We start from the raw sequence: 71201 nt of genomic DNA, 5'->3' as shown, positions 1-71201 counted from the left end.
TTGGCAACACATAAAGACGTCCATGACCCTGACTGTGGTCCAGATGTATTAAATTTACACAAATTAGCATAAACTAAACTAACTGAAGAAGGCATAAGTAAAAAATAATTGTTATATTATGCGTGAAATAACTACGCTGTGCCAGAAATGAATGTTTCAAGGTTAGTCTGACTCTACACCAAGCTTTTATAGAAGGTATGATTTTTGTGGGGTTTGCACTTAAAATGTGTGGGAAGAATTGTAAGCTTTGTCACAGGTGAAAGCAATCTTGGTGGGCTTTACCCTTGGACACACCAGGGATGCTCACTGAGATTAACCTTGAGATAGACTGGGTGGAGCCATCCTGGACCAGGAATTCAGGAAGCTGACCTAGGGACTCCACCTGGACTATTGTGTTTCTAATTGACCCTCAATGGGGTGGAGAGGACAGAGAGAGGAGCAGCAGGTTGAGACCCGGTTTGAGTGCATGTGGATCAGGAAAAGGATCAGCAAACAGGCCAGAGACACCTAGGGACCCATCCTGTGGAACAGACGCCAGAAGGTTCACTCTTGTTTCCCTTTAACCTTTTTTCCCTTTTGTGTAAGCTAGTTGGGTTGTCTAATAAAGTTTAATTGTTAAAAAGCAGAGCCAACAAAAATGCTGTCTTCCTGAGCTCCAGTACCAAGAGACTCTGAAGCATTAGCTCATTCTTGGTCTCCAGACAAAATTAAAGGACGCACATACTCTTAGTTGGCTTAATCTGTGTGCTTATTGGAATCATTCTCCCACGCATGATTTCAACGTGCAGACCAGGAAGCACTTCATGTCCTCAGCACTATTAGAAGACAGCTGAGCAGGGAAGGTAAAGTAGAGTGGTCATCTGCGCTGGGGCCTAGATCCCACGCTGTTACACGCAACTAATGTCTCTACTCTCATCATGCCAAAGGTAATGGCCTCACCAGTAACAGGTGGGTATAAATACCACCTATCAGGGATTAATGAGAAAGGCTCAGGCTGGATCAGAAGCTGCAAACTGCAGAGGTTCTGTGTGAGGGTACTGAGGTGATAGGTACACCTCTATTGTAGCCTGGCACGGCTGCTGGCCCTAAGCTGTCTTCCTGAGGCACGGATGCCCCTGGCATGAGCACTCATCCGTTCAAATTCCTCACTCTCATTCCCAACCCAGGTCTGCCTACCATGGCCTAGAGGTAGACACTGCAACCCAGCACGTTTCTGGATGGAATAGGGCACAGCCCTGGGCAAATGGCTGGATAAGTATTTATCCTTTTAGTGACTATGATGCAATTGGAAGGGAACTGTCCAGGAGCAGAGAGAGCTCCACACAAAATCTCACTCCCACGGGCTTAGCACAAGCTGGAATGGCAGAGCAGGGCTACAGAGAAAAGAGAAAGAACGCCAAGAATGGAGAGAGAGAAGTGGGCTGTCGGGCTGGGCCAACAATTTACATCCCTTTCACGCCATCCCCACTGGCCTCTCAGCCAAGCTGCAGCCACATGGAGTACACACACACCCACACACACGCGCACATTCACACTTGGCCTCCAGTCTCCTTGCTCCCAGGCTCATATGAGTCACTGATTACAGGACTGATCTGCTGATCTGACTACTCCATATCTCTCATTACCTCTTCACCACAAGAGCCATTGCCTCGTTATCTCTTGAGTACCACCCCCCCCACCGCTCCCCGGCAACCATCACTGATTGCACTCATCCCGTGTGCCAGACATTCAGAATACCGAGGAAGGAGCACGGTGAGGAAGCCAGCCCAGCTGAATGGAGGAGGGGGCAGGATGGGGATAGGGTTCTTATACAGTGCTCCCCTAGCTGGGCAGATTTACACGGCAGCACAAGGGGAAAGAGCAGAGGAAGAGACACACATTGAAACACAGAGGAGTAGCCACCACTCACACCTTCAGCTGACTGTGACCTCTAGAGAGAGAGGGGGTGACTAGGATGGGGTTTGCAAGCCTAACAGTCCCACTAGAAGTTTGGGCAGTGGCAGTCTTATTCCAAGACAAAAGCGAGAGCTGGTGACAGGAAAGTGCAGTCTTCAGTCAGGACAGTAGACACAGTGGCCTGTCATGTCATCCAGGACCTGTCTCCACTAGGGCAATAGAGGCCATCAGAGGTTAAAGCTGAAGTGCAGCATGCCCGGGGCTCTGACTTATGAGTCTACGCAGCCTCAAGGTAGAGGATGGAGGGCTAGAGGCTGTGTGTGAGGAGGCTGGGATGGAGGGCTAGAGGCTGTGTGTGAAGAGGCTGGGATGGAGGGCTAGAGGCTGTGTGTGAAGAGGCTGGGATGGAGGGCTAGAGGCTGTGTGTGAGGAGGCTGGGATGGAGGGCTAGAGGCTGTGTGTGAGGAGGCTGGGATGGAGGGCTAGAGGCTGTGTGTGAGGAGGCTGGGATGGAGGGCCAGAGGCTGTGTGTGAAGAGGCTGGGATGGAGGGCTAGAGGCTGTGTGTGAGGAGACTGAGATGGAGGGCTAGAGGCTGTGTGTGAGTGGAGGGCTAGAGGCTGTGTGTGAGGAGGCTGAGATGGAGGGCTAGAGGCTGTGTGTGAGTGGAGGGCTAGAGGCTGTGTGTGAGGAGGCTGGGATGGAGGGCTAGAGGCTGTGTGTGAGGAGGCTGGGATGGAGGGCTAGAGGCTGTGTGTGAGGAGGCTGAGATGGAGGGCTAGAGGCTGTGTGTGAGGAGGCTGAAGTCCAGGCAGAGAAGAGAAATAGGGCGTGAACTGGCACTTACTGAGAGCTGCTTAAGACGCAAGAGCTAGGGGGATGAAGAGGCACTGGGTGACACAGCCTCTGCTCCTCCTGACAGAGAACACCGGAGATCGCTGGACACATTCCTAGGCCTTCTTCACAAGGCCAGTTCAGTCAACCAAACTCCCAGGTATTATCGCAGCTCCCTGTTCCGGGCTTTGAGACAAGGACAGGACATGGCAGCAGGCGATGTCATCTTTCTTCCCTTGACTTGTCTCTACTAAACAAAATGCACCTAAATTTTCACACTGCTGCTTTAAAGAGTGTACACCTGCTGACGGGGAGAATTCCCAAGATACAAAACAGCTTTAGGGACTGATGGCATGTATTCAAAATTACATTTGTATGATAATAAAAAGGTTGAGAAACAAACGTAAGGTCATGTGGGAAAAGGTTGGAGTCCAAAGGTATTTCTCCCCATGTAGTAGCACACATAAATAGAGATGTGTTTATGTATGTATATATTTATGTGCATATGTAGCCATGTGTATATAAATGTATGCATAGGTACAAAAACATAATGTGTATACAAATGTACATATGCGTATGTGCATATGTGCATTGCTAGAGACATAATTCACATATATCTGTTGCATATATATGTATATATATATGCACATACATTTCATGCATACACACGTACTTCATGAGCAGTGGTCAGTCACCATAAAGGCCACATTTACAGAGAGCTTTGCACTTGATTGGCACTCACTAATGTTTGCTGAATTAGAACAAACCTCTGCCTTGCCCATTCTGATTTTTATCGTTGACCATTGCTCTCAGGAGTTAATGTTTGAACCTGGCCATAAAGAAATCGACAGCCACTGACCTATGGCCTATATTTGAGGAGGAAGAAGCCCCTTATAAAATAGCCAAGCGTGGGTGGCCTGGCAGCTGAGCTGCTGTGGTCAGTTGCGGAAGGAGAGCCTCATCGCCATCATGAACTTCTCCGGCAAGTACCAACTGCAAAGCCAAGAGAACTTTGAGCCCTTCATGAAGGCGATGGGTGAGTGCTGGATGGGACGCCAAAGCTGATGTAACAGCCACGAGGGTCTACTCTCACCAGAGTCAAGGCCTGATGTTGAGGTGGAAGGAGGGGTCCATGTTGTACCAAACTGAGGGGTGCTTTAGTGACTCTCCTGGTCTCTGGCTGTGATTCCTACTCTGAAGCAGTGGAATTGACACCGAGCTAGTGTATGAACTGGATTGAAGTGTGTGTCTGCTGGTACTTTATTTCAAGACCTTGTCCAACCACTCACCCACTCACTCAATCATTCATTCATTCGTTTTTCTAGCAATCATTAATTCAAGGCTAACCATACCTCAAGCACTATGCTTGTACATTCGACTCAACTCCAGAGGCAAGTTTGCCTGGCACGGTCCCGCTCTGTGCATGGCCTAATTATTAGTAGCCCCCTATCACTTCAAGTGTAATTTGCTTTGGAAGGTAAACATCCCTGAGGATAAAGTATTCCCACTGCAAGAACAAGGCCACTAAAGAAGGAGGGAATTAGGAGCAAGAACGAGTAAGAAGCAGAAGCCACAGAGAAAAGGGTCCTCGGTCCACATGAAGATCCTTATTACAAATGAATTGGTGGCCCGAGAATGCAGCGCGGTTGGTTGCTTAGCACGCATAAAGCCCTGCATTCCATCCCTAGCACCATATAATACAGGTATGATGACACATGACTGTAATTCGAGCCCTAGCGAGGTGCAAGCAGGAAGGTCAGACATCCAAGGTCATCCTCAACTACATCGCTTAGTCTGTAAGAGACCCTGTCTCAAACAATAATAATACTAACCAGCAAAATAGTAGCAGACTGCGGACTTTCTCTATCAGAAGCCTAAAGCCTAACTGCTCACGAGCGAGTCAGCTGTACCGAGGTGTGTGGAGCCTCGGGAACATACAGTGACCTCCTCTGCTCTTGCAGCCTCTAATCTTTTGTGGTCTCTACCAGGTCTGCCTGATGACCTCATCCAGAAGGGAAAGGATATCAAGGGGGTGTCAGAAATCGTGCACGAAGGCAAGAAAGTCAAGCTCACCATCACCTACGGGTCCAAAGTGATCCACAACGAGTTCACCTTGGGGGAGGAGTGTGAACTGGAGACCATGACTGGGGAAAAGGTCAAGGTATGCTTCCTTCCATTTCCTAAAACCCTGCTGACAGAGCCCGTGTCACTAAAACCACTTAAGTCAGAGAGCTCTAAGAACGGATTTCTCATTGTCTTGGGGTTCATAGGCATCTGGGCTCTCACTATGGAGGGTGTGAGGGACACGGAGCACACAGCAGCAACCTCAGTCTCAGGTCTCGCAGGCACAGAGCTCCTGGCTTGCTCTCAGAGTCCTCCAAGGAAAGCTGGGAACTGGAGCAAATCGGTGTCAGTGAAAATCGTCATCTGAGGCAGAGCAGCTTCACCTTCTCTGGGAGATGGTTCCAGGCAGCGGTGCCATCTGTCTGTGCGCTGTGTGAATAGTGGACAGGTGACAGCAGAGAGGCTGAGGGTCTTGTCATCTGCCTCTCCCTATGAGGCCTGCCCAGCCCAGGGCAGCCAGCGGATTATGCATCCGGCCTTTATGCTCCTGCCTTTCCAGGCAGCTTTGTGTCTCAGGCCCAGCAGGAGCCACGTTATCTCTTCTGGTTGCTCTTGTTTCTGCCTGTCTTGCATGTCAAGGTCAAGAACCGGAAGAGAGTCTCCTGATCTGCTCATGACGAGGGCTGGGGCGTCATGGGTTTTACTACAGCCCTTTTCCAATGGCCCATTGTAGCCACAGATTTTAATGTTTTACTCTTGACTAGATCTGCCCCCCCCCCTTTTTTTCTTCCCTTGATCTCTACCTTGTTTCCTTTCTTCTTACTCTTTTCTGCCCCTGGTGTCTTGCCATGTAGCCTAGACTGCCCTCACACTTAGCATCTTTGGGCTCCCGCCTTCTGAGTGCTGGATTTACAAGCCTGCAGCATTGTGCCCAGCCAAGGCTGTGTTTCTACTTACCGCCATCCTTGATGGATAAGGCTTGCAATTGGCACCACAATAGGAAAGGCTCAATATCCACCAAAGCAAACTGCATCCCTCGGCTGCCGGTGACTGGAGTTTTGCTACCACCTCCCCCCCATATGCGTGAGAAATTGGATTTTATGTTTTACTTGAGGATTCCCCGCCCCCAGGGGAGAACCTATTAACTTAGATAAGCTTAACATTGCCTTTCATTCATAAATCTGCCCTATTTCCACTTAGCACTATAGAAAGGGAGATGAGCCAGCATGGGATTCATTTTTAGTTGATAATGGAACCAATTTCATTAGCTTTTTTTTTTGCCAGGCCTTTCCTCATAGGCCATGATCTCTCTCTCTCTCTCTACAGGCAGTGGTAAAGATGGAAGGGGACAACAAAATGGTGACAAGTTTCAAAGGTATGAAGTCCGTGACTGAGCTCAATGGAGACACAATCACCAACGTAAGTTGGCACTCTGGCCTTGCCATGCCAGTGTTGGGGGGGGGGAGCTATAGAGGGCGAGGGGCAGGTGTTGCATGTGTGTGTGTGTGTGTGTGTGTGTGTGTGTGTGTAGCTAGAGAGGGTGAGAGGCAGTTGTTGTGGGGGGGGGAGATGGAGCCATAGAGGGCGAGGGGCAGGTGGTGTGTGTGTGTGTGTGTGTGTGTGTGTGTGTGTGTGTGTGTGTACCTATAGAGGATGAGAGGCAGGTGTTGTGTGTGTGGGGGTGTGGAGCTATAGAGGGCGAGGGGCAGGTGGTGTGTGTGTATGTGTGTGTGTGTGTGTGTGTGTGTGTGTGTGTGTGTGTGTGTGTAGCTATAGAGGGCGAGGGGCAGGTGTTGTGTGTGTGTATGTGTGTGTGTGTGTGTGTGCGTGTGTGTGTGTGTGTGTGTGTGTGTGTAGCTATAGAGGGCGAGGGGCAGGTGTTGTGTGTGTGTGTGTGTGTGTGTGTGTGTGTGTGTGTGTGTGTGTGTGTAGCTATAGAGGGCGAGGGGCAGGTGTTGTGTGTGTGTATGTGTGTGTGTGTGTGTGTGTGTGTGTGTGTGTGTGTGTGTGTGTGTAGCTATAGAGGGCGAGGGGCAGTTGCATGCTATCGCTCATTCTCCATCTCCTCCTCCCGAGACCCTGACTCTCTGCTTTGCCTCTTGTCTGTGTCTTCTACCACTTGAAAGGCCCCATTATGTTCTATGTAGTTAATAGATATTGTATCAAATCCTTTGAACAACACTTTCCTAAGTGGGCAGAGCTGGGGTTTCCCTGAGCTGGGGTTTCCCTGAGCTGGGGTTTCCCTGAGCTGGGCCTGTCTCTTGGGCTCATCTCACAGTCGTCACTACTCAAGCCTTAGAGAAATTTGCTCACATTACAGTGAGGATTTGCACTCAGTACAGCTGCAGCCATCTTGTTCTTGCCAAACCATGACTTCAGAATATCAGGGTGACTTCCTGACAGACAGAAGAGCAGGATCGTGGGGAAGGGGGACCCTTCTCTAACTCACCTGGTGTCTCACCCACATCTCCTTACACTGCCACTTTCTGAGCCAACCATTCCCACCTCCTCTGCCTCTGCCCTCCTTGCCCACTTCCTGCCACTTCCCCTTTCCCCAGCAGCACCCAAACCCGATGGAAAGTGCTTGGTGTGCTGAGGCACAGGCAGGATGTGCAGAGCACAGCTTCCTTTTCCTGTTGCTGCTGGGATAGGGTCTTCCCCAGCCCCCTACCCCACCCCCAAGCCTCACACTCAGCCTGTAGGATGGAAGTCCATCCAATCCAGAGATGTCGCCAGACTTTACTGAGTCTGCAGATCTGTCCAGGAAGCCCCGTGCCCCCTGCAGCAGTGCATCCCATCAGTGCAAACATGGGAGGGGGCTCTGTTCACTAATCGCTGGTCCTACTCTATGATGTCAGAGTGATTAACATCCACAGCCTTCTGCTTCAGGCACAGAGCCCGCCATCTCCCACAGCTCAGGTGCCTAATAAACATCTCTGCCCTGTTGTCACTGGTGTGGAGTCACACTTCTACCAGGTTTATGGCCACTAGTGAAGTTTATGGCCCTGGGTATGCACTCCTGTGCAATCATCCTCAATGCCCAGCTGTTGATAATTTTTTTTGTCCCCAGTTTGCAGGGCAATTTGTGGTGTTCCTCCCATGGTCAGGTCTTCCAGCTTTCCTTTATATCCAGAATACACTTTAGGGGGTCACAGAAGGCAAACGCCTGTCTAAGTAACACCATCTGGTCAAGTGACCCCCCCCCCAACCATGGGGAGGGAGGGCCATCAATCACGAAGCAACATTCAGTCCCCACCATTGCTACTCACCCCCTCAGCAGAGGGGGTGTGTCCAGTGCTCTCATGGGCTTCGTTCACAAGTTTAAGAGAAAAACTACATAGCACCTGCTATGTTCCAGTGCAGCCATGTATATGGGCTTTTGTCCAGCCACCTGTGGTTAATGTACAGGAGTAAATCTCAGTGAGATTTTGAGACATTGTGCTGGGCTGCTCTGGATGGTCTTCCGATAGCTCTCATTGAGTCAGGAAACAATTCGGCGGCTGGCAGGACAGCTCTCTACATGAACAGCAGAGGTGGCAAAAGTCAGCATGGTGTTTTAGAAAAAGTTGTGAACTGTTTCTCCGCTCCTAAAGAAAATGGGGCTTTTTAAAGCTGTTTCATGTGTTAGCACATTTGGGGGTCTTTGGGGAGATTCTTGTTTGTTTATTTGCTTGCTTGCTTGCTTGTTTGTTGTTTTATGATTTGTCATCAAGAAAATGTTTCATCATATCTCTTCTGACTTTCAGACCATGACACTGGGCGACATTGTCTACAAGAGAATCAGCAAGAAAATCTAGACAAAGCTCCATTTCATAGTATTTTACAGTGTAAAATTAATTCAATAAAGTTACTTTTGTTTTCAAAGCATTTCTTCCTTATGGCTTCCCATCGTGGCACTATTGTTTTTTATTTTATCAGTGTGTGCATGTGTGTGTGTGTTTGTGTGTGCATGTGCGCACAAGCGTGTGTGTGTGTGTGTGTGTGTGTGTGTGAGAGAGAGAGAGAGAGAGAGAGAGAGAGAGAGAGAGAGAGAGAGAGAGAGAGTGCACGTGCATACATACATGTGTGTGCATGTGCACACTGGGAATTGAACCCAGGCCCTCACACATCTGAGGCATGAGCTCTGTTACTGAGCTAAGTCCCAAGCCCTGTTGTTGTCAGTGATCATTGATAACCTATGATTTTGTAATTATAACCTGTGTCCATCATTCCATCTGCTCATATCTGTAAACACAGACCTCCACTTCAGGTGTCCCTAGACAGGAACGCCAAGGGCGGCTGGATCTGTAAAGTGTCTGGGTTTTCCTGTCAGCCACATGGGCAAGAAGCTGGGCAAGAGGGCACGCCGTGAGTCTGAGAGTGTCTCAAGAACAGGGATCAGGAAGACCCAGTAGTCAAGGGAGCACAGCCACGAGCACAGCCACAGATGGCTCACCACCCACCAGTGAGCAGGCTCTGAAAGGTTGAGCACTCAGCTATCAAATGAGCAACAATTTCATTTATTGGAGGGCTTAATGTACAGACATAGCACGTGTGGAATTCCTCCTACAGCATGGGAAGAAGCAGGAAGAGACTGCTTTGTCCCAGACTGTCAGGGGCTTGCTATGAGTTGAACAGCAGGCAGCAGAACCCCACACAGTGAAGTCTTGCTGACCAATAACTCAGAAGGTGACCTTATTTGGAAATATTGCTGCTATCTGGGACCATGGGAAATTGATGATGGGTTCCTAATTCAATACGGCCAATGTCCTTGTTAAGACATCCCTGGGAAGCATCTATCTGAAGGCTGACATTATGCTGACACACACCGAGGACTTCTCAGAAGCCCGTAAAGCCCTGGACCAGATGCTTTCCCAGATCCCTCAGCGGGAACTTGGAACGGGCAACAATGGATCTCAGACTTCTAGCCTCCAGAGTTGTGAGGTCTGCTGCTTAAGCCTCTCAGTGTGCAGAACAGTTGTGTCTTAGAAGAGATACCATGACCATGGCATTTTTTTTTCTAGACAGGGTCTCTCAGTATTAGCCTTTGCTGTCCTGGACTCACTTTGTAGACCAGGCTGGCCTTGAACTCACAGCGATCCACCTGCCTCTGCCTCCTGAGTGCTGGGATTAAAGATGTGCACCACCACGCCCGGCAGATACCATGGTATCTCTTAAAAATATTTCATTGGTGTTGACTTATAGTTTCAGAGGTTTAGTCCATTAGGATCATGGCAGGAGAAGGAGCTGCAAATTTTACATCTTGTCCCAGGACAGCGACAAAACTGTGAGCCACACTGGGCATAGATTGAGTGTAGGAGACCTCAAAGCCCAACACCAGTTATGTACTTCCTCCTAACAGTGCCACTCCCTATGGGCCAAGCATTCAAACACACGAGTCTATGGGGGCCGTTCCTATTCAAACCACCACATCCCACTGCCTGGCCCTTATGGGCTTGCAGCCATAACACGATGCAAAATGCATTCTAGTCCAAGTTCAAAAGTCCCCATAGTTTATTACAGTGTCAACTGTTTAACAGTCCAAAGTTCAAAGTCTCTTCTGAGATTCATGCAATCTCTCTCTGTGTATCTGTCTCTGTCTGTCTTTTTGTCTCTGTCTCTGTCTGTCTCTGTCTCTGTCTCTGTGTCTCTGTCTGTCTCTGTCTCTGTCTCTGTCTCTGTCTCTGTCTCTGTCTCTCTCTCTCTCTCTCTCTCTCTCTCTGTTTGTTTTTGAGACAGGGTTTCTCTGTGTAACCTTAGCTGTCCTGGACTCACTTTGTAGACCAGGCTGGCCTCAAACTCACAGCAATCTGCCTGTCTCTGCCTCCAGAGTGCTAAGATTAAAGGCGTGCACCACCCCACCTGGTTTATGCATTCTCTTAACTATAATCCCCTACAACATGAAAGAAAAAAAACCCGACATATCACACACTTCCAACATAATGGCACAAGATTGTAAAATGAACTAATTATTCTGCATATATTGATTAATACATGAAATTATTAAGACATCAGTTATCAATAAACCAGCTATTTCCCAAATAAAAGACACAGACACTTGTTAGATTCATAATAAGCCTTAAAGCACTTGAGCTGGGCAGATAACTCTCTGAGCTATCTTGTCTGCTTCCCATTCAAAGTCCCAAATACTTGCACGTATTCTATTTGGGCTGCTTCCCCTAAATCAAGCCAGTCCTCTGAGCAAGCTGCTCTTGGCCATGCTACTTCATCTCTATCTTCCTCCTTCTCCTCTCCTTGTGGTCTTCCTGGACCACCCCCCCCCCCCGCAACCCAAACCCAGGAACCTTAGCTCCACCTATCTTTCTTATGCCCAGGCTATCAGTAACTTTATTAACCAATCAGGGATATTTGGGAAGCATCCTTTACATCACTTGGATACAGGAGATGGTTCAACATACACAATAATGTTCATGACAGGGTGATAACCAGATCTCAGGGCACTGAAATCAGCATCTGAAAACACAGTGCACAAGACTCTTCTCCAACACAGGATATACATTACAGTTCCAAAAAAGGAGGAAAGGTAACATAGTGTTGAGACCTGCTCCCTTTGGGTAGCATTACTATGGCTATTTTTATTTCAGGCCTACCAGCCACATCATCTTGGCTTGTTGCTGTTATAGTAAAAAGCTCTCTGTGCGAAGTCAAGTTGACCAAAAACTATGTTTATGTTTGGCGTACTCTGTGGCCTTACTACTCCTAGAAATTCCCCAACCATAAGTGCAGCTGGCCCTAACTATGAACTCCATTTGAGACCAATCAAATTAATGGTCAGCTAGAATTGCTTTGTCTAGTTAGCAAAAATAACTTGAGTCAAAGGTGACCACCCTGTTTCACTGCCCCTATGTGAGTTAATTGAGGGTTTTGACTTTGTAAGTTAACTCTGAGAAACACCCCATGTCAGCCGGGCATGGTGGCGCACACCTTTAATCCCAGCACTCGGGAGGCAGAGGCAGGCAGATCACTGTGAGTTCGAAGCCAGCCTGGTCTACAAAGTGAGTCTGGGACAACCAAGGCTACACAGAGAAACCCTGTCTCAAAAAACCATAAAAAAGAAAGAAAGAAAAAGAAAAGAAAAGAAAAGAAAAGAAAAAGAAAGACTCCATGTCACAGTTTGGCTCTTGAATCCACTCTGTGTCCCTAATCATGATTATTCTTGTAGTGTTTGTTCAACAAATCATCCATATCTAAGTAAGATTGGTGTCTGAGTGGTTTGTACAGCTTCCTCTGGACCCTAACAATAGTGAGGAAATACTGGACCAAAGCAAGACTAAAGTCCAGCTGGGCAAGCTCCAAACTCTGCATCTTCATGTCTGATGTCAAAGTCCTCTTCAGACCTCCAACTCCTTCCAGCTTTGTTGACTGAAACACACTTTTCTCTTCTGGGCTGGGTCTAGACCCTGCAAGAAGCTCTCCTCAGCAGGCGTCCCACAGCTCCAGCATTTCCAGGCCTGTGGGATACCTTGGGGCAACTAAGGTGATCCGGGCTTTCACCTTTACAGCTTCACACAATGGTCTCTCTAGGCCGCCATGCAAGGGCACCCCCGACCTCACACATGCCTGGCCTCAACAGCTTTCCTTAGTCACAGAAGGAAATTCCATAACCCCTTTCTTCTATCCTTGACTCTAAAGCCAGAACTACATGGCCAACGCTGCCAAGATCTGCTGCTTGCTGGGGCTGGAGCATGGCCCCCTTATTTAACCACGTCTTCACCAGCTTTCTGTTTTTGATGGTTTCCTTCATTGCCTAAGCTCGGCTGTCCTGGAACTTGCTCGATAGACCAGTCTGACTTTGAACTCAGAAATCTGCATGCCTCTGTCTCCTGAGTCCTGGAATTAAAGGTGTGCACCACCATACCTGGACCTAAGGTGTTCTTTAATTCCTTTTCACAAGTTGGAAGCTTAGCTAGGTGGAATCTTGCCCTGAGGTTACCACTCCCCGATTTTTCTTTATTCTCTTTATCTCCTTGAACAGAGAACTTAGCTCCATTCCACTCCCTGGTGCCCCCCCCCTTCTCTTCAAATTGTGCATTTTGTATTTTTCCTTGATTACTTTGCTCTTTTTCATTATAGATCTTCGTAAGAGTGAACACTAACAACCACATGCAGAGTCCGATATTTTGAGATTTCCTTTGCCGGTGAAATTAATCCAAAAATTATTCAATTTAGCCTCAGGCAAACTTTTTGGACCAGGGCAAAAAGCAGCCACATTCTTCACCAAAATATCACAATAATAGTCTCTAGGCCACACACTAACAATCCTCTCCTCTGAAACCTCTTGAGCCAGGCCCCTATGGTTCAAATCATCCTCAGCCCTCTTGTTCTCCATGTTCCTACTAGTAGGGCCCACTAAGCCCCATTTAAAGGATTCAACTGCTTCTATTCAAACCACCACAAACGGCAAGCCAATCCACTTCTCAGACACCACATTTCTGCCCACGTCTGCCACCAGAAGTGTCCTGGCCTGTAGAAGCCTTGATAAAGAGCTAGCAGCTGCAGAGGAAAATAAAAACCAATCACACACACACACACACACACACACACACACACACACACACACACACACGCCAATATTCCAGTTACAGAAATAAATTCTAGACTGAAGAGTTAAATAAATAAATATGAAATGTTGCAAGTAGACATAACAGCAAGACACAATTATGTATGGTTGTAATTCCAGCACTTGGGGGTGAAGGTAGAATTCAGGGTCCCTCCTCCACCACCCAGGGAGTCTGAGCCTCAGTTAGATGAGCGCCTCCCTCAAACCAAAACAACTGAGAAATAGAGACAACAGGAAGACAAGAGACACGTGGCAGTGGATAGCTCCGAATATACAAGACTTTCTCCTAAAATCTTCATTGTGTGTGTGTGCCTGTGTGGAGGTCCCCTCAGAAACTGGAAGGTGTCAGATCCCCTGGAGCTGGAGTCACAGGCAGTAGGGAGCCACCTGATGTAGTAGCCGGGAATTGAACTAGGGTCCTCTGCAACAGCAGGGAGCACTACCAGCTATCATCGAGCCATCTCTCTAGTACTGGATTTCTTACATAAAATGCAAAGGTCGTAAGGAAAAGACAAATAAATTTGACCCCATCATTTATTTAGATTACACATGAGAAAGATAAGGCAAGTGTAATTTCCATAAAAGCAGTTCAGTGGGAGAGCACCCTTGTAGCTTATGTAATGAAGGTTATAAAATATAAAACATCCCCCAAATTAAAATAAACTACCAACAAGTCAATGGACAAGCAGGTCAATGACCTTTAACAGGCCACTCCCAACATAAAAGATGTTTATTTTCACCATAATTATAACTGATGTGGGGAATGTAAGATGAGGTACCCAAATACAAAAGTGCTAGTAAAACCTAACATTGCTTACACCCAAGTTTGTTTGTTTGTGTTTGTTTGTTTGTTGAGACGAGGTTTCTCTGCCTTGTCTTGGCTGTCCTGAATTTGCTTTGTAGACCAGGCTGGCCTCGAAATCACAGTGCTCTGCCTGCCTTTGCCTCCCTGAGTGTTGGTATGAAAGGTGTGAGCCACCATGCCCGGGTGCTTACACCCAAGTTTGTAAAGACACTGTGAATGGCTCTACCTTCAGTGGTGGAGATATAAACTGATGAAGCCCATGCTGGATGCTATTTGACAGCATCCCTTAACATTTTCAGTGAAGTCCCTAGCATGCAGCAACACCTTTGTGTATCTTCCTGAAGGAGGATTGTATACATGTACAGAAAGCATAAAGGATGTAGCAAGCATCAGTAGGATGTAGTGGTACACTCTGCTGTAATGCCAGCTCTCAGGAGGCAGAGACAGGGGGATCCCCCTAAGCTACATAGTGAGACTAGTTCTCAATAAACAAGCAAGGAAACAGATGGGCTAGGGATATAGCTCAGTGGTAGAACAGTTACCTAACATGCACGCAGCAACAACAGAAAATGGCAACAGATATTCTTCGGCTAGATAAGGCTGAGGAGATTCAGCAGGCAAAGTGCTTTTATTAGAAGTCTGACAGCCTGACTTCAGATTCCCAGAACCAGCAGAAAGCCCCAAAAAAGTAGTGGAGGCATCTATAGTCTCTGCACCTGCAGAGGAAGAGGTGAAGCAAAAAAGAGAATTCTCAGAAGCTTACGGCCCGGTTCATGGGCTACCTGTCTTAAACAAGGTAGAAGGTGAGAACCAATACTTGAAGTTGTCCTTTGACCTCCACATATGTGCTATGAAACTGAATACGTGCATGCACGTGTACACACACACACACACACACACACACACACACACACACGGAAAGGAAGAGCAAAGGAAGCTGGAGAGATGGACGGCTTAGTGGTTAAGAGCATCTACTGTTCTTGTAGAAGGACCAGGGTTTAGTTCCGGCACCCATATAGGGAGGCTCACAATAACTATAACTCCAACTCCAGGAGATCAGATCCCTCTTCTGGTCTCTGTGTACTTGTGTTTACACACATGCACACACACACATGCACCTGCACACATGCGCATGTGTGCATTAACACCCACTCAAGCACACACAAAGAAATAGGGGGCGAGGAGAGAGGCAAAAAAATCGAGAGAGAGTTTAAAATAAAGCCGTGCATGGTGGCACATGCCTTTAATCCCAGCACTCAGGAGGCAGAGGCAGGTGGATCGCTGTGAGTTTGAGGCCAGCCTGGTCTACAAAGTGAGTCTAGGACAGCCAAGGCTACACAGAGAAACCCTGTCTCAAGAAACCTAAAAAATAAAATAAAATAGAACAGATCTTTAGAAAAGAAGAAAAGGGGAATTAGATTAAGTGTGGTAGACTTACGCTCTTTGAAATCATCTTCTATAAATGATGATGTCAGTCTAACACAAAGAAAACACATAGAAAAATGTAGGCCAGGTTGGCCTTCAAACTTACTATGTACCTGAAGAAAGCCGTGAATGTTTGATCCTCCTGACTTCACCTTCCAAATGCCGGTAACCACCTTGTTCAGTGTAAATTACTGAACAATATTGACAATGTAATATCCTTCATGTAAATTGTGCTAAAGCAGGAATTAAAGTTGTCTATGAATAAACATCTCTGAAAGCTGAGGAAATAGCCTCTGGGTGACTGGTGCATCAGACAGCAGCAAATGTTTCTGGGATGGGAACAGAATCTGGATTTAAATTTTGATGAGATGAATTAAGAAGTATTTGGCTTGAAAATATAGTTGAGCTAATTGACTTTTTATTTTGGATCATAGTTACAGATCCTGTAAAATCCATAGTACACAGTTCCTTCTCTCGTGGCTTTTATAAGGAGCCATAAAATGATTTGCAAAGCAAAAGCCATTCTGGGATTACTGGGGCTGAGGTGGGGTAGGGTGGCCAGTAGAGGGTATACACTGTTTGTTTCTTATCAATTCGACATGAACTTTAAGTGACCTAGGAGGAAGAAACCTTATTTGAAGAACTGTCTCCATCAGAGTGGACCATGTGCATATCTGTGGGGAACTGTCTTGGCTGATGATTGATGTGGGATTGCACAGCCCACTGTGGGTAGCACCATCCCTAGGCAGGTGGCTCTGAGTCGTATAAGAGAGCTGGCTGTCTGTATTGTCCTTGGCTGGCGCCTTAGTTTGAGTGGGACCCCTGTGCCCAAATCTGCCTATCATAATGTTCTTCTTGTAGGTTTCTAGGACCCTCTGGATCCTTCTACTTTGCCATTCTCCCATGCTTCTCTCATCTAGAGTCCCAATAGAATGTCCTCCCCTCTGTCTCAGTTTCCCGGTAAGTGAAGGCTTTCATGGGACATGCCCCTTGGGCTAATATGCAGATATAAGTGAGTATATACCATTTGAGTCTTTCTGCTTCTGGCTTAACTCACTCATTATGATCATTTCTAGCTCAATCCATTTATCCATAAATTTCGGGAATTCCTTGGTTTTAATAGCTGAGTAGTATTCCATAGTGTATATGTACCACAGTTTCTTTATCCATTCTTCTACTGATGGACACTTAGGCTGTTTCCATGTTCTGGCTATTATGAATAAGGCTGCTATGAACATGGTTGAGCAAATTTTCTTGTTGTGTGCTGGAGCATCTTCTGGGTATATTCCAAGGAGTGGAATAGCTGGGTCTTGAGGAAGCCCTATTCCCATGTAATATGAATAAATTAATAAAATATATTTTAAAAAAGAAAAAAAAAAGAAAGAAAGCTGGCTGAGCACAAGCCAGAGAGAGCAAGACAATGAGGAATGTTCCTCCAGGACCTCTGCTTCGATTCCTGCTTCCAGGTTCCAGCCTCAAGTTCCTGTCCTGACTTCCTTCAATGATTGACAGTTACTTGGAGGCTGTAAACTGAAATAAGCCCTTTTATGCCCAAATTGTTTTTTTTGTCATAATGTTTGACACAACAGAATAGGACTAGAACAACGTAATATTCGCAGCATTGACAGAAACTGTCATGACTAGTGAAACTAAGCTGAATGCTATATTCAAGGGAAAGAGGCTTGCTTTGTCAGTAAGCGGACAACTAAGTTCTTTGACTCTGAAGCTAGGAAAAAGTAGTCCAAAGGTTTTTCAGCAAAGTTTCTAGGCATCAGATAGAATTCCCCGAAATGAGCTGGGCAGTGGTGGTGCTCACCTTTAAACCCAGCACTATGAAAGCAGAGGCAGGCAGATCTCTGAGATCAAGGCCATCCTGTCTATAGAATGAATTCCAGGATAGCCGGGCCTCCATAGAGAAAACCTGTCTCAAGAACAACAACAAAAACAAAAACATTTCCCAAAACGTCTCCTACAGGGCCTTGCACTAAGGCCAGCTCTAGGATGGGGAGGAATTGTATGCTTTGCTCTGGGAGATGCTGAACTTGGATTTTCTACAGGTACCCAGAGAACTTAAAGGCTGAACAAACAGCTGTTGATGGTCTCTGCTATTTTTACCTTGGCCGGTCCTTTCTTCACCAACCTCCCCCCTACCTTCCCCCCTCCTATCCTCCCTCCCCCCACCCTCCCTCCCATCCCCCCTGCCCTCCCTCCCTCCCCCCACCATCCCTCCCCCCACCATCCCCCCCGCCCTCCCTCCCCCATCCCATCCCTGCCCTCCCTCCCCCCACCCTCCTTCCCCCTCCCTCCCCCTCCCTCCCTACCCCCCTCCCTCCCCAGTCTCCCTCCCTACCCCCCCACCACCGCACACTCACACCAGCTTGTGAGGACACATATACTAATACCACAGCCCTTTATTCTATCCATTTGCTATTTCACCAAGAGGCGGCTCTCAATCCTGTAAGAACACTTTCCTGGCTAATCACCATTCTTAAATATGTCCATAAAACAGTTGCTTCCTTTTTCCTTTCTGTTTTTGTTTTTTTCTTTCTTCTTTTTCTTTATAATTGACTGCATTAGGGTAAAGAAAGGGATTTGAAAGAGTAAAGAAGGAGAGATTCCAACAAAGTCTATGCCTAAGCTTCTGGGTCCTTTCAAAAAACAAAAGCTTTTTATTGATTCTTTGTGAGTTTTATATCATGTGCTCCAATCCCTGTCCCTTCATATTTACCGTTTGCCCTTGCAACCTCACCCCCAAAACAAAACAAAACAAAGAATAAATAAATGAATAAAACAAAACATAAAAAAATCTTGTCATGGAAGCTGTGGTGTGTTACAGTGTATCTCACAGTATACCCTTTTTTCCGCACATCTTTACTTGAAAATGTTCGTTGCAATGAACCACTGGGCTGGTTCAAGGCCTCTGGCTTCCACTACACCATCAGTATCAGATCCTCACTGGGACTCTTCTTGGATACTTGTTACCCTGTGTCATGGAGATCCTGCAGCTTTGGATCTACAAAACTAGCCCTTTCACATAATAAGAGTTAAATGTTTGAAATGGGCCGATTCAAAGCCATGGATCTGTGCCAGTGTGACAGCTGAGTTGGTCAGCCTGTCAGGTCTCCCACACCCACACCTCCAGGACTAGCTTTCCAGCACTGCTCTGGCTAGATTACCCAATGCCACCATTGGCAGGAGCCAGAGTCAGCTCTCTTGCTCTCATGCCCTTGAGGCCAGCTCACCTGAACTCACACCACCAGAGCTGGCTCTGCTGTGCTTCCCCCTTGTAGTGAGTGCTCCTCTCCCAAGCGCTGCAGCTGGTGAGGGGCTGGGACAGCTTTCCTGCTCTCACATCCTTGAGACTGGCTCACCCGAGCCACCAGGGACAGATCTACTGTGCAGCCCAAGGGGGAGGTTCAGGGCCCAGTCTCCCGAGTGCTGCACACAGTGAGAGGTGTAGCCAGACCTTCAGAGTGCCACAGCCAGTGAGGAGTGGAGTCAGCTCTGCACAGCCCTTGACCTCAACACGGTCCCAGGTGGCAACCCAGACTAGGGACATCTACAGGGTCTTTAGCGGTAACACGAGCCACAGATGTCCACACAGACCTCCCTCTGCTGCATGGCCACAGACTCAGACATGGCCCACAGGGGCAGCACAGGCTGTGGCAGGGCAGGCTACTCACAACACAAGTCCTCCCCACCCTCGAGTCTTCAGCCCTGCCTCTCTTCGTGCTGCTCAAACTTTTCTGCTTCTCTTTTTCCTATCTGTCAATCACATGCTTGCACATCATAGTGGCTCCTGCTGTAGCCATGTCACTTAGCAGGGGGGCCTCTGGGCATCCTCTCCCTCCCACGCTGCGTGGCATGGAGGCAGCAGTTGTGGGCACTTTTTCATTAAAAAAATGGATTTACTTATTTGTTTTGTTTTTTTTCTAGACAGGGTTTCTCTGTGTAATAGCCCTGGCTGTCCTGGAACTCACTTTGTAGACCAGGCTGGCCTTGAACTCAGAGAGATCCGCCTGCCTCTGCCCCCCGAGTGCTGGGATTAAAGGCATGTGCAGTTCAGTTTTTATTTACTTGGGGAAGTGAATATGCAGGTGCCTTGTACACTTGTGGAGGCCAGGACAACTTGCGAGAGTCTGTTCTCTCTTCCCATTCTGCGGGACCTGAGGTTGAGCTCAGGGTGTCCAACTTAACGGTGAGAGTGTTCACCCACTGAGCTGTCTCACTGGTCCTGGATCACGCCTAATGTACATATTGAGCATCCACGATTTTCTAGTGTTCCACATCAGAAAAGAATCACAGGAGGAAGCCAGGTGTGGTGGCACGCACCTGTAATCCCAGCACCTGGGGAGGCAGAGGCAGGTGGACCTCTGTGAGTCCGAGGCCAGCCTGGTCTATAAAGCGAGGCCAAGATTGCCAAGGCTACACAGAGAGACCCTATCTCAAACAAACAAACAAAACGAATCACAGGAGGTCCAAGAGCATCCGAGGCTGTTTATTTCGCAAGCGGGTATGATGGAAGTGGGGCATGAGTGAGGGGAGGCAGAGGTAGAACTGAATATACAGTAAATCTTTTTACTCTGGAAAGGAGCTTGGACTTGGCCCAGGATACAGCAGATACTTAATGATGTGCTTACACCCTGTACGTAAGGTGCTCTGTGGGAAGATCGTTCTGGCCATGTGACAGTCCCACCACAGTCTCCTCCTCAGATCTTTAGAGGGGCAGTCCCCAGGAGAGTCACCAGGCAGTGACTGTGTCTGGTTAGTGCTCTGGTCCAGCAATACAGGGTGGATGCCAATGGCTTCATGGTGAGGGTGGTGCATAAAACTCTTAGACACGTTTACTGTGGCTCTGAGGGTAAAGGTTTGAGAGTACAGTCTCCACTCCGGCTTACGCTTCAGAGCTCTCGGGACACCAGGCTGGTGCCTTCAGCCCTGCCTTAGTTTCCTCATTTATCCCTCTGCCTAGCTTGGTAGTGAAGACTGGATTTGTAAAGCCCTTAGGATACCACCAGGCCATAGGCAGTGTTTAAAGAGAGCTCACCAGTGGTACACTGGTTGAGACCACATGGCTGCTGGAGTTTCATTTTCCCAATTAGAAGTGTAAGGAGTGGTTTGTGGTTGTGCTGAAACTGGCTTTGTCAGCTGTGGGAGCAACTGGCACAGGACTGCACAGCACCATGCTCACTGACATCACGCTGATTGTCAACCTCAAGTTGGCCATGATGGGAATGTTATGACCAAGCTCATTATCTTACGCTTAGAACACAAGTGTAAGGTGGAGAGACAGAATGGATCCAGAGAGCTCAGAAGAAGACAGACTTCAATTTTTTTTTAAATCAGCATCCATGCTCTTTAAAACAACACTAGTGTATTTCCCTAAAACTACAGTTCAATGTTGTAGCCACTGGCCACCTTGCCTAGTTACACAAATTAATTAAAATTAGATAAAAATAAAATGTTCATGTTGCTGGGCATGCGGGTACATGCCTTTAATTCCAGCACTCGGGAGGCAGAGGCAGGCGGATGGCTGTGAGTTTGAGGCCAGCCTGGTCTACAAAGCAAGTCCAGGACAGCCAGGGCTACACAGAGAGACTCTGTCTCCAAAAAAAAAAAAAAAAAAAAAAAAAGTTCATGTCATCAATCTTATTCCAGAGCTCGGTAGGCACATGCTGTTACTGATTTCTAAACTGGACATCACAGATATGTGTCCTTTCCATCATCACAGGAAATCCCATGAGCTCAAGCTCTCTGGAAAGACTGTCAGGTAGAAAGAAGCCATGCTCCATAGATACAGGAGGTTAAATGAGCTTTTTGTTTATTTGGTTGCTTGGCTGGTTTTGGTTTTTCTGAGACAGAATTTCTTATGTAGCCTTGGCTGTCCTAGACTTTCTTGGTAGACCAAGCCTGGCCTCGAACTCACAACAATCCACCTGCCTCTGCCTTCCTAGTGCTGGGATTACAGGGATGCGCCACCACACTGGCAAAGCCTCAGTGAGCTTTGTTGGAGGTATAACATAGATACTCAAAATACACTGTGTGTATCTCTTAACTTCAAGATAAGGGTTTCATTGATTTATTCACTCAATCTACATTTAACGAGCACCTACCATGCTCCAGGACCTGTGCTGGAGACTGGAAGATGAACAAAGGGATGTGGCCCTGCCCTCAGGAGCCCAGATGTGATAAAGGAGGTGGTGTCCTTGGGTGGTGTTCTCAGAATGACGAAGTGTTAGGAGAGGTGTTAAGGTCTCGTTAGTGGCATGCTGACTTTGGTGTCCCTGCAGAGCAGCAGGAGGATGTGAGCTTGAGCACAAGTTGTAAGATCAGATAACAGAAGGAGAACCAGAAACCTCAGTGTTACATAAAGTGTCATCTGAACTCGTGCTAGGAGAGTGCAGAGCAAGAATGGAAGGAACCGAGGACAAAATCAATTCAGGAACATTCCAGCATCTCAGGGGCAGGTGGAGGAACAAGACCAGTGAAAGCCACATCGGAGAGTCATCACAAAAGAATGGGGTCACAGAGACAAAGTCTGGGATATGCTGCTGACAGAGAGGCAGAATAACATATAAGGAACTGGAAAGGAGGCATTTTAGCAGAGGGGCAAAAGTAAAAGCCAGTGTGCAGTGGGTTCAAGAAGAAATTAAAAAAAAAAGAGGAGAGATAGATTTAAAACTAGGAAGAGAACTCTCAGCTGTGGAGGTGGTGATCAGGGTGGGCCCTCAACATGTTTATCAACATCATTAAAGAAGGCCAGTGGTGCCAGGTGTGGTGGCGCACACCTATAATCCCACCCCTCTCTAGGCAGAGGCAGGCAGAGGCTCTGTGAGTTCAAGGCCAGCCTGGTCCACACAGTGAATTCCAGGACAGCCAGAGCTAAGTAGACAGACCCATGTCAGAGAGAGAGAGAGAGAGGAGAAGAGAGGAGAGGAGAGGAGAGGAGAGGAGAGAGAGAGAGAGAGAGAGAGAGAGAGAGAGAGAGAGAGAGAGAGAGAGAAACAGAGCGCTCCATGGGGCCTGGAGGGCAGTGGAAGAGTAAACCAGAGTAGGAGCGGAAGCTAGCTAGTAAGAGTGGCGGAGCCCCAGTCTACAGCTCCTTGAGAGATAGAGAAGTGCAAACAGAATAATTAATTTTGAAGAAAACAGAGTTTAGCAAGATGAGAAGAAACAACAATCAACATGGGAGGACAGACAGTGATGGCAAAGGAAGGAAGGTAGGTTCCTTCCTGGCCAGGACTTGTGTCTTGGAAAGAGAGGAGTGATGGTTGGAATGCACCCATTGGATTCCCAAGGAGAATATGGATGCTGTCTCTAAGGCTGAGGGGTGGAGCTTGAAATAAGGGTGTCTTTTTATAGAAGCTTCTAGAGAAGAACAAATCCTCAAAGAAGAATCGAGGGGAGGTGCCCATGCCTCAGGCCTTGGCTGCTAGACAGGGCTCAAGGGGAGGCCAGGGATCATTCTGGGATGAGAGAGTGGTGATGGAGGAACTAACATTTTTGGTAGAAATAAATAGCAGTTTGTTGGGAATCATGTGACTTCATGATGTTAGAGTTCAGGGGTCAATGGTAGCACAAGGTTTCATAGAAGTTTTGGTGATGCCTCCAACCAAAGTAATTTACTTCATGATCCCTCGCCATGCTGGTGAGAAAGCTGGGGTCCCAGAAATTAAGAGGTCATCCTTGGGCCTTCATCTCTCAGATGGAAGTCATCCTCTCAGCAAACGAGAGCAAACTAGCCACACTTCTGGCCAGCTCCTGGGCCAGTTGAACTGCCTTCTCTTAAGGCAGAGCCCCCAAGAGCATGGACAGGATAAAGGAATTAAGCATAGGAAATAATAGTCACTCACTGGGCCAATGATGAAGCTAATGCAGGCTAACCAGGATGGAAACCCCGACAGCCCACTTTTTCTGGGCCTATCATTGCCAGGCATACAGACCCTCAGCTTCACCCAAAAAGCCTTCCTCACTCCTACTACTCAACAGCATGAAAAACCTCAGCTTTTCTTCAAGTAACCCCCACATCACGAGGACATACGTTGGTGAATAGGACCAGGAAGGGAAAGATTCCTTGTCTGTGTGTTCTCAACTTATTCCTAAAACTGTGCTTCAAGCTCAGCTAGGAATTGAGACCACAAGTGGTCTGAGCAAGGCCCCTGTCTCTTTCTGGGTACCATCTCAAATGGGTTTCAGGTCTCTTGAGTCGATCTCAAAAGGCCAAACACAGACCCAGTCCTTTGTTTATAATGCCACACCAGCCTGAGGATACAGGACATCAGCCATGCCAATCTGCAAAACGCTAAATATTCCTAACCACAGAGGAGACCAACAGCCCCATCAGTAGTCACCCTCCCCCACCCACGCACACAGTCACCTCCTCTGAACCACTCTCTGTAGAGTTTGCCATTGCATTTACTATGACACTGTGCCTTGTTTGCTTACATTTTTCCTTCTAGCCCAATAACATTTGGGGCTTCTTTATTAAGTAAATGGTGGCGACTAGCACCCGACACATACAGCAAGGGTTGGTCTGAGATGAGAGAGAGCTAAGCTGAGTTGAACTGAACCAAAACGACATTCGGGGGACAAGGGGAGTAGTTTCCCCAACTCCCCAGCCACACGGCCCCCACTCCCAAACAAGCTCCTCATTGCTTCTTATGGAACAGAGCTGGGGCTGGTTCGTTGCTGGGCTCCGCCATGACCTGCATGGGCTGATTGTTGAGGGCGGCCTCCCGCATCTTGTGGTACATGAATTCGTTCTGGCGGAACATACGCAGCTCCATCTCTGTCTGCATTCGCATGGCCTGTGGGACACAGATACAGCACTGAAAGTGGCACGTCCCCAAGACATGGTCATGACACATCTTTGGATAAGTGACCCCTGGTCAGTAAAATTCAACTGTATCCCTTCAGAAACATGTGTGCATGCAAGCATGTGTGGTGGGGGTGGGGGGACCACTGTGGACTGATGGTGTTGCTGCTGAATGCCTACCACCACAGAGAGAGGGAGTTGGACCCAGGAGCCAGTAGCTGATAGCCGAAGGATTTTCTCAACAGAGATGGTGTCTTCTTGCTGTCATCTAAGGAGCTGGATCTGAACCACTGATCCTGAACTCTGTGATGACAGGACCTCAACAAAGAGACTCGGCCACTTCAGCCCCCTTGATACACCATCCAAGATTTCTGTGCACTTTACAGCAGGTTGGGGGGAGTATAGCGTACAACACACAATGAAGTCTTTGTTCTCTCATGTATCCACTCAGGGAAGATGCAGAAAGAGCTACACGTTCAGAGCCTTGGAACACTGTGGTAAGTAAGACTGACAGAGACTCTGCCTTTGACAAGCTTAGTATAGTGGATATAAAATTTGCCATCTCTGGCCTTACCATCAAACCACTGGATAACTATAGACAGAGTACTCCCCTTCCTTGAGCCTCTGTTTGCTTATATTAATCAAGGGAGCGGGCTAAAGCATTCTAAGTTCCCTTCGGGTCTAGCTGGAAGTCTGTAGACTTCCACAAAGCTGAGTTCAGATGAGCCAGGACTCCCAGGTCAAGACACTGCCCAGCTTCAGGATGCTACTTACCTCTAAGTCCTTGGTGATAGGGTGGGAGGGCCCGTGGGTCACCAGGAGAATAGCATAGGCTTTACAGATCATCCCATGCCCAACTTCGATGTTCCCAGCATGCCAGTTGGTCAGCCCTGCCCGCATCACGGCCATGCCCAGCTGGGCATTGTTCGGATGGTAGAGCTTCCTGCCGAGGCACAGAAAGTAACCATGACCCGCCATCCTGACTGTCTTCACATCTACAGCACAGGACAACCCCTAATGTGCTCTGATGGTTATCACTGTCACCTTGACATACAATCTAGCATCACTTGAGAGAAGAGTCCAGTGAGGAACTTTCTAGATTAGGTTGGCTATGAGTATGTCTGTGGGCAACTGTCTTGAGGACTCATGGATAGCACCAGTCCCTTAGCAGGGGACCCTAAACTTTGCTAAGAGTTGGGAGGATGCTGGACATGGTGGTGCACACCTTTAATCCCAGCACTCAGGAGGAGGAGACAGGTGGGTCTGTGAGTTCAAGGCTAGCCTGATCTACAAAGCAAGTCCAGGACAGCCAGAGTGGAACACATTTAGCATGAGCTTGCATGCATCCATTCTGTCCGCCCTTGAGTGTGGGTGTGATTTGACCTCAGCTTGGTCTGGACAATAATGGATTGTGACCTGGAATTGTAAACTAAAATACACCCTTTCGGTTCTAATCTGTATTCTGTCACAACAAATGGAAATGACACCAAAGCCAGTACTGACTCCCACTAGTCCTATACTAGTGCTGAGGCACTGGTGACCCGTTGTGGAGTATTGAAATACACAGAGCTGACTAATGCCCTACACAGTGAAGCCGGGAGAGCTGGGAACTGGACGTGGACCACCAAACTAAGGCTTCGTGGACAAAGAGGGCCACAGCTGTCCTCTGAGCTGAGCATAGGGAGCGAGGTAGCATCAGGAGCACCCCCAGGTCTCAAGTGGGGAATAAAACTTCAGTGTCCCTCCTGGGGCTGCCCTGCACTTTCTTCTCCTGCCAGGGCTTCTTCCTAGCATGCTGGACAGTTTGGCTGCAGTTTTAATGAGCAGCACCCTCCAAAGAAAGGCCTTCTTATGATAACTTCCTCCTCTGACCAGAAACACAAGTCCCTATGCTAATGTGAACACAGAAAACAAGAGAGAACATTGGTGGGGGGAATAAGGGAGCAGCATATTACCAATTACAAGCAAAGATGGCAGATCAGTGAAAACTACATGCATGCATGTGTATATGTCTGCACACAGATTATACTTACATGATACATGTACACACATGCACACATGTGCAAAAATATACACATTGCAAATATATTGCTTTGCTATGGTTTGAATAAGCACTCAACTCTAACACCTAGGTGTTAAAGGTTTGGTCATGAGCTTTTAAAGGGAGAATTTAAAAAAAAAAAGCTTTCCAAACACTTAAAATCAAGTTTCATTTAGGAAAATCAAAAGCAGAAGATGTGCTCAAGTGACAAGTAAGGAAGTAAAAACAAACTAGAGATGACAACGAGGTTTCATCTGAGGACCAGTTCTGACTGATCATTGATATCGGAAATACCATGATGAAAAGCTTCATTTGTGACAGGCATGGTGGCACATGCTTTTAATCCCAGCACTTGGGAGGCAGGGACAGGTGGATCGTTGTGAGTTCAAGGCCAGCCTGGTCTGCAAAGTGAGTTCCATGACAGCCAGGGCTGTTAACACAGAGAAATCCTGTCTCAGAAAAACAACAAACAAACAAACAAACAACAACAAAACCCTTCATTTGTAAGGAGAAGCACAGCCATGGCCATGGCCTGTGGCTGATGCCATTTGTGGGTATAAAAGCAACAACCAAATGTGTCATCTCTTTGGCATCCCTGGAAGAGAGGGTTTCCGGAAACTGCCCGAGACTCAGGACCATCACCTACATGTAGCCATCCACCATCCTCCTGGCATAATGTGAGGCCTCCTCGAAGGCCTGCAGGTAGGAGAGGACTTCAGACACAATGCTCAGCAGCCGAAGCACGTAGAGGTTGGTGTCGGCAAACACTGCTTCCTGCTTCCCCAGGCACTCCCGACAGAGCTTGACAACCTGGAGGGAGACACAGCTTCATCCATCACCACTGCAGCGGAGACCATGCTGGGCTGACAGATGAATCAAGACTCACTCTTTGAAACTCACTCCTTGAAAGCTGGAGGCATTTCTGACAGAGGGAAAAACCCAAGGTCTGAGGTTTGAACTAACAAAACGGTCTGCATGGTTAAGATGTAGGCATGGAAAAGGGTAGAGGCGGGACATAAAGATGACACAACAGCCTGGCAGTGGTGATGCACGCCTTTAATCCCAGCGCTTGGGAGGCAAAGGCAGGAGGATCACTGTGAGTTCGAGGTCAGCTTGGTCTACAAAGTGAGTCCACGATAGCCAAGGCTACACAGAGAGACCCTGTCTCGAAAAACAAAAACAAACAAACAAGATGATACAACAAAATGAGGAATTTTCAGTCAATAGGCAGCAGAGCTGTGGAAATCACATGTGCATGTAGTGTACATATCTACTTATACACTAAACTTGTGTGTATATGTGTACACATATTCATACGTATGTGTAGAAACACACAAAGTAAATGTGTTGATATGGTTTGGGTAAGTGCCTACCCCTAAGGCCTAGCCATCAGCCTGTGATGTTATTGGGGGGTAGAAGTGAAGAGGGGGGAAGCCAGAAGAATGGAGCTCATGGAGCCCCAGCAGTCATCCTGGTTCCTAACACATGCCTTTGTCGTAGCATCCCTACCATGCATACCACTTGGTTTTCATGGTTTCTTCCTCTCTGACAGAACCCGGGGGGCGGGGGCGGGGGAGGAGAACGTCTTGGTCACCCTAGTAAGGGCTCATACACGTGCAACGGACAAAGTGGTAAGGGAGGAGGAAAAGAAGGGAAATGAAACAGACATGAAGTAAAATCAACTACCGCATTAGCATACCCTAGCTGCATCCACACCTGACTTAATCAAGCTGAGAATGAGCTTGTGGGAGTGCAGGGGAGGTGTTGGGAGGAGAAGCCACTGATTCATGGCGCCTTTGTTCTATTTCAGAAGGAATAGCTTCCAGCTTAGAGGGTAAGGCACAAGAATAGGTTTCCAACAAGCTGCTGAGATTATTTCAAAGCAACTTCTCAGGTATGGTGCTATATGCTGTGATTCCCCATATTCAGGAGGACAGAGAGTTCAAGGCTACCTTACGTACAAAAACTAAGCCATGGATGTCTCTGCAAACCACTTGGCTGCACACTGAAATCTTACAGAAACTATGAAACCTTGATGCCTAGATTTCTCTTGCAGAGACTTCAGGGAAACTGTCCTGGTCAGAGGAGGTATGATTATAGTATAGAGCCAGAGAGAAGCCATGGGGGCTTAGGAGCCAACGTTGAATGCCCAGTGAGCATCAACAGGGTGTAGAAGGCATATATTCAGCGATGGAAAACAAGCAGGCATCCTCAGTGTCCATTCTTCCATTTCTGATGCCACCTGAGCTGTCCCAGGCATTCTCCCAGCCCCTCTGAGCTGTCCCAGGCATTCTTCCAGCCCCTCACACATGGATGCAGAAGCTTTTGTTCTTCTGGGCCAGATCTCCTTGGGTTGAGCAGTCCCTGAGAATACACCTTTAATGGGTGCTAAGATGGAAGGGCATGAAGAGGAGCAGTCTTCCAGGAAATGGAAGCTACTTAGTGGTCTCCCCTTTTCTCTTCACACACCTCCCTTACTCCAGCCCCTCCCCATCACCATCCTCTATTAAAAAGTGCTCTCACCTCATGGTACAAGCCCTCGGAACGAGCCTTGTCTATTTTTTCCAGTGTATCCTTTGAGGATTGTATCATCTCCTTCACCACTTCCTGGGAGGGCTGGGAAAGAGAGAGAGAAATGCAGTTTGAGATCGCTTCGTGGGCCAGCCCATTTTAGATCAGAGTACCCGAACGCTGGGAATGTGATTCCATGGCAGGCCACTTGCCTTGCCCAAAGCTCAATCCCACTACTACCAAAAAAGAAACAGTAGTCAACTATTTCCAAGGGCCTGCCAGCTTGGGCATTCCTCGTGATGAATTTATTCAGTGTAATGCAGGAATCAGCCTTCTGCACTCTGAATGTCTCATTTCTTCAAGTGCGCTAAAGACCCCTGTGGCTTTCCCAATTGCCTCTTCATGCTTCTTTGTCTCGCTTTCTTCATTTAAGCTGTTTGTTTTGGAGGACCTCACACGTGAGCACTGTATTCACATCCTTTCCACACTTGGTCCTACCTCAACCCCACTCATAGCTCACACACAAGTGCTAAGGATGACCACTTGGCTTGAATAACTTACCAGGAAGCTCATCTCTTAGGAAGAACGATTCCCCCTCTCTCAGCAGCCATTTTCTGCCTGTAGCTCTTTGTCTAGGAGTGGGGCCTTGTAAGAGTACTCTAGTGCCTCATATTTGACCATGTCCCCTGGAGGGGAAGACCTGGTGACACTCAGAGGAAGGATAGCAGGCTACCAAGAAGAGACTTGATACCCTATGAACATATACAGGGGGAGGAAATCCCCCTCAGTCACAGTCATAGGGGAGGGGAGTAAGGGGAAAATGGGAGGGAGAGAAGAATGGGAGGATACAAGGGATGGGATAACCATTGAGATATAACAAGAATAAATTAATTTTTTAAAAAAAGTCCCCCATCCACACTGGTGTGTTGACTGTTGTCCTTATACAGGCCTTGCTTTGGCAACCACACTGTTGAGATCTGATGGGTGTGGCTTCCTGTCATGTCTAGAAGACACTATCTCACAGCAGGCATCCTGGTCCTCTGGCTCTTAGAATCTTTCTGCTCCCTTTTCTGTAACTTTCCCTGAGCCTTGGGTGTAGGGGCTGCATTGCAGGTATATCTGTTGGAGTTGGTCACCTTGTGGTCACTTACCCTCCGCATTTTGACCAGTTGGTTGTGTATTTCTAGCGTAGACTGTGCAAAAAGAAGCTTCTTTGTTGAGGAGTGAGAACTACACTTATCTATAAATATAAGGACGGATATGTAGCTGGGCTGTGGTGGTACACGCCTTTAATCCCAGCAGTTGGGAAGCAGAGGCCACCCTGGTCTACAAAGAGAGTCCAGGTCAGCCAAGGCTGCACAGAGAAACCTTGTCTCAAAAAAAACAAACAAACAATGATTCAATAAGCAGAATACAGTGAGAAGCTGTATTGGTTTAGGAGAGTAATAGGCTCTCCTCTGGGATGCATGACCTCTCTATCCATGGGTAGTTGGCTAAATTCACAGTGCCAGGTATGAATTCTTTCCTAGCGATTGGGCCTCAAGTCCAACCAGACATCTGCTGTTTACTGCCATCATAAAGTTGACACTGTTCGATCACTGAGGATATCTTGCAGGGCCAGTCATCATGGTGGTTTTTAGGCTTTATGTGTGGATAGAACTATCCTTTGGTTTTCTCTCGTGGAAGATTGCACAGCACCTTCCAATGCCCTGAGAGCTGGCCCTCGGGAAGGAGGCTTATAGCTCAGTTCCTCCAAGCCCTATTTCTGGTGCACAATGTCTTCTGCAATAGAGTCTCACCTTCAATGCTGGGAGCTAGCCAAGGGCAATGGCAGTAGTTTTGGGAGTCTCTTGGACATCCTTGCCCAACAGCTCAAAGGGAGGTTTCTGTACCAGGTACTGGAGGTTTTGTTAGACAATCTAAAGTCTGGGGGGAGAGGATTATCACCCAAAGTAGTTCAGTAACTCCATTTATACTAAATACACACACACACACACACACACACACACACACACACACACACACACACACATGTGCATTTTAAATATAGATTTTTAAATAAGTTTATGCAACCTGAGCTAGGCTTGTCTTGTGTGTGTGTGTGTGTGTGTGTGTGTGTGTGTGTGTGTGTGTACATGTGCACAGTTGTGTTCATATGTCTCTAGAGATCAGAAGAGTGCATAGGACTCCATGAAGTTGGAGTCATCCAACATGGGTGTTAGTAATGAAATTCGGGTCTTCTGGAAGAGCAGCAAGCACTCTTCCCCACTGAGTCACCCCTCCAGCCCCTCTTCACACAGCGGTGACCAAGGCTCAGAACCTTGCTACCACCTTGTCCTTGGCAGCATGAGGCAAAGAGGGAAGAGAACAGCATTTGAAGGATGCTTGTACCTGGTCTTGGAAACGTAGCCTTGCAGGCTTGAAAAGAGAAAAAAACACCTAATCGGGATTAAACAGAAAGTGTTCAGAGGTACAACTGAGGGAGGTGTTTTCTATTTTGTTTTCATTTTCTCATTTAGAACTTTTGTTTGCGTTTCCTAGAGGTTACCGTGTATATAAAGGTGGCAGAAGAATTTCTGGTGCTGACTGGCCAAGGCGCTGCTTACCGGGCTGCAGGAAGGTGTTAGAAGGAAGAGAAGGACACCAGCAAGCTCGGTGCATGGTGGCTCAGCCCTGTATTTTCAGCCTTGGGAGTCTGAGAGGGAAGGGGTAGGAGTTCAAGGCCTCCATGGCTACACAGCAAGTTAGGCCAGCCGGGGCTTCCTGAGGCACTGTCTCCTGCAAATCAAGACAAGCTGAGGCTGAGGGAAACACTAAGGTTAAGTTCTTCCAACTTCCAAGAAGAGACAAGGAAAATGAGGCCCCAACGGAAGAGCCTTGGCCAAGCCCAGACAGTCAGGGTCATACCTAGACTAGAAAACAGGCCTCCTCATTTTTTTTCTTTTTCCCCTTAATCTATTACAATGGCTTAAAAAGGAAGAAAGGAAAGAAAAAAAATAGGCTACCATGGCACAGAACTGCAATCCCAGCCCTTGGGAGGGAGGCCAAGACGGAGGGTGAGGAGTTAGAAACCAGTCCTGGCTAAATAACGAGTTTAAGACCAGCTCAGGCCACGTAGCAGGACTTTATCTCAAATTAACTCATTAAAACTACTATAAATGGGGCTGGAGAGATGGCTCAGAGGTTAAGAGCACTGATTGCTTTTCCAAAAGTCCTGAGTTCAATTCCCAGCAACCACATGGAGGCTCACAACCATCTATAATAAGATCTGGCGCCCTCTTCTAGTGTGCGGGCACACATGCAGGCAAAGCACTGTATACATAATAAAAATAAATCAAAAATACTATCAATGTGTGCACAATCTTTCCTATCCAAATATTTAAGTTGAGTTACTTTTATTTTTGAGTTTATATCTTTAATAAAGAACCAAATTTAAGAGGCCAGCAAGATGGCCCAGTGGGTAAAGGCACTTGCCATTAAACTTGGCAATTTAGAGCCGGGCGATGGTGGCGCATGCCTTTAGTCCCAGCACTCGGGAGGCAGAGGCAGGCAGATCGCTGTGACTTCGAAGCCAGCCTTGTCTACAAAGGGAGTCCAGGACAGCCAAGGCTACACAGAGAAACCCTGTCTTGAAAAACCAAAAATAAAAATTAAAAAAATAAAAATAAACTTGGCAATCTAAATTTAATCCCTGGGGCCCACAAGGTAGGAAAACCAACTCCCAGAAATTGTCTTCTGATCTCCACATCCACACACATGCTTATGTGATGAATATATACATGCATACATATGTAATACATACATACATATGCACATGTGCACACACATGTGGTTTGGGTTTTTGTTTAGTTCGCAGGGGCAGTCTGTTTGCTTTTGAGACAGGTTCTCTCTATTATGTAGCCCTGGCTGTTCTAGAACTCATTCTGTAGACCAAGCTGGCCTCAAACTCATAGACACCAACCTACTTTTACCTCCCTGAAATTAAAGGCACGCCCTACCATACTCAGTCAATAAATGTAATTTAAATTGTTTTAAAATAGAAAACTTAACTTGTTGTCTAAAAAACATTAGAAAGATTTTTGCTTTGCATCCAGTTAGGTTCGAGCAGAAGCCACCAATCTTTTATCAGAGACCTGTCGACCTGCGAGGCATCAGCAGATTATCACCACTAGCAACTGAGCTACAGTGATGGAATACAGCCTAAGTCCCCTGTCACCTTCTGCACTGTGGAAACCCACAAAAATACAGAAAGGCTTAAACTACTATATGTTGTAGAATTTTGAAAGGGGGAAAAAAAGGATCTTTTTTTTTTCCAAGACAGGGTTTCTCTGTGTAGCCTTGGTTGTCCTAGACTCACTTTGTAGACCAGGCTGGCCTAGAACTCACAGCAATCAGCCTGCCTCTGCCTCTCGAGTGCTGGGATTAAAGGCGTGCACCACCACACCCAGTGGAAAAAAGGATGTTGTCTATTTAAAAATATATTTTTTTTAATTAAATAGTAACAGTATACAAGTCCTTTGCTTTATTTTTTAAAAGAGGTTGTTCCTATAAAAGACATAATCCTTGGCACAAACTATTTTATCTCCTGCATGGGAAAATCGATTAAATGTTTCTGCTCCACGTTTCACTGACCAGCTGGTCACAGTTTTCTTCTATTTCTTTCTTCATGGACCAACGTGTGCATGCATATCTCTTTTTATAACATGGGAAACAGCCATAATGCTATGAATTGAGTGCCATCCTCTCAAAATGATACGTTGAAGTACTAAGCCCCAAGACCTCAGAATGCAGCCTTGCACTCTTTGCACATACGGTTACTTAAGCTGAGTCATGTGGAATAAAGTAGGGGTGGATCCCTAAACCCACCTGACTGGTGACCTTACTTAAGAGCACCAAAAAGCAAAATGGGAGAAGGTATAAAGAGACAGTGGTAGAAGACAGCCTCCGACAAGCTAAGGAGAAACATCTAGAATAGACCCTTCCCTTACAGACCATTGAAGGTGGGACTGTGGTCCTCAGACTTCAGAACTGTAAGACTGGTTACACCGAGGTTTAAACTACCCAGTTTGGGACATGTGGTAAAGCAACTCCAGCAACCTAAGATATGTACACAACAGCTTTGGGCCCTTAACTTGTTTCCCTGGAGGAACACATCTCCCTGCAGAGCTGCACGACGTAGACACCTGCTTCATGCAATTAAATGGTTTAGGGTGTTTTTCTCTGTTTAAGACATTTCTGTGTATTGATTTGATGGTGCTTTCACACACACACACACACACACACACACACACACACACACACACACCACACTATTTTTTTTGCTCCTAACAGCATCACTATGATCTATCTTTATCCATGCATCTTATAGCAAACATGTAAGTGTCTCTTCTGGGTGGAGTCTTAGAAGTAGAACTTCTTGGAGAAAATTGTCTATAAGACGTAGTACGAATGCAAATAAGTTACAAATTATGGCGCAGCCCAGAGATGAAAGAGAGAAATGCATTTGGGGCTGGACCCTAAACATTAATGGAGCCGGGAGATAGGTCATGTGACTAAAAGCAAGGAATTCACCTGGCCCCTCGGCTCTGACCAGAAACACATTTCCTGCTACACACCAGATACAGAGGGGAGCTTATAGGCTCGTGTATGTGCATCTCACAGACACTAATGGAGTAGCAGTTCTGCAGAAACATCCAGTTAACCTCTTGCATACCCCTACTGAGACCTTCTTACTCAAGAAGAGATGAAGCCTTGAGGATATTTTTTTCTCACTCTGACTTGACAGCCAGTTATTCTGTACCCTGAGCTTTGCCCCCTTGACAGAATCACAGGTCATGCCCTCTAATGACAGGCAACCTTTTGACAGAACAATGCCCCCATGCCTGTGCTGACCCCACTCCATTTCTGTATGCTTCAAGGGGGGGGGGGGAATGGATGCGTAGAATTTGGCACCTTCTCTGGGTTTCTGCTTCTTGTGTCTATGTTATGTAGGTCTAAGTGTCTAAATAGTTCACTCTCGTTTTTGGCATGAGGCATAACTGGCTACCCTGTCCCCTGGCCGCTCAGCTCCACCCAGCTCAACTGAGTCCTGGCATCGCCTTGACAAGCCTGCCCCATCCATAGCACCCATCTCTACAGAACTACGGAAGCCATATCAAAGCCCTTCGCCTATTGGATTTTGATGTGAAGTTCTCCACCAGGTTAAGACCTGCACAGGGTCAGGGTGGGGAACGTAATCACGCCGAGTGCCCTGTGCCAGCCTTTCTATGCCTTGTTCACGATAGCCGTGTAGTCAGGCCATTGCTCTCCTTTCAAGAAGACTGGTTTCTTCAAACTTCCCAGCTGGGAACTGCCCGCCCTGCTACGTGCTCCACCCCGTGCTCCACCCCGTGCGCACTCTGCCCAGCTCCTGGGAAGGCGGCCTCAGAGCCTGAAGCAGGGTGCTGTGTACCTTGGGGTCCTCCTTCACTGCCAGGAAGAGGTCGTCCCTTAGCCCCTTCTTGCAGTGCTCACAGGAGCAGTCAAAGTAATACTGCTTCTTCAGCTGCCGCCGGCGCTCCTCGCTGAGGTGGAGGAAGTCGATGTAGGACACCGTCAGCTCCTCGCCTTCAGAGATCTTGCCCAGGGCCCGGAGCTCGATTCTGGAGCAAGACAAAAGGGAGTCAACAGAACCAGGGCTGGTCGGCGCTCTCCAGGGCTTCCGGGAACACAGCCTCAACGGCAACAGCTTCCACGGAGGCTCTGGGAACATGTCAATTCTCTCCAGACTCCAGAACACGTCACAACCCGAAGCAGAGTGGTCGCGCTCAATGTCACATCTGCTTCATTCAGTTAATGTTTCCGGAACTGGTTCCAGAAAGGCCCTGTGAAGGGCCTGGCTTGGTCTTAAAGCCATACACGGCTTCCACGCCCACAGTTCCATACACGTAGCTACTGGTCACCTCCAACAGGTGGGAATAATAACAAAGATCTAAAAGGATCTTAGTTTGAAGGCTCCACCCTCTGTAACCTACATGTTAAGCTGCTGCCACCTTGGCCCATTCTGTGCTAAACTTTCCAAGACCCTCTGTCCTTCAAAGCTTCGGTTCAATGGCTCAGGCCTGCATTATGTAGGAAATCCATGCCCACTGAAGACCACCAAAGGAATCTGAATATAAAAACGCTGGGACTGTTAGCCTGGTGTACTTCTGTGTTTGTTCAAAGATGATGCTGTGGTTGTTAGTAGCAGTATTTTTTTTTTAATTTCCCCCAGTCTAGACTTGGCCCTCCAGTTACTCAGAAAACTACTCACCTTGCTTTATAATAATAAAGAAGGTGCTGGAGTGAAAAGGCCCCTCAACGACTGACATCCAACCAGCTAAGGCGGCCCAGTGCCTCTCAGCTATGCCTCTCCACCACAAAGTCAGACAGCAAGAGGGGTGCGTGAGGGGGAGGAAGAGGAGGAGGAGGAGTGGGGGAGGGGCAAGGCCTGTATGCTCAGTCCTCAGTTGAGTTTCCCTAGCACCAAGCGCCTGCCTCGAGTCTCACTGCCCAGGGAGTGAATGGCAAAAAGCAGCAGGCTGGGCAGAAATATTTGGTCCTTGCTTCCCAGAAAGATTGTCAGGCATCACGTGAACGGCAAGACCCCAGCACCCCCAGAAAGGTCCAAATGCACCCCCTTCCATGTCTTCTGCCAAGAGAAGGAAGCAACTGCTGAATGGCGGGGATATGCAGGCCCTGCTACCCCGGTTGGCTACTGAAGGCTCCAAAGCCTTTCCTGTAAGTGGAGGACAAGTGCTAATGTCGAGGCCTGGGCTGGGAGTGTTCCTGGGTGGGAGACGGCTTCTGAGCATACAATCCCTGGCTTGGCTCCCAGCACTAAAGTCTGGGAAAGAGAGAGAATGGCTGTGTATAAACACAACTCAACAGAGCTTGGAAAGCCTGAGCACTGCTCTCCTCTTGCTCCTTCATTCCTTCGGAAAGAGGCAGAAAGAAAGAATGGGGCCCTTTTCATATTCTGTCTTCTACAGTTAGTCACTGCAGAGCCAAGAACTGAGAGCTTAGCCCTGCTCTTTCCTCCACCCAGCTTCCGTGGGCAAGTCTGACTCACCCTGGGACTCAGACCCCTTCCATCTACAGCGGAGCCAACCAAACTGGAAGCAAGCAACTCATCCGAGTGCTTCTTGCAGATATTAAGAACACAGCCAGAGCCACGGGGTCTTAGAACCAGCGAGGTGCTGAGAGTTGGTTTTTTTTCCCCCATTGTTGTTTGTTATTTTTGTTTTGTTTTGAAACAAAGTCTTGTGTAGCTTAGGCTGTCTCAAACTCACTTTGTACCCAGGTTGACTTGGAACTCCTGATTCTCCTGCCCTACCACCCTATGTGCTTTTGACCTCTACACTACAGGTTTAGAACCCCTTGCCCAGGACAAAGTCACTAGCAGTATACACTGACACAGATAAACCAACCACTCCTGCCCCTCACTCTAATAATTTTTTAAAAATCCACCTGAAAGGTTTTAAGCCCAGCCCAAGCAAAAGACCTACATGGTCATCATTAAGAAAAGGCCAAGAGGCTGGACGTGGTGGCACACGCCTAGCACACAGGAAGCAGAGGCAGGCGGATCTCTGTGAGTTTGAGACCAGCCTGGTTACAAAGAGAGTTCCAGGACAGCCAGGACTATTACACAGAGAAACCTTGTCTCAAAACAAAACAAAGTAAAAATAAGAAAGAAAGAGAAAAAGAAAAATTCAAGGGCTATGGAATTTCAGCTGACATGAATTTGTATTTCCAGGCCATGATCACTCAAAATGGCTACAGAATAAATCAGTTCTTATTCCCTTTAAGAGGAGAGCTGTGGTTTTTGAATTGATAATTGCTATGCCACAACATGAGCATGATCCACTTTTCACCAGAGGAATCGCCCTTACCAAAGCCAGGTATAGGCATGGACCCACTGAGTCCAGACCATCTGTTGCTACTATTGATGAACCAGCTCGCCTCTGTCTTATGCTTAAAAGCCGTCTTATAGTGAAGACAAACTAGACTTATTCCTGTTTATGATTAAGACTCTTATTTCTCAAGTACTGGGCGACGCCCCACCTGTAACCTTAGCTACAGATGGTTCTGTCCTGCCTGTTCCTGCCTAAGCTCTCCAGCCCAGCTATTGGCCATCCATCTCTTTATCTGACCAATCAGAAGACGATGGAGAAAAATGTTTACAAAATACTAAGGCAGTAATGCTTCATGATAATGACACCAAAGTCCAGGCCTGTAACCAGATCTCTGCCAGAACAGAAATCAGCATTTGAAAAATATAAGGACAATCTTCACACAGGGCACAAAAGGATTATTTCTACATAGTTAATGTTACAGGTGTGACATAGCCCTAATCTTGAGAGACAGAGGTTTAATCATAAACAGGAATGATTGTGGTTTGTCTTTCCTATAAGATGGCTTTTAAGCTCAAGATGGAGGCGAGCTGGTTCTTCAAAAACATTCAGTGGGTTTCCTGTTAGAAAAACAGAAACAAAGAAACACAGAACTCATGTTTAACAGGACCCAGCAGTCACAGAGCAGACCTGGGAAATTCACCAAGATGCTTCCAGATGGGCCTCAGTGTAAACCCCAAGGCGTGTTGTTAAGGGGACGCAGCCACAGCCTCCTGTGGTTGTCTTTAACTGCCCTTAGAGGTCCCTAAGCCGTAGGGACCTTGACCTTAAAGGCCTGTGCCACCACACCAGCTTCTTCAAAACATTTTTAAAGAACAGTTAAGTCTAAGGTTTTTTTTTTTTATTACAGTTGGACTATATATATAAGTTAAGAGACGTGTCTTCTAAAGATCTCTATGCTGTTTGCTTTTTGTAATGAGAGTTATAGACAACAAACAGTATGTTCGAAATCTTGGTTTATTAAAATATATCTTATATATGATTACTTATTTTTTTACATTTTTAAATTTAATTAATTTATTCAGATTACAACTAAATTATTATTCCTTCACTTGTATCCTCCCATTTCTCCCTCCCTCCTGCTTTCACCCTATTCCCCTCCTCTAGGTCTAAGACGGAGCGGGACCTCGCCTCCCACTAGTATGGTTACTTACATAGACTATCTGTCTACACATGGTTATAGTTTGTTTATTTTTACAAATGTACTTAATGCCAAATTGGCTTATAAGTAAATGCTCATGTAAACTAAAGTTGTTAAACTAAAGTCAGCTGAGCTTCATTTTGGCTCATAGTCAAACTAAAACTTTAAGAAACAGAATAATGATAAGTGACAAAATGTATATTTAGTCACTGTGACCACATAGGTAAAACACACAGAGACAGCAAGTGGCCCTAAATCTTCCTTTGGGACAATTAACCTGAGGGGTTTTTGTCTTTTTAATTTAAGAAATATAAATCTGGACTCAGCAGTTAAGAGCACTGGCTGCTTTTCCATTAAGACCTGGATTCAACCCTCAGCACCCACAAGGCTGGTCACAGCCTTCTCTAAGAGGAGATCCGACGCCCTCTTCTGGCCTCTGCATGCAACATGCATGCAAAGCGTCCATACACATAAAAACATTTTTTAAAATCTGTTCTGTTAATTCTGGTTAAGATGTTATCACCCTGATCCTCATCCCAATTCTGGTCCTACTACACGGTCCCTATTGCTTGAAGATATAAATTAACTTAGATGATTACTCATATTGTAGGACACACACACACTACACATACCTGTTTAGAGAGTTATGCCTATTTTGAATATTCCTAACTTAAAGAGTGATTATGAAACTTGTTTTGCTGGACAAATATTTAAATCTATATATAAAATGCTGAGAGCCAGGCAACCCAAGGCTTTCTCAGAGGCCCTGATAAAAGGACAGATGGAGCCCAGCTCCACATCCTTGGCCAAGGACAGGTTTAGTGGGGTACCATCTAGGGCTGAAATCAGAGTCTTAAAGACTGAAAGTTTCAGTCCTTGGGAACTTGGGTTTTCTCCATGAAGAGACAGGAGCTGTCAGTCTCAAGGCCCTGTGTGCTGGGTCTGTGATGCCCGTGAGATATCCTGTGTTTCCCCTTATGCAATATTGTGATTAGCTTCCTGCTGACTTTGCCCAATTATATGATGCTTTCTGCTGACTCTGTCTATATTTCTCCAACAAACTGTATATAAGTCTCTGTACTCCTCAGTAAACCTTGTTGACATAAGACATCGCTTATGCCAGATCACCTGACCCCAGATTCTTTATCTATCTTCTCATCTTTTTTCTGGTCCTCCCCACTGGGACCCTGTCACTGGGGAATGACATGTGAGTCCAGGTCAATAAAATTTATTCTAGCCGATGAACAAATAATGTATAATACTGTAAAAAATTAACTTTAATAATTACAAATGAAAAATAGTCAAAGATTCTTTTAAAAAAACAAAAACCCAGATCATTCTATCAACTGAAAGAAAAAAAAAGACATCACACCCTGCGGTGGTGGCACACACCTTTAATCCCATCACTCGGGAGGCAGAGGCAGGTGGATCTCTGTGAGTTCGAGGCTAGCCTGGTCTACAAAGTGAGTCCAGGACAGCGAAGGCTACACAGAGAAATCCTGTCTCGAAAAAAAAAAAAACACATCAAAGACTCCACTCTGATTAACAGATGAGGACTGTATCCGGGTACTCCAACGTCACTCCTAGGAGACCGGGAAGCTCCTCCTTCTACGTCACTCCTAGGAGACAGGGAAGCTCCTCACATCGTCTGAGAGCACATTAATGTGGACTTCGACGTGCAGCATCGTTCTATCTCCAATGCCACTGGCAAGCGAGTGCGACAAGTGACTAAGTGTTTCTCTCATTTTTCATATTTCTTACTTACTTTTTTAATTAGATGTTCAAAATTGCTTATAATATCCATTATTCTACCTTATTTATTTATTGTTATTTGGTTTTCGTTTTTTCGAGACAGGGTTTCTCTGTGTGGCCTTAGCTGTTCTGAACTCGTTTTGTAGACCAGGTTGGCCTCGAACTCACAGAGATCCGCCTGCTTCTGCCTCCCAAGTGCTGGGATTAAAGGCGTGCGCCACCACCGCCTAGCTCCTGATATATTTTCAAGTGATAAAAGAAATAATTTTGGTTTTAATGAAGTTAAAATATTGTACTCTTTTGTTTGATCACGCTTTTTTGTTGTGGCTATTTATTTACCCTATACCTTATTCAAAAGTGATGTTTGAAAGATTCAAGTTTTTCATTGTTTTTATAAGAACATATATTATAAATATATAAATACATCTTCTCATTGTTCAGTATAATTTGGACAGAACAAAACATTTGGTTTCTAAGTTAAACTTTCACTCCAAAGATTTGGGTTAACTTCTCCTATCCAAGTTACACAAGGACATCAGTCTCCAATAACAACATTCGTGATGGTCTGTGCCTTGAGTACTGTTGCTTATTAATTAGTTAGTATCTAAAATGTCCTGTAACACAGCCAGGATTAGAATTAATTAAGCAATATTTATTTTTTAACTAATAAAAAAGGGACAGCACTACAGTGATTCATGCTAAAGTTCTTTTCTAACAATTTAAACATTGAGTACAAATAACTGTAAACACCGAGGGAGCTATATACTCAATCTCATTAAAATATGTAAATTTTTGTTATTTTAGAAATGTTTGTTTCATCTGTTGCCTTTACTCCAATAGGACAACCTGTGTTCTTGATTACTTCATTTTAGATATTGTCATCCTATGTCGCATATCAGTGCTATGTCAGATACAGACAGTGTAAAAAAAAAAACTCAGATCCAGATCATGATGGTTAATAGGTTTGACATGGTCCAGGATCTTCTTTCTTAATACCCTTTGCCATCTCTTCCTCTGTCCTGCCCCCTACTCGGCCTTGTCTAGGTCAGAGCCTAGCAATGAGCCTTCCTACCTGTGAGGGACCTTATAATATTTAATAAATAACATATGTCCTCAAATGCACAAACTGTGACGCTTGGTTAACAGGGGGAACTGTGAACGAAAACTCCTGAAAATGGGCCGTCTGCAGAGACCGCCTGGTGGGCTTTCAGTACTGTCGAACGACTGGAATGTTGCAGGTCCAGAGCCTGGTTATCCTATCTCAGGCTGGTTCCAGCCTTACAGAACAGCCGCTCCTGGCCCACTCTGTGTCAGAATTAACTATCCTGTGACTTATAGATAGGAACCTCTTAAAATGTATTACCTTAGCAGACTATTAACTTCCACTAGCCCAAAAGCTAAGCGTGTCATCAGATAGCATTTTGGGCCTACAGAAAAGCTCCCTTCCTCCTGCTGTACCTCCTCTCTGACCAGTGTATCTTAAGCTTACCTTGATCTATGACTTTCCTTGTTCTATGAAGCTATATAAAAATAAAATAAAATAAAGCTGGACGTGGCAGCACGCCTTTAATCCCAGCACTCGGGAGGCATAGGCAGGTGGATCTCTCTGAGTTGGAGGCCAGCCTGGTCTACAAAGCAAGTCCAGGACAGCCAAGGCTACACAGAGAAACCTTGTTTCGAAAAACCAAAAAAATAAAATAAAAACCTTCATTAAACTGCTACCATTGGAACCTGGAATCCAGGGCAATCTAAATCTATGTTCCCAGGCCATGGTCACCCAAATGGCTCCAGGATAAACTATCTCTTGTTTCCTTTTTTTTTTTTTTTTTTTTTTTTACTTTTAAGTTCAACTTAAGATTTTGCCTAAGCCACACGTTCATAGTTTTGATCAGTAAAAAGTACACTATGAATACATATTTACCAAAATATCACAGCTCTGGGTGCTTTTAGCTTGGATAAAAAGCTGAGTCTACACACAAACACACAGTTGGGTTAGTAATAGGCATTTTTATTTTCTTGGTAAGCAGAGTTTAAGGAGACAATGTAGTTTGGAGCTGAAAATGAGGAACTAGGAAGGTTCACACTTTGAGGTAAAAGCAAAGAAGCAAGGAGCTAGAGGGAAGGAAGAAAGCAAACAAAATAAAACAAAGGCCAGGCAAGTGGCAGGTAGGTGAGGAGGAAGCAGTGAATTCAAGTATGTGAAAGTTGCTGTTCAATGAAGCCAAGACATTGCAGTACAGGACACGACACATGACAGCAGCCAAGGAGTCAGGAAAGGCTGGACACGGGAAGCCAGGGGGAAGCCAGGCAAGTGAGGGAGATGGGTCAGAGAGACAGGGATGTGTGAGAAGACTGACCCACCTCATCTGCGTGTGAAACATGGATTTCACTGCCTCATGACTGAAAGACAAAACAGACACCCACAAGGAAATCAATACCACTGCAGCCAGAACAGTGCACGGCATTCTGGGCTCACGCAATCAGAGCATTGACAGTCACAACCAACTTCGTCCCCTTCTAGCCGGGCTCCCCTGCCACGATGCCACTTGATACAGTGAAAGCACACTGGACCAGGGTTACAAAACAGGATTACAGGATTCACTGCTGAACAACTTCCTTTCCCAGGTCCTCAGTGTTCTGTAGGGATGCTTTTACTGTCCCAGTGACAAACATGAGGGCGAAACAAGTATGGCCTCTGGCTGGCTGCCCTGTGGAGCGTTCTGAATTGCATATGTAGAGTTTACACATTGCTGTGGTTAAACTTGGGCCACTAATACCGTGTCCAGGCTTATTTCCAGTGTAGTAGGCAGTGACTGTAATGCCCTCTTCTCTTGCACAAAAGCCAACAAACCCAGGGGACACATGGCCACTCACAATTAGTAGATGCAAAGAAGCTACAGCAGACGCCAGAGATACCCTGGGTCACCGGCACGTACAGAAGGGCCACCGAGAAGCTGTGCGTGGCTAAAGGAGACTCGCTGTGCTAACAGGCTAAACCAGGGCAGCACACCCTCTAAGAACACTCCCTGAGGTCTAGGTCAACTGCCCCTAGAGGCTTAGGCAGAGGAATACGACATGCTGGAAAATATTGTCCCCAGAGTCCAAACTCAGCTTTCCAATTGTTGTCATCTTTCTCAATTCCTTTAGACACGCTGAGGTCAGAACCAGGAAGGGAATAAGAAATCATAGTCTTAGCTATGATGCCACGTCAAGCTACTCCTCAGCTGAGACCCAGAAACCACTGACCCTGGCTTCAAGGAAGTTTTAGGGATAAATCTGCTATTTGGCGGCTGAAATTGGCCTTTGAGATGTCAAGAGAGAGCATCTTTATGAGTAAAGCCAGTTAGTTCTGGCTTCAGCCCCAGGTCTCCCCAGCCTGAGCCATGCACGATCAGGCCCCAGGCTGTTTATTGATCCCTTTCCTTTTATGCCCCACTCCCAAGATCCAAGCGTTCGCCCACGTATCTTTGATCTGTGCCTTCCTGGGGGCAAAGGGCTGAGCTCTGAGGACAGCATCACCCAGGTGCCTCTGCTCTTTGACTTCTGGGTGAGGTTGGCCAAGGGGAGGAAAGCAAGGGTGAAGTTAACACACAATTCCAGCAGCAACCAGCTTCTGTGCAGACACCATTGTGAGGCACAGCTCAGCACAGGAGCCACGGGCTGCAGTAAGAGCTTTCTTGCCTTGTCCTGCTAAGTCTCGGACTTAGTGTGCTCAGCACTGGGTGCCTCAGTTCTTGCCTGGTCTTTTTTTTTTTTTAAGATTTATTTATTTGTTATTATGTATACAGTGTTCTGTCTGCATGTACAGCTGCAGGACAGAAGATGGCATCAGATCACATTATAGGTGGTTGTGAGCCACCTGGTTGCTAGAAATTGAACTCAGGACCTCTGGAAGAGCTGGTGGTGCTCTTAACCTCTGAGCCATCTCTCCAGTGTGCCTGGTCCCTTCTTAAATCCTGCCCACACACCTGTAAAGTGTCCTTTCATTAATTGTTTAAGTAAACTCCCTGAAATGTGTTGTCTAATTTCTTATGGAAGCTTAGCTACCATAAGCTCCTGGGGAACCAGTTACTTGTTTGACGCTTTGACTCTAGGTAAATAATCCCAGAGTTCAAGTTTCTGAGCAGCAGTTAATGATTATCTAATGCATCTAGGCAGACTTAAAGATCCAGAAATGAGCAGGATACAGTTCTTCAACATCCACCTCAGTTCCTTCCTCTCCTCACAGGTAGTCTGGAGTGAGACTCTGAGTTGCTGAATATTGGGTATTCATGGTAGTTCAAGTCTAAAAGTTTGACTTTGAATTTGCTTGAAATCAATCAGATAACTGTGTCCGGTCTCCAGTGCCCATTGCGTAAGTCCAGATAAAGGGACACTCACTTGCCATTGTTGAATATGACAGTGCAGTTGGGCCAGCAGTCGTGGTTCACCAGGCCAAGGTTAGGGAAGATGCCCACACCCACCGCCTGTAGGCCTCTCTGGTCACTGAGAGTGAACCCGTTGCAGTTGATCTACTCAGAGGACAAGAGAAAAGAGTCAGTCAGCAAACATAGATCTGGTACAGAAGATCACCCAAGTTGTTGAAAACATTTGAAAAATACAGGCCTTTAAAAAAAAAAGAAAGAAAGAAAGAGCTGGGGGGGCGGGCGGTGTGCATGCCTTTAATCCCAGCACTCGAGAGGCAGAGGCAGGCGGATTGCTGTGAGTTCGAGGCCAGCCTGGTCTACAAATTGAGTCAAGAACAGCCAAGGCTACACAGAGAAACCCTGTCTGGAAAAAACAAAAACAAAAACAAAAACAAAAACAAATAAAATTTTAAAAAAGAAAGGAAGGAAAAAAGGAAGATAGACAGATAGATAGATAGATAGACAGACAGACAGACAGATAGATGCCTCACGAATCTGGGAAAGGAACTGGTAGGCATAGGGGACAGAATGTTAACACAGTCAGGAAACAATAGGGGTGTGGGGAGAGTGATCAGAATATATTATAAGCATGTGTAGTTGACAAATAGCAAAACTGATCGATTTTTAAAGAGCCCATTCTCATCCTGAAGATGCTTTAGAGTCTACAAACCCTGTTCTGTTTTCTGCGTGACTCCGAATGACCCACAAGATGATTTCCAAGAGGGGAGCCCCACATTTATCAGAGTCCTCCCACTCTGAAACTTTCAGTAGTTTTAGCCTAGTCAGACCAAAGATGGGAATGTTGGCTCCTCAATTCCATATCTGAGTCTCAGGAGTGTGTGTGTGTGTGTGTGAGTGTGTGTGTGTGTGTGTGTGTGTGTGTGTGTGTGTGAGAGAGAGAGAGAGAGAGAGAGAGAGAGAGAGAGAGAGAGAGAGAGAGAGAGAGTCCAGAGCAAATACTCCGCACTAGGAGAGGTGGCACACACCAGTACCCCAGCACTCAGGAGTAGGTTAGGAATTCAAGGCCAGCCTGGGCTATGTAGTAAGACACCACCAAAAACAAACAAACAAACAACTAAATAAATAAATAAAGCAGGAAAAATGGCATTGTTTTATATTCCTGTCCCTTTCAAACTTCTGACCTTCTCTCCTTGATCTGGCCTGACTGCTTCTGGAAGCTTCTTAGTTGGATAATACCCAGAGGCATCATGGCCTCTCTACAATGAGAAATCATACTGGAAGAACCCAGGTTTATTTTAATGGAATCATTAAGGAGTCTGACTCTGGGTTCATAGTAGTTTTCCTGCTATGCCTGGAAGCAAGAGGGCAGACTTCATGTCTCCAGCTGCCTGGGCTAGAGGCCATTGTCATAGAAACAGAAGTCCCCGTGCAGGGCAGCTTGGGGGTTCCTTCCACCTAACAAACTCTATGTTCCCTCTGGTGCCCCATTTTTGACCACATCCCCTTGATGGGGAGACCTGGTGGCACTCAGAGGAAGGATAGCTGCCTACCAAGAAGAGACCTGATACCCTGTGAGCATATACAGGGGGAGGAGGTCCCCCCAGTCACAGTCATAGGGGAGGAGAGTAGGGGGAAAGTGGGAGAGAGGGAAGGAGGGAGGGAGGGAAGGAGGGAGGGAGGGAGGGAGGAATGGAAGGATACAAGGGATGGGCTAACAATTGAGATGTAATATGAAAAAAATAATAAAATATTTTTTTAAAAAAGAAACTCTATGTTCCCAAAGGGGAAGAAGGGAAACCAGGAGGAGACAGACATGGAGGACAGAGCAGCGGTGCCAGAGGGCATGGAAGGCCATACCTACCACGCCAAAGATGTGTGAGATGTACTGCATGCTGAACTGCTGGCTCTGTGGCGGCCAGTACTGCAAGAATGTATCCACGTCCACCCGCAGTTCCTTCTGCTCCTCCTCCCCAAAGTGCTCCACGTGGTTCTGCAAGTCATCCACCGACACCAGGCAGCCCTCCGTGAGCCCAGTGCCCTCTCTCTCCACCCGCCACATGATGCGGGCCGCCAGCCTGGGAGGAGAGGGGAGCACAGCATTAGGGGGTGCCTAGACACTCACATCGTTTACCCATTCGCTCCCGGATTCACTCATTCAGCAAGCACCAGTGCCTATTGCATACCAGGCATAGCATCAGGCACAGACGTCTATCAAGATGCTTCCTGCACGGTGGAAGATTTCGGTCAACACGATCATTTTAAAGTAGTGCTGAGGGCAAGAAATAAAACAGAGGGGCATGACAGAGTGGCTGGGGAAGGGAAGCTGAGGTCATAGGGCGGTGTGGACCAGGAGATACATCTGAACAGGGCCTGGGATGGACACAGAAGCCAGCTCTAGGGGCTGAAGGAAGAGCAGACATAGTATTTTGTGGCCCAGGACAACCAGAGCAAGAAAGCCCAGGTGGCTGCAGCATAGACAACAATGAGTAGAGACAGAGGTAGTTGGACCAAGTCCCAAGGCAGCAGGAGCTAAGTCACACGGGGCCTGGGACACAGAGACATGGAGCACCATGGGGCTTGGGCCTAAATCCTGAGGAAAACAAGGTAAAATGGGATAGGAGAGGACCCTAATGACCTTTGAGCCTGACACAGAGGGGCGTACTTCACCCCAAGAGCTTCCTTGTTAACTTTTGGGTGGTACATTCTCCAAAAAAATGAATTCTGTGTCCCAGAGACTCCTGGTGTCACACAGTCGGCTGCTGACTGGGGACTGGTGGCCCGGCACGCCTGCTCCTGCAGGGAGCGACTCCTCATCTTGCTCAGCACAGCGTTTCTTTCGTTTGGGTCAGAATTATTCTTGGAAATATGTCCTGATTCTCCAGGTACCTGGGAATCAGAAGGTCTCCACATAGAGCCCACGGCAACATGGGTAAAAATAAGATTCAGGATAAGGTGTGGGAAATATCAGTAGTTTAAATCCTGGGGACATGGTCCCAAGGAGAAGAGAGAACAGTGAGGGACAGATCTTAAGTCAGTAAGAGACGTGGTCAACGGGAGCTGTGCAGAGGAAAGAAGTCAGGAAGTCAATTCATTCTGGATCTTGAAGAAATATGACCCAAGTAGATAGAGAGCAAGGACCCTGGAGAAGCTGACGAGCTTTCATCCTGTAGGTTCCTGAGCGCTCCCAGGAGATGCGGACTCCATTCTTGATGGTCACACCCTGCATGCCCTGCAAATACTTTATAGTCTCTCTGTCCCCGCCCACTCAGCTCCCAGGTCAGTCTGGCTTCCTACAGGCCTGCCCACACTGCCAGCAGAGGGAGCTCTCACGCCAGGCCCCAGGTTCCCAGCAACGCCCCGATGTGGAGGTCTGCGTCATCACACAGGTGCCTGGGCTGCTGGAAGGGGCCCTGGAACGGGAGCTCAGTGCCTGGAAACCGCCTCTTACAAGAGACGCACGCTGTTAAGCAGCAGCGCGTCTTGTCAGAGCTTCACTTTTAGTCTTGTTCTCTAGAGAAATCAGAAACCCTAGTTTTCCCACAACGTGTACTTTTTTCAAATTTCAAATTTTGGCAGGTCAATTTTTTGAAATTAAATATTGAGGAGCTAAGCGGAGGCCTAAGGACCTCTCTCTAGGAGCTACAGTTTGGTGTTCTAGAAACCAGAGTCCCCCAAGGGCCTAAAGGAGTGAGTGGAATATAGTACAGGACCTGAGACATTTGTAATCAGCCTGGGGTCCCGAGGCCTGGGGATGCTGTCAGCTCTGCCGACCCAGCCTGGCAGTGGAACCCCTCTCCCCCGTCCTGGCGTGGGAAGCCCCTCTGACCTGATGTTCTCATTGGGCACCTTCCCGTATCTCTTGATGGCGGAACACTCGTTCTTGTGGTTCAGCCAAGCATCTTTCTGGCACGTGCGGTCGCAGTAATGGGCAAACTTGCACTGCCCACAGCGGTGGAGCTTCTCCTGCCTCTTGAAGCAGGTGTGGCACACAAAGTTAATGAGGCTGAAAGCGGAGAGAAGAAAACAAAATGAAGAGAGAAGTGCTAGGGCTGCACAGATGGCTCGGCGCTTAAGCTCAGACATTGCTCTTGCAAAAGCCAAGTTTGGTCCCAGCATTTATGCTGGTGTCTCATTGCTATCCGTAACACCAGCTCCAGAGGATCGATGCCTCCGGCCTCAGAGGCCACCCGCTCTCACATGCACATACATACACACAGAATTTAAATGATTTTTTAATCCTTTTATTTTTTTTAAAGAAGGGATGCTTTTGAGCATATTTTGCTGCAAATAACACATAACCACAAACTAGGTAAGTCATAAGGAAAAGAGAGCCAGGGCTGGAGAGATGGCTCAGAGGTTAAGAGCATTGGCTGCTCTTCCAAAGGTCCTGAGTTCAATTCCCAGCAACTACACAGTGGCTCACAACTATTTATAAAGAGATCTGGTGCCCTCTTCTGGCATGCAAAATACTACACCTAAATAAATACATCTAGAAAGAAAGGAAGGAAGGAAGAAGGAGAAAGAGAAAGAAAGAAAGAAAAAGAAAGAAAGAGAGAAAGAAAAGAGAGCCAGCCTGGCTGATGGCAGACCTACAGTCCCAACACCCAGAAGGCAGAGGGTTGGGGGGTGGAAAGTTTGAAGCCAACCTTAACAATAAGAGGGAGGGAAAAAAATAGCGTTACTCTGGGTCACAGTCAAAAGTGCTTGCTAAGGAACTAATTCCATCTAGAAGAGACCTTTAGGATGAGACCTTCATTTTGAAGGTCTAACATTCAGAATGATAAAGACCATATTCTGGCCCAGAACTGGAACATGGTCTTCCATCTCCCAGTAATATGCCCTTTTCATATGTCCTGCTATGGTCTGGGTACAGTCTAAGTATGCCCCTGTGGTGACCATATGTGCCTTGTAGTTCCCATTTAGAAGTATTAAGAGAGTGGAAATGATTAGACTATGTGTTTTGAGGTAGGTCTTTGGGAGGTAGGGTTAATCATGCCATCAAAGTGGAGCGACTCTCCCATGTACGCATTTGAACTGAGCTTGTAGATAAGAGGTAGCCTGCTCAGCACGGCAAGGTCCTCGGTTCTATCAGAAGGAGGAGGAGGAGGAGGAGGAAGAGGAGGAGGAGGAGGAGGAGAAGGAGAAGGAGAAGAAGAAGAAGAAGAAGAAGAAGGAGAAGGAGAAGGAGAAGGAGAAGGAGAAGGAGAAGGAGAAGAAGGAGAAGAAGGAGAAGAAGGAGAAGGAGAAGAAGGAGAAGAAGAAGAAAAAGACAACAACAACCCAAATAGAGCTTCAGAGATAGCTCAGTAGATAAAGGTGTTGACCATCAAACATAACAACATGAGTTTAATCTTCAGGACTCACATGGTAGAAAGAAAGAACTTTGAAGGCTTTCCTCTGACCTACACACACACACACACACACACACACACACACACACACACACACATTTTATATTTTATTTATTTATTTATTTTGGTTTTTCAAGACAGGGTTTCTCTGTGTAGTCCTAGCAGGCCTGGACTCACTCTGTAGACCAGGCTGGCCTCAAACTCATGGAGATCCGCCTGCCTCTGTCTCCAGAGTACTGGGGTTAAAGGCACACATCACCACGCCCAGCTCACATATATTTTAAAATTCCCCCCAAATAATCAATTTTAAAAGAAGAAAGGTTTACAGAGAGAAAAGGTGTTAACTCGTGGCTTTAGAGGTGTTGTCTGTGTCAGTCAGTCCCTCGTTTTCAGGCCTGTGCCAAGAGAGTAAAACATGACAGGAGAGAAAACTGCTCACCATCGGGGAGGCAAACAGAAAGGAGCAGTGGCCAGGCCCTGGTCTCCCCTCCACAGCTACTTCCGGATGACCTCACTCCTCCCATCAAGCCCCATCACCTACAGGATCCACTACTCCCAGTAGTGCCACAGGCTGGGACCAAGCCTTGAACACATGGGCCTTAGGGGGGACATTAAAACTTAAACTGTAGAATCCTGCTGTGCCCCAAAAAGCTCATGTCTGTCTCACAAAGTATCCACCTCCATGATAGGTTCTGACAAATATTTCATCAACTTAGCCAGCATAAACTGGGTGCGGCAGCATATGCCTTTAATCCCAGCGCTCGGAAGACAGAGGCAGGCGTATCTCTGTGATTTTTGAGGCCAGCCTGGTCTACAAAAGTCCAGGATGGCCAGGGCCACACAGAAAACTCTGTCTCGAAAAACAAAGAAACAAGCAAACAAACAAAAAGCTAGCCACCATATCACTGCCAGAAGGTCATGCAGGACACTCGGTTATCTAACTGGAAGTGTAGGCTCTCCAAATGGTCAAGGTCACTTTGAGGTGTGTGGTCATCTTCCACACTGGTCTCCTGAGGGTGGAGTCATCTCAAAGTCTGAGAGCCTGGCCTCGGGTGGAAAAGAAGAAGAACACGTGCCCACCCCTGCCTCAGAAGCACAAACGCAGGCCAGCGAGGAAGAGGAATACGCCGGGAAAGGATCTGAAGGGGGCAGGTTAGACGTAGGTGCAATCATGCTGGCTGTCACCTGTCACTCCACAGCTATCTGCTCAGGGCCACCCTAGGACTGCCCCGATAGCTTGCTTCCAAATTGATATTTTAGAACATTCTAGTAGAGTTTCCTCATATTTTTCCTCATGTATGCAGATTCATATCCCATATGTTAAATTTTACGCCTACATTTTATACTAAACAAAAATATTATGAAACACAACTCTCGTGGGTGTCTGTGTCTCAGATGGTAAATACTTGGGGCAGTAGGTTTAACTCAATAATAATACACATGCTTTAATTTTTGTCAGTAATATTTATGGGTTAGTGAAATGGCTCAGCTGGGGAAGGGGTCTGCTATTAAGCCTGATGGATCTGAATTCAATCCCTTGGCCCACATGGTAGAAGAAGAGCACCCATTTTGGCTGACTATCCCTGGACCTCCGAACCTCTGGCATGTGAGAACTTGTCAAAAGCAAAACAAAACCAAACCTGGAATGCTGCCCCTGGAAGCCACAAATATTACCGCCCCATTTTCTCACTGTTACAATGGCTGCTCACTTCTTATCTACTTAAAATACTAGAGTGTGTAGCGTCACAGGGTTGGCATTACGCCCTGTGACCAGGGCCAGCGGGAGCATTTCAGCAACTTCAGAAATGACTCTTAAGTTGACTCATGTAGCTGAGGCCATATTGTGTGTGTTAGGGTTTGGATGACCATATCCCTGAGGGTCTGTCAAACTAACTTCCAGAAGAAAAATCACATTTTTCAAGGCTCAGTAATATTTAAAGGAAATCATTTGAAGTTCAGTCAACTGTGATTACTTGGGGCATATGCTACCACTGGATAGGGAAAAAGATATACTACTGTAGGCATTATTAAGAGTCACTGGTAAGCCAGGCATGGTGCTGCACGCCTTTAATCCCAGCACTCGGGAGGCAGAAGCAGGTGGAGCGCTGTGAGTTCGAGGCCAGCCTGGTCTACAAAGTGAGTCCAGGACGGCCAAGGCTACACAGAGAAACCCTGTCTCAAAGAAGAAGAAGAAGAAGAAGAAGGAGGAGGAGGAGGAGGAGGAGGAGGAGGAGGAGGAGGAGGAGGAGGAGGAGAAGAAGAAGAAGAAGAAGAAGAAGAAGAAGAAGAAGAAGAAGAAGAAGGAGAAGAAGGAGACGACAACAATAAAAAGAATCACTGGCATGTGGTGACTTTGTAAAAGGTTGACTTTTAATGAGTTTTATTATTTTGTTCTTTGTTGTTCTGATTTTCTTTGTAAGAAATTATGCACTTGTGTGTGCCTCTGTGGGAGTACGTGCATAGAACTCAGGTGCCATGGCATCAAGTCAGTCGGAGTCTGGTTTGCAGGCATTTGTGAACCACCTGATGTGGGCTAGAAACTGGACTTGGGTCCTCAGAAAAAGTGGTATATACTCTTAACTGCTGAGCCAGGGTCCCATACTGCCCAGGCTAGCCTCCCAGTCTCTACAGAGATGGCCTTGCCCAGGCTAGCCTCCCAGTCTCTACAGAGATGGCCTTGAATTTCTGAGCCTCCTGGCTCAACTACTAAAAGCATTTTACTTCTGTACATTTTCACCAAACTTCACAATTTTCAAAATGTTGTTTCTGTATCTTCCTAATTCTTTGTATTTTTATCTTATGTGTATGGATGTTTTGCCTGTATGTGTGTCTGTGCACCACGTATGTGTGTGGTGCTCACAGGGGTCAGAAAAGGGCATCAGACCCACTGGGACTGGAGGTACAGACTGCTGTGAGCCACCGTGTAGGTGCTGGGAATTGAACCCAGGACCTCAGAAGAGCAGGAGTGGTCTTAGCCACTGAGCCCCTGAGCCACTGAGCCACCTCCCCAGCCCTACTATTCCCTTTCTAATCTGCTCTTTAGAGTGTCAGTGATCACTGTCCTCACAGGGACCTTGGTCTCCTGACCAGAACACAGGGAAGACACCTCTTTGCCAGAAGCCTGGAATACTCTCTGCCCAGGAGAAAAGTCTCCAGTCACCCTCACTCTGCAGCCCCGTCCTGGGATCTGTCATTTGTCCCAGTCAAGAGGACCAAAATGGCAGCTGTGTGCAGCTCCTTGTATGGAAATAACCATCCATAACAGATAAACGCAGAGATAAGATATCTGCACTGTGAAAAAGAGCCCTGAAAAATGCTGTGGAGCCCACAGGGCTAAGTCGATGCTTGTGTTTCTCTAACCTGCTTAAGAACTTGGCCTGGGGGCTGGGGACACAGCTCAGTTGGGAGAACACATGTCTAACATGCAGAAAGATCAGTCTAGATCACCGCCAGCATCACGTCGGGAAAGCATGGCTACAGGCAGGCGAGGCGACTGGAGCAGCTGCTGCGAGCTCTCACAACCTGCCCCCAGAGACAAAGTTCCCAGCAAGACCATGCCTCTAAGCCTCCCCAACACTATCACCGGCTGGGGACCAAGGATTTAAGTGTGTGATAATATGGGGGGAACATCTCATTCAAACCGTCACAGTGGGTCTTAAAGATAAACAACACATAAACTTCGCCTTTCTGTAGACCCCAGGCTGAGCTGGCACAGTAAACATGTGTGACAATGCAGGGGGATTGCAGTAAGAATCAAGAAAGGCAGAGCTCACAGTCACCAAGGTGAGGGAGGCAAGGCCTCCAAAACCCAATCCGCCAGACAGTAAGGAGGCATTGTTGGGTGTTGTTGTAACCCTCTAAAGTGGACTGAGTTTGTACTCAGAGAAAGTCAAGGTTTTCTGAGAAGAGGCACCAATGAAAGCCAAAGGCTTGAGGGCAGGTGGCATGCAGACAGATGTTGGGATGTGAGCTCCTAGGATGCCCCAGTCTGGGAAATTTTGTGGGGGAGATGTAACCAAACCGCGGGGGCAGGGGAGGCCACTCTCAGCGGTGCACCTTTATCCTGTAGGCAAAGGTAGAGTCACTGCAGGCATTTGCAGAAAGGAACAGTGTGATCAGAGTAGGTGAGCTCACTGTGCTGCCTGATGCAGCCTTTCAGTGGTCCAGGTCAATCCTTGAGGCATTTCTGGGCCCAGGCTTGTATTGACAGTTATATACATCGGCACAAATTAGGCAGTACTGCTTCCTTGGTCATAGGCAGTACTGCTTCCTTGGTCAGGCTTAGGCACGGTCTATTTGTCTGGCTTTGTTAGTCTTGTCTTGTTTGCTTGTTGAGATAATCTCTCTATGAAGGCCAGGTTTGTCTCAAACATGTGATTCTCCTGCCTTAACATCCCAAATATTGGAATTATAGGCAGGTGTTACCATGCCCAGCAGTGTGTGTGTGTGTGTGTGTGTGTGTGTATGTATGATGCATGTGCATTTGTGTATATATGTATGTATGTGTGTGCATGTGTATATGTATGTATGTGCACGTGCATGCGTGCACATGTGTGTATATGTGTGTGTGTTTGTGTATGTATGTATGTATGTGTATATGTATGTATGTGTGCACGTGTGTGTACATGTGTGTGTGCATGCTCATGTGTGTATGTATGTGTGTGTGTGTGCACGTGTGTGTATGTGTGCATGTGGTGTATTTGTGTATGTATGTGTGTGCATATCACATGCAGAGATAGCCAGCAAGCACTTGGGATGCTTCCGTCTTCACTCCTTACAAAAGCCAGAGTATTACCCCATCCTTTTTCATGGGTGATTGGGATTTGAACTCAGGTCCTTGTGCATATGCATATGCAGCAAGCATTTAACCCACTGAGCCATCTCCCTGGGCTTGACTATTTTTAACATCACTTTTTATTAAAACACTAACTTCCACAAGCCAGAAAAGCAACACTAGGCAGACAAGTGGCAGTCCAGAAAAAGTCACTAACTCACAGGAGTTCCCACACAGGTAGTTAAGACCATGTCGTCAGCAGCAGGGAGACACAGCCCCGACAGCTGCCAGGAGCCTGAGGGAGTCTCCCCCTGCCTTAGGGTTCTCCACAGAACAGTAGTGGCTCTCACTGTCTGAATATCCTGAAAAGGCGGAAGCTGCTGGTGGAAGTCAGAGCAATTACCAGGACGGCCCTGGCAAGGGGCTGGAGCAGGACAAGAGCAACTGAAGCTCCACCCACACCTCGGCCCACGCGGAAGGGCGTGCTTCAGCAGACGCTGAGACCCCATCCAGATGCTGGAACCCCAGAGTCTGTGCAGCAGTACAGCTCAGGAAAAGAAAAGCCGAGGCACAAGAGAAGCAAGCCTCACAACAGCACCTGGGAGAACAGAAGAAAATGCAAGTGCCAGAGAACAGGAGACGAAAACCAAAGACGCCAAAAGAATCAGCGAAAATTCAGACCAAGGGTAGCACCTCCGTCACAAAGAGAAAAGTAAATGCTGGAGAGATGGCTCAGAGGTTAAGAGCACTGGCTGCTCTTCCAAAGGTCCTGAGTTCAATTCCCGGCAACCACATGGTGGCTCACAACCATCTATAATGAGATCTGGTGCCCTCTTCTGGCAGGCAGACACGTATGCAAGCAGTATGTTGTATACATTATAAATAAATCTAAAAAAAAAAAAAAGAAGGGCCTGTCAGTCCGGACGGAGACCTTCCGTTGTCACACTCTCCTTGAAAAGCTGTGCCTGCCAAAGGAATGGAACTAGAAAAGATCATCCTGAGTCAGGAAACCCAGACCCAGAAAGACACGCATGGTATGTACTCACTTATAGGTGGGTATTAGCCCAACATACATGTCCTCTGAGAGACTCCACCTAGCCGGGGATTGGGACAGATACTGGGACTGGAAGCCTGACTCTGGGCAGAGCGCTGGGAGTTCCGTGGAAGAGCAGGACTGGGAGGAGGGAGGGGGTGGGGGGAGGATTGTGAGGACTAGAAGGAGCCGGAGTGGTCAGGAGCTCCACAAAGAGATCATCACGGCCAGTGGCTCTGGACCCGGGGGCCTGCACAAACTGATGCACCAACCAAGGACAACGCACTCAGAGAACTTAACCCTCCTGTTCAGATTTAGCCGATGGACAGCTCATTCTCCACGACGGGGAGGGATGGACCTCTGACACGCACTCTAGTGCCCAAGATTTGATCACTGCCTCTTGGCAGAACAGCCTTGTGGGTACACGGAGGAAAGGATGCAGGCTATCCTGATAGGACCTGATAGGCTGTGGCCAGACAGTGGGAGAGAAGGAAACCTCTGTCAGAGGTCTAATAGAGCAGAAAAGGGATGGAGGAGTGTGGGGGTCGGAAGGTAGGTGCGAGGGGATAACAACCGGGATGCAATGTGAGTAAATTATAATAAATTTAGAAAATACAATTAAAAGTTTTTAAGAAGAGGAAAAAAAAGTCATGCCTGTGAAACATTCTTCTGAAATGCACCAAGAAAGGTTTAAATGGGTCTGGAGAGATGGCTCTGTGGTTAAATACACTTACTGCTCTTCCAGAGGATCAGAGTTCAGTCCCCAGCACTCACGTCATTGGGTGACTGGCAACCCACCTGCAACCACACAACTCCAAGTGTCCAAACACCTTTTTTTTTTCCTTCTGTGAGTGTTCACACATACATAAACGAAGATAAAATATATCTTTTTTAAGCGTTCTTCTGAGAACCAGAAAGCAGTGTTAGAGAAAAAATTTTTCTGAAACATACCAACATATGGCCAAACGGAAGTTCTCTCTCCCAAAATATGCCTAAAAATAGTTGTTCTTAAAAAAAATCCTTTCAAATGTGCCAGGATATAGATAAAGCCAAAGTCTTCTCTCCTAAGACACGCCAAAGGCAGTGGTCCCCAGGCTCTCCCGCCTACAGGCTCTCGGGCGGTAGCTAACTTGGAAGGGTACTTGCCAGACCCTTCCCTCAAATCAAATGTGCAGAAGGGCTGTCCCCTCAACAAACACCAGGGAAGAGCTGGGCAGAGAAAGTCACTTCCAAACCAGATCAGGGGACAGCTGAAACTAAAGCTTTCTTTCTAAAAAACACATAAAATATGTCCTACAGAAACATCAAGAAGCAGATGAACCTATACTTCCTCATCAAACCCATGAAGGAACTACTGGGCCTCAAGTCTCCACCCATGAAACAATCCAGGAAGCACCTAACCGGAGGCATAGTTCACCTCAAACCCACAGGAGACACCTGAGCCTGAAGATAGTCATGTGACATATACTAAGACACCTGTGCTCCTGAGGACCTCTCTATTAAGACATTTATTGTATTGAGGAGTAGGATGTACCTAAAGGTTGCCTTCTGGAACCCTTTGAACAGTCCCCAACAAGATCAGGACCCTAAACCACACCAGGAAGATGATAAGGAGGTTGACACTTCCCCGCTCCCCAAGAAATGAGAGGAAATGGAGCTGTGGAGACAGCTCAGCAGTTAAGAGCTCTTCCTACAGAGGACGAAGGTTTGGTTCCCAGCACCTACATAGTGGCTCACAACTGTGTTGACTACAGTTCCATGAAATATGATGCCCTCTTCCGGTCTCGGTGGGCACCAGGCATGCACACAACGCCCAATCATATACATAAAGGCCAAACGCTCATACACAGAAGATGAAAATAAAATCTTTTAAAAAAGAAGTTACAGAAAAAGCCAAAACAGGTAAACCAGAAATGCAAGTCTACATAGTCCTCAAGAAGTTTGTTCAGAAAACAATGTCGGGCTAGAGTGATGGCTCAGAGGTTAAGGACACTGGCTGCTCTTCCAAAGGTCCTGAGTTCAACTCCCAGCAAACACATGTTGGATCACAGACATCTATAATGAGATCTGGTGCCCTCTTCTGGTGGTTAGCACACATGCAGGCAGGATGTTGTATACATGATAAATAAAATTTTTTTAAAACCCAGAAAACAAGGTCTATGGTTATGCTTTGACAACGCATGCTGGGTACGGTGTGCACACCTTTGATCCTCCTGCCTGGGAGGTACTGGGCAGGCGAAGAGTGAGTTCCAGCCCAGCCGGGGCTACGTCGTGAGATGCTGTCTCCAAAAACACAGCACAAAATGGAAAAAACAGTGCTCAACCATAAAGTTATGATCTGGTAGCATTCACAACTTAATGCTGTCTATGAAATATTTCCTCAAAACAACACAGAAATATCTATAATTTTATCAATATTTTAATTTGGTCTTTCCCCTCCATTTTTAGGCCATATCTGAAAGAGAAAACTAACTTTTTTTTTACTCTCTAACTCATGGGGTGTGTACAGCTATGTATATTAGTACTCAAGTGCTGCCCTGCTCCAAGCTTGGGGTGTGTGTGTGTGTGTGTGTGTGTGTGTGTGTGTGTGCACTCTGCTCCAGGACATGTATATGTACACGGGATAAAGGACAAATAAGAAACAGGGATAGAGCAGGTAAAGGAATTTGCAACCAAACTGGATGATCTGAGTTCAATATCTGGGCCTCAAATGGTAAAGGAGAAAACCAACTCCAGAAAGTTGTCATCTGACCTCTACACCCACGTAGTGTAGACACACACACACACACACACACACACACACACACACAAACACAAATAAATAAATTTAATTTGAAAGATTAAAAGGGAAAAACTGAGTTTGGACCATCAGCATCACATAGAAGCTGGGTGTGGCAGGGCACGGCTATAGCCTCAGCACCGAGTGGGTAGGGCAGGCTGGGAGGTGGACTGCGGCCAGGCAGTCTAGCTGAAACGCTGGTCGCCAGGTTCAGTGTGACGTGGGCTGAGAAGGCGTGTGAGGTGGCTCAGTGGACAAAGGCACTGACAAACAAGCCTGGCAACCTGAGTTCTGTCTTCAGAATCCAGAGTAGTAGGAAGGAACAGACTCCCCAAAAGTTATTCCTCTGGGAGTGTCTTCCACGTGTGCTTCATGGTATGGATTCTCCCACATTCACACACAGATAGACATACACACACAAATTTTTTTTTTAAAAAACTTAAATTTTACTGCCAATTCTCAGTATTTTCCCACCACAGCGCTCACTGGATGAGGTGTGCACACCCATACTCACACCTACATACATCCTGTTCTTCACACCCATACTCACACCTACATACATCCTGTTCTTCACACCCATACTCACACCTACATACATCCTGTTCTTCACACCCGTACTCACACCTACATACATCCTGTTCTTCACACCCGTACTCACACCTACATACATCCTGTTCTTCACACCCATACTCACACCTACATACATCCTGTTCTTCACACCCATACTCACACCTACGTACATCCTGTTCTTCACACCCGTACTCACACCTACGTACATCCTGTTCTCCAGCTGACACATGCTGAGTTCAAGCCATACCCTCAGAAAAGTGACCTCATTCAGCCAGAAATTAGTCATTTTATTCTGGGTTTAAAATCCAGTTGCTGCTGGCCTGTAACCCCAAGCACTGGGGAGGCAAAGGCAGCCAGAGCTGGAGTTCCAGGACAGTCTGGGCTATGCAGTAAAACCCAGACTCAAAATGATGAAAAATAGGGGTGAACATGGTGGCACACACCTCCAATCGCAGTATTCAGAGGTAGAGGCAGGAAGATCAGTGGCTCGAGGTTGCTTTCCACACAGAGTCCTGAAAGGACCAGACAAACTCCATTTTGAAAAAGAAACTCCATTTTGTGTTAAACCTAGGCAAGGGCTGAACCCAGATTCCATGAAAACCACAAACTAGTCTAAACAGAAAACTGTTCCCTAGCAACACAATCAGCTCACCTTAGGGAAGTTCAAATATGCTCTCTGCTGGTCAAGCTGACCAGCAGGTGGCCAAGCCAACATTCCTAATGCCCCCATGACTGCTTCAACCAATCTTTTCTAAGGCCAACCTGCCCCTGCACTTATTACACAACCATGAAACGCCAAGGCTTGTAACTCCCTGCTTGCAGCTTTTCTGCCCAAATGTCGTCCAATCATATACTGTAAAACCCATTTATTTGTCTAAAACCTATAAAAACCCCTCTCAAGTGAGATGAGGGCACTTCCCTGCATCTGCTTGTCAGTGCATAGGAGGTGTGGACCGGGTTCAAACCTGCAATAAAGACTTCCTTGCCATTGCATTTGAGCTTGGCTCTTGGGTGGTTTGGTCCAGGAGTCTCTCAAATTTTGGGCATAACAGTTCAAGGCCAGCCTGAGCTCTGTAAGATGTGTTTCCAAAAGCCAGTGATAAAATAAAATGTCAATTCTTTTCAAATTTCTGAGTTTGATTATTGTTTAGTAAAAATTTAGCAATATAACTCACAACAGTTTGTGTGGCATGTCAACATATCTTGACTCTATGGCCAAGAATGGCCAAATCAAAGACATAATTTTAAATCTACTACAGCTATCCTCAACAAGTTTAAACATTAAGGAAAGAAGCCTGAATAATTTAGCAAACATTTATTTCATTTTCTGAACTAATTGTTCAAGAATTTCTCTAACCCTGTTATTAAATTATTTCCATTTATAATTTCACTTGTCCTCTACCACCCACTCACCAGCTGTTATCAGATTAAAAGTCCCATGATGTGCACTTGGCAGGGATAATCCTGTCTCTCCCACAGGCTCACACAGAACACACCGACTAAAAGTTCAGATGTCCCCAGTGTCCCCAGTGTCCCCAGTGGGCCCAAGAAGGCTCATAACTGGTTTAATTTTCAAAAACATCCTGACTGACACCGATTTCTTTGAAAGTATTCAACTTTTCCCCATGTTCCCCTTTTCCATTTTACCTTCACACAGAAATATGTACAACCCCTGCGTAGTTTTAATTCTAAACCAAAGCCGTTTGGGAAATTGTCAAGTTTTCTTTAAAGAATTTAGACTGGGGGCTGGGGAATAGGTCAATGATACAGCGTTTGGCAATACATATAGAGACACTGGTTCACCCTGTAGCATAGGGGGACAGAAATTTAAAAGAAAGATCCAGTAACTGCCCTTGCATCTTAATGTATTTTTGTGATGTATTGGGTTAATATAGAAAATTTACATAGCAGGGTATGGTTGTGGTGGGTTGAAAAAGGTCTCTGAAAATGTCTGAGTCCTAATGCCCAGAACCTGGAAACGTGTCAAGAGGGACTTGGCAAATGTAGTTAAAATGAAGAACTTTCAGGCTGGAGAACAAGCTCATCAATTCAGAGTGTTTGCTTCTCTTGTACACACACACACACACACACACACACACACACACACACACACACCTGCCATTACAGAGCTGTAGAGCTCAGAGGACATCCTCAGGCACACGAACTTCTCCTGAGGACTCTTGCCTCTGCCTCCCATGCCGATGTAGAGGAGCTAGGGTCACAGACATAACCACCACATCTGGTTTCGGAGTTCGACTAATAGTCAGGAGGGAAATGTTCCTGTATAGAGACAGAACACTAGACACGAAGAAGGGGGCAAGTCTGCATTCTGATCAAACCCCGTTTATTGAAAACTTGGAATGTTTTCAATATGACCAGCCCCCACAATAAACCACAACAGGTGTCTAACTGCTGACCTATGACAAGGTCAGCTAGTTTCTGGTGAATGGCAGACTTCTGGAGAAATAGGAACCTAGGTTCTGACAAGATGGCTGAACATTGGCCATGTAGCCCGTCCCCTGCAGATGTAGGGAAGCTAGGGTCACAGACACACCACCACATCTGGTTTCAGAGGTCTGAACGCAGTCCTCAGTCTTGCACTGCTCGTGCTTGACCCACTAAGCTGCCCTGCCACCAACCACCATACTCCTGTGTCTTAGCCTGGTCTACGGACCCAACAGATGTCTTGAATTTAGAGTGATGGTGGTGTCGGTGATTGTGATGATGGTGGTGTCGGTGATTGTGATGGTGGTGGTAGAGATTGTGATGATGGTGGTGATGGTGATTGTGATTGTAGTGATTGTGATGGTGATTGTGATTGTAGTGATGGTGATGGTGATGGTGGTAACAACGATGATGATAGTAATGATGGTGATAGAGGAAGAGACATGTATCTACTCTTCTTTCCAAAACCCAAGTCACTATTTTTTTCTTTTCTTTTCTTTTCTTTTTTTTTTTTTAAGATTTATTTATTAGCCAGGTGTGGTGGCACACACCTTTAATCCCAGCACTCAGGAGAGAGAGGCAGGCGGATCGCTATGCATTCGATGCTAGCCTGGTCTACAAAGTGAGTCTAGGACAGCCAAGGCTACACAGAGAAACCCTGTCCCAAAAAACAACCAACAACAAAGTAGTTATTTATTACTACATATACAGTTCTCTGCCTGCATGAACACCTGCAGGCCAGAAGAGGGCATCAGTTCATATTATAGATGGTTGTGAGCCACCATGTGGTTGTTGGGAATTGAACTCAGGACCTCTGGAGGATCAGTCAGTGACCTTAACCTCTGAGCCATCTCTCCAGCCCCCAAGTCACTATTAAGAATAAACCCATTCATTTTCTCATCCTACTTGTCACGGAATTAAGTTAATTTGCTGAACATGAAAAGTTAATTAAGGTGGTGGCAACAGGAACTAAATCAAAATACAGAACCATGAGGCTGGAAAGGTGGATCAGCCAGTGAGCGCTTGCGCAGGAGCGTGAGGACCTGAGTGCGCATGCCCAGCACCCACAGAACAAACCCGAGCCTGGGGAGGCAGAGGCAGGACCTTCGCTGGGGGTTCCTAGAAACCAGTCTAGTTGAGTAGGTGAGCACAGTGCTCAGTGAGACATCCTGTCTCAAAAATAGCATACAGAGGGCTAGAGAGATGCTCAGCAGTTAAGAGCACTGCCTGCTCTTCCAGAGAGGACCCAGGTTCAATTCCCCACACCCACACGGCAGCTCACAACTGTCTGGAACTTCAGGACCTGACATGCTCACACAGACACACATGCAGGCAAAACACCCATGCACGATAAAAAGATAATAATAGGTAGCATAGGGAGTAATTGAGGAAGGCTCCCAGCAAAAAGCCCTGGCCTCCAACTCACACACGTATGCACATTCCACACATGCATATACACAGACGGGAAAAGAACTACCCAGGAAAGAAGCTTAAAGAATAGATATCTCGCCGGGCGTGGTGGCGCACGCCTTTAATCCCAGCACTGGGGAGGCAGAGGCGGGCGGATCGCTGTGAGTTCGAGGCCAGCCTGGTCTACAAAGGGAGTCCAGGACAGCCAAGGCTAACACAGAGAAACCCTGTCTCGAAAAACCAAAAAAAAAAGAATAGATATCTCTGTTTAAAGGAACACAATAAAGGCTGGGGAGATGGTATTGCAGGCCAAGTGCTTGCCGAAAAACATGGGGACTTGAGTTCAAAACCCATGTCCCATAGGAAGTTAGACGCGCTGCTAGGAGATGAAGACAGGAAAATCCTCAGAAGCCTCCTAGGCCACTCAACCTGCCATCAAAAGACCCTGTCCTGCTTTGCCATTGTCGCAGGCGCCTTTAATCCCAGAACTCCTTTGGATCTCTGAGTTCAAGGCCAGCCTGGATTACAAGCAAAGTTCCAAGACAGTGAAAGCTACACAAAGAAACCCTGTCTTGAAAAATAAAAATAAAAATACTCTGCCTCAAATGAGGTGGAAGATGAGGATCCAAACCTGAGGTACTGCTGGTGACAGTATGGCATGTTCGCACTCACACACATGACATGCACACAGACTCAGAGGTAAACACGGAAGATGTTCAAATTATTAAACGGAAAAAAGTCTTCTAGTAAAAGCTGTACTGTGTAGTAAAATGAATGAAATGGCCAGAAGGAAGTACCTGACTTAAGAATAAAAGTTCTCTACCGAGCACCAGGCACGGTGGCACGTACCTTTAATCCAGAGCTAAGTGAGGAGAGGCAGAGTTGGTGGATCTCTGTGAGTTCCAGGCCAGCCGGGGCTACATAGTGTGACCCATCTCAGAAAAAAAAGAGAGAACATTTTACTGGAAAACCCACTCAACTCCAGAGTCTTGAGACAGAATCTGCCTAGATTTGCCCTGGGGACTTTGAGGTAGTGGCAGAATCAAGAACAGCATTTAACTCTAAATATGGCTCCATACCTACACACACACACACACACACACACACACACACACACACACACACACACACGAACTGAGAGAGAGAGACAGAGACAGAGGAGAGAGGGAGAGAGGGGAGAGGGAGGGGAAAAGAGAGGGAGGGAGAGAGAGAGAGGAGAGGGGGGAGAGAGGGGGGAGAGGGAGAGAGAGAGACCTCTGAGATGCTATTAGTGTCACTTGGGCTCCTGGTTACTCCTTGGACGGTAATTAACCGCATGTCCTGGTTCACTGCCTTTTCCCTGAAGGTGTAGTCCTGAGGAAGGGGGATTAAAGTGCTAGCCAAGCTATCTCTGAAAAGCAGCCCCTACCCCCATGACAGCTGACTCTTCAACTACTCACCCAGCCCGGCTTATCAGAGGCTGTCTTAATTCAAGCCACACAAATGCCAGACGGGTCACTCCAACTGTGGCTCAGGAGATGCTGTCACTCCAATGTAATCACTATGTTGGGGGGGTTGTTTTAAATAAAGGCTAAGCGCTCTTCTAAAACCTTGGTAGTTCCATGTAGACAAGGCAATAGGGACACGAGAATGTAACTTTAACAGATCCCTTTAAAGCTGAGAACAGCAAGCCCGCTTCTAGCCCCACGCCCCGAGATGAACCACACCGTACCTGTGGACACAGGAAAGCATTTTAATTGCAGGAATGCTTGTATGAGAAATAGGAACCCATCGATGTCTCTTAATTGGAAAAATGGACAGAATGTTGTACGTATATTTATTGGGTGGAATATTTACAGCAATTAAAATTAATATCCCATTTAGTTTGTGGATCAATATGGAAAGCGCTACACATAGTTAAAATAAATAGCTCTTTGATGATTTATAAGATGTATTAGGGCCGGCAAGATGGCTCAGCAGGTGAAGGTGCCCACTGCCAAGGCTGAGGACCTGAGTTCAATCCCTGGGACCCACATCAGGGTGAGAGAGAAATGACCCCGGAAGGCTGTTCTCTCACCTCCACGTGCACACAATGGCACATGCACACCTACATATAGGAACACACACACAATTTTTAATGTATTTTTAAAAAATGAAATACCTACAGGCTTACTGTCCTCACAAAGATAAGAACAGAAACATTATTTTAGGAAAAAAAGTAAGCTCTAATCTGACCTCTGAAACATGATATCATTTCTATAAAAATTAAAAAGACAAACTGTGGCTCTCCAACATGCTCACTGCAAAGCAATGTATGAAAAAGCGTAAGAACATTGTGGGGAAAGGTGATTTAAAGTAAAGCGCAAATTACTCCTGGGTAGGCATTGGCAAGACCCTAATATTTGTAAGTAAATGGACAACTGTATTACTTATAATTAGAACTAATTTCTTAAGGTTTTAACAAAATTTTATTTTTATTTTTTTACATTTATTTGTTTTATTTATTTATTTATTTATTTATTTATTTGGTTTTTCAAGACAGGGTTTCTCTGTGTAGCCTTGGCTGTCCTGGACTCGCTTTGTAGACCAGGCTGGCCTTGAACTCACAGCGATCCACCTGCCTCTGCCTCCCAAGTGCTGGGATTAAAGGCATGTGCCACCATGCCTGGCTTAACAAATGTTTTATATTCTAACTGGTTTATACAGACTTTTAGCCTCTTTTGTATATCCAAAGGAACTAAAAAGAGGTTTTGTAAGAAAATGTTTCCCGCTGCACTCTACCTACCTGCCCACCGCCACTGGTACTGCCCCTCAGCCAAGTTCTCTGTGAACAGGGCAAAGTGTCCAAAGGCCCCTGCTCAGCTTTGCCACTCTGGTTGGGGTCATAGAAAGCTATAGACAGACTCCTTGCAGAAAAGGGATGCCAACACGTACTTATGAGAACTGCAGGCTGAAGGGTCAGCAAGACGGTTCAGTTGGCAAAGGTGCTCGCTGACAAGCCTGACTTCCTGAGTTCAATCCTCGGAGCCTACGTGCTGGAAGGCGATCCTCTGGCCTCTGCTCACGCACTGTGGCAAGGGCATGTTCCACACCGTGGCATGTGTGTGCTCTGCACACACACATACACCCGTAAGTTAGTGTAATAATTTTAAAATTAAAAGTAAAGGACCCCGTGAACCTTATTCCTTCCCTGATGATTTTCAGAGCCAGAATCTGAGACCTTGGCACCAGTCAAACCAGCAGGGAGGAGGCCACACTCTGCTCCACATACCTGTCAAAAACCACTGCAGAGTAAGCCCGTTCAGCAAAGATGACATCCGCAGCCCAGAACTCCTTTGTGGCCTTCAGACCTCTGCCTTTGCCCTCGGAAGTGAAGACCTCCACATTCTCCATGCTGCCTATTGTCATCTCAGAGTCCGTGAGGCCGTCGGGATGAGCAGCTCACACTGAGCCAAGCCTCTTGTCCTCGATGCTGTTTATACCTCCATCGTCCCAAAGAGCAGGGCTATAAATGGACAGGCCACCTCCCCTCCCCAGCTCCCCTCCCCCTCCACCACAGTTTCTGGAGGGGAAAAGCAGATAAACCCTGACCTGACAAAGGTCTTGCTCATCGCCCAGAAAAGACGGCAAGGCAGAAAATAACTTCGGGCATGTGCGATCCTGACATGGAACCTCACAGGCTTTGAAGACCTGTTTAAAGATACTCCCTGTGTGTTCTGTGTCTGAACAGCAGTCATATTCGGCTTGAGTTGAAATCAAGAGCACTTGGTCAGTAGGATATTTTTAGCCTCCAGATGCCTCTGCCAATCAAAAGCAGACAACTGCAGTGGACAGAGAAAAGAGGAAAGGTAATAATGGCTGCTCTGGGACCCTTCAGCTGTCAGACACAGACTTTCTCAAGTGAGATGGGCCACCTTGCTCTACCCCCACCCCAGTTTCTACCCAGAAATAAATAGCAAAAACTAAAATGGGAACTCTTTATTTTAAATATTTATTTATTTATTATTATGTATACAGTGCTCTGCCAGAAGAGGGCAGCAGATCTCATTATAGATGTTTGTGAGGCACCATATGGTTGCTGGGAATTGAACTCAGGACCTTTGGAAGAACAGACAGTGCTCTTAACCTCTGAGCCATCTCTCCAGCCCTAATCCCCATGAATTGAACACCCACTGCTCTTTGGCCAGCAGACAGATCTCTCCAACGTTATGGGAAAGACGCTTGCAGATGCTGTACTGTGGCTCAGCTTAGCATCTGTGTAGTATGTTTAGTTTCTGGGAATGTATAGATTATAGATTGTTATGGTTCGAGTGTGACCCTCAAAGTTCAAGTGTCAGAAAACATAATTTAATGAAAAAAAACATAAAAGAAGGAGGATATGACTGCTCTTAAAGTAGAAGGTTTGTACTGTAGATAAAAGGGAGAACTCAGGCAGAGAAGCCCAGACTGAACGTGGCTGACAAATTAAAGTGGACCTTAAAAAAAGAGAACGGCAGGGGCGGAGAGCAGGAGAGAAGCTCCTGACTGATTGAGAAGCAGCGTAACCAAAATGCCTGGGCTATATAGAGATCAGGCTGGGTGGAGGGATGTGGAAGCCCAGCCCTGGGAGGGAGAGACTTAGGGGAGGGGGAGGGGTAAAAGTTCTCGGAGGAGCCACAGGAACTGAGTGTGACTTGTCCTGGGTTTGAGAGTCAACAGTAATTAGTGCTTCATTCAGGAGAGTCAGCATCGCTAAGCATGATTAGCTCATTAGACCTCCACCCTCATGAACCAATTAATCCCATTATCAGGAGAATGGATTCCTGTTTTTGAAAAAGAGGATGAGTTCAGCCTCTCCCCATCACATCTGTCCGCTGAGGACCTTCTTCCATTCTGTGATCCAGCAAGAAGGTCTTTGTTAGCCTCCAGAATCATGAGCCAATACATTTTTGTCCATTATAAATTACCCAGCCTCTGACACTCTGCTATAGCAAGCCAAGACATGCTGGGTTACAGAGGACCTCTGCCCTTCATCGTTACAAACACACAATACAGAAGCACTGAGTCTGCTCCCTCTGCCTGAAGATAGAGCCTATGAAACAAAAGTGGTACCCTCTGCCTCCCTGGGCTGTGGTGGGTGTGAGATGGGGTGATGCGTGCAAGGACAGCACAGCTCTTGGCATTTCATAAAGTGCGTTATTCATTCTGTCATATCCTCTCTAAGTTAATCAGGATGTACCAGGAGCTCTAATGTATCTTCAGCCAAATTGCCTGCCTCAAAACTCCTTTAAGCCTTGGCTGGGCGTGGTGGCGCACACCTGTAATCCCAGCACTTGGGAGGCAGAGGCAGGCAGATTGCTGTGAGTTCGAGGCCAGCCTGGTCTACAAAAATGAGTCTAGGACAGCCAGGGCTATTACACAGAGAAACTCTGTCTTGAAAAACAAAACAAAACAAACAAACAAACAAAAACCAAGCCCTCCTTTAAGCCTTGGAAGCCCATCCAACCCTTTTGTCAGACAGCGTCCTGATTCTTGGGACACCAGAGCCAGATTGTTGTGGAAGTTTTGGGTTCTTTAAAAACTCAGTTATGTTATGTAAACATGTTTTTGTTTTAAACCCAGGTGTGGGATATGGAGGCTGTTGCTCTAGTTTGTCCATAGCTGTTTACAGCCTCATGTCGGGGAGGGTGTTTTCCAGCTGGAAAACATCCTTGTGCGGACACTGAGAGGGTATAAATACAAGAGCTTGGGGGAGGGAGGACGGTGGGAGGCCTGCAAGAAGAACATTTGGAGAAGACAGTCAGAGGAGGAAGAGAAAGCTGCTGCATTTGCTGTTGCTGGCTGAATATTCTGACAACAGAGATTGGACTTGCTCCAAAGAACCTAGTGACCCTAAACAGCAGAAAGTAGCCAAAGGGAACTATACCTTCCCTCCTCACTAACCTTTTTCTCCCACCTCGTGTTGGGGTGTTAGAAGGGATTGGGGTGGAGAAGAAAGAAAGAGTATAAGAAACCAAAATAAAAATAGATTTTAAAAGCACACCTACACCAGATAATCTCAGTAATTTCTGATATATGCTAATGAGCAAAACTCAAAGCATTTGAAATAAGTGCCTAAAAAGGTAAACATCGGGGTGGGGTTGCACCCACTTGCAATCCCAGCTGTCTTAGTTACTCTTCTATTCCTGTGAACGGACACCATGACCAAGGCAACTTTAAAAAAGAAAAAATACAATATGGAGATTGCAGTTTCAGAGGGTGGGTCCATGATCAACATGGCAGGAAGCATTGAAAGAGGCAGGCATGGTGCAGAGCAGTGAGTAGCTGAGAGCTTGTATCTCATCTGCAAGATCTGGGCAGGAGGAGAGACCGGGCCTGGGAGAGGTTCCTGAAACCTCAAAAGCCCATCCCTAGTGACACACCTCTTCCAGCAAGACCACACCTCCTAATCCTTCCCAAACAGTGCACCAACTGGGAAGCAAGCATTCAAACAGGAGCCTCTGGAGGCCACTCTCATCCAGAGGTGAAGGCAGCTGCACTGTGAGTTTGAGGTCATAGGCAAAATAGCATGACCCTATCTCAGAAGAAGAAGAGGAGGAGAAAGAGGAGGAATAGGAAAAAGAATTTTTTTTAAAAAAAGAGTAAATATCACTGATTTTAAAAGAGTGAAGAAAAAACACACGTGAGTTTTTCGGTCCAGTTTGTGTCCAGTAAGTGGCCTGCATTGACAGTGCTCTGTAACTCAGCCTTTTCGACAATGGCTCTGAAGACAGTGCTCGGCCTGATGAGGGCTCAGACCTACTCTAGACGCTGCACTGCGACATGTTGAGTCTAAGCCATAGTCAAGGAAGAAATCTGCATGACCTGAGGAAAGGCAAAGACATCAGACTCTGAGCTTTAGCGTTGTCTGTAGCTACTCATCCTATCACAGTACAACTACGTAGTAGGAAGACATGTGGTCCTTAGGCCCCAGTTCAAATACCCAGAATTATATATGCCACCTTACAAATGTTATCTGTAGAGTCCACCATAAGGTACATAGAGGGCAGAAACATAATCCAGTTGTGGTATTGGAGGCTTCTGTGGGAAGCAATTAAAGTTAAGTGACGCTGTATGGGAGACCTTAATCTGACAGCACTGTGGCTTGATAAGAAGAAAGATGTGAGCCGGGTCTGGTGACACACTTCTTTAATCCCAGCACTCGAGGAGGCAGAGGCAATTGGATCTCTGTGAGTTCGAGGCCAGTCTGGTTAGAAAGCAAGTCCAGGACAGCCAAGGCTACACAGAGAAACCCTGTCTCAAAAAGCAAAAAACAGGAGGAAAGATGTGACTAGGAATGTTCTGTCTCACAGTGCTATGTCCTACTCTATCCTGAACCTCTGTAGAATGTCCCACCAACAAGAGTACTTTGGCCGGGTGTGGTGGCACATGCCTTTAATCCCTGCACTTGGGAGGGAGACAGAGGCAGGCGGATCGCCATTAGTTCGAGACCAGCCTGGTCTACAAAGTGAGTCCAGGACAGCCAAGATAACATAGAGAAACCCTACCTAAAAAAAAAAGAAAGAAAGAAAGAAAGAAAGAGGACTTTGCCACATACAGCCACCGGATCATGGGCTTCCCAGCCTCTGGAATTATGAGTCAAAAAGCATATTCTTTTTTGTTTGTTTTTTTGTTTCTGGGGTGTTTTGTTTGTTTCTGATCAGGGGGGTGTTTTGGTTTTTGGGTTTTTTGTTTGTTTTTT

General features: G+C 46.6%; 2 protein-coding genes across 3 annotated transcripts; one reads left to right on the top strand and one right to left on the bottom strand.

Annotated features, from left to right (window-relative positions):
• Positions 1 to 3615: 3615 nt before the first annotated feature.
• On the top strand, positions 3616 to 8657 carry FABP1 (fatty acid binding protein 1). Its single transcript, XM_084765816.1, has 4 exons — positions 3616 to 3765; positions 4718 to 4890; positions 6120 to 6212; positions 8540 to 8657. Exons 1-4 carry the CDS (start codon positions 3699 to 3701, stop codon positions 8588 to 8590), a joined length of 384 nt encoding a protein of 127 aa, XP_084621942.1. The 5' UTR covers positions 3616 to 3698; the 3' UTR covers positions 8591 to 8657.
• An 11383-nt stretch (positions 8658 to 20040) lies between these two features.
• On the bottom strand, positions 20041 to 67207 carry SMYD1 (SET and MYND domain containing 1). 2 transcript variants are annotated; one of them, XM_084764987.1, is made up of 10 exons: positions 66753 to 67206; positions 48967 to 49143; positions 47002 to 47215; positions 45154 to 45284; positions 43135 to 43173; positions 35402 to 35591; positions 28963 to 29055; positions 27086 to 27249; positions 25173 to 25341; positions 20041 to 24390 (listed from the first exon to the last, which is right to left on the bottom strand). In XM_084764987.1, the coding sequence occupies exons 1-10, from the start codon at positions 66887 to 66889 to the stop codon at positions 24232 to 24234; spliced, it is 1473 nt and encodes a 490-aa protein (XP_084621113.1). In that variant the 5' UTR covers positions 66890 to 67206; the 3' UTR covers positions 20041 to 24231. The 2 variants fall into 2 exon arrangements, with proteins under 2 accessions (XP_084621113.1, XP_084621114.1); XM_084764988.1 differs by lacking the exon at positions 43135 to 43173 and having other exon boundaries at positions 66753 to 67207.
• Between the last annotated feature and the right edge of the window lie 3994 nt (positions 67208 to 71201).

The sequence above is a fragment of the Acomys minous genome, assembly GCF_964271855.1.
Source record: "Acomys minous genome assembly, chromosome: 17".
NCBI lineage: Eukaryota > Metazoa > Chordata > Mammalia > Rodentia > Muridae > Acomys > Acomys minous.
Note: the sequence above shows the minus strand (reverse complement) of the source record. Positions and strands in the feature narration are given on the sequence as shown.

What these genes read in the sequence shown, in the direction of transcription:
- FABP1 (XM_084765816.1), top strand. Translation starts at nt 3,699, where the DNA reads ATGAACTTCTCCGGCAAGTACCAACTGCAAAGCCAAGAGAACTTTGAG. An exon ending in GCCCTTCATGAAGGCGATGG is followed by an intron (nt 3,766 to 4,717) that starts GTGAGTGCTGGA and finishes GGTCTCTACCAG; the next exon opens with GTCTGCCTGATGACCTCATC. An exon ending in ATGGAGACACAATCACCAAC is followed by an intron (nt 6,213 to 8,539) that starts GTAAGTTGGCAC and finishes TCTGACTTTCAG; the next exon opens with ACCATGACACTGGGCGACAT.
- SMYD1 (XM_084764987.1), bottom strand. Translation starts at nt 66,889, where the DNA reads ATGACAATAGGCAGCATGGAGAATGTGGAGGTCTTCACTTCCGAGGGC. An exon ending in GTGCCCAATGAGAACATCAG is followed by an intron (nt 47,216 to 48,966) that starts GTCAGAGGGGCT and finishes CTCTCCTCCCAG; the next exon opens with GCTGGCGGCCCGCATCATGT. An exon ending in TCTCACACATCTTTGGCGTG is followed by an intron (nt 45,285 to 47,001) that starts GTAGGTATGGCC and finishes TCCTCTGAGTAG; the next exon opens with ATCAACTGCAACGGGTTCAC.